Source organism: Chenopodium album, chromosome 11, assembly GCF_948465745.1.
Source record: "Chenopodium album chromosome 11, dcCheAlbu1.1, whole genome shotgun sequence".
Lineage (NCBI taxonomy): Eukaryota > Viridiplantae > Streptophyta > Magnoliopsida > Caryophyllales > Amaranthaceae > Chenopodium > Chenopodium album.
The window spans coordinates 5945189-6017277 of record NC_137844.1 but is presented as its reverse complement, the minus strand read 5'-3'; the positions used below and the strand labels follow the sequence as shown (position 1 = coordinate 6017277).

Genomic DNA, 72089 nt, shown 5'->3' with positions numbered 1-72089 from the left:
TAACACATTAGTTAATATTTCAAACTGTGTTCAGTTGCGTGATTTGTACGTAATTTCTGCTGGAAGCTGTAATGGGTTGATTCTGTTGAGAAATTGTCTGGAGGTTAGATTGTGGAACCCTAGTATCAGGAGGGCAGTACTTCTTCCCTCTTGTCCTTATGTCAAAGTCGAAAATATGAACGTGACTTCCTTTTTTTTCCTAGTATTTTGCCCTTCTACTAATGATTATAAGGTGCTTGCGTTTGATATACTCATAAGTTGTGACGTCCCAATTGCTGTATATTCACTCGCTGATCACCTTTGGAGAGTTGTTCCTAATTGGCCAACGAGTAAGTCCAATAATAGGCGTTTAAAGGGGTTTATAGGATTTTTTGAAGGAAAGTTGGTTTGTTGTCAAGGGGTTGTGTATTGGATTAATAGTGATACAACTGATTTCAAAAGAAAACTCGAAATTAGTGGGGAACTCTACTTGTATGACTTTGATGTCGAAAAATCTAGTGTTATGCAACTGCCTGATGCTGTGAAAGAAAGCATTGTTATGTTCATTTTTGTACATGGTGAGTCCTTAGCAGTTTTTAGTATGTCCTCTGAGAGAACCCTCATATGGGTTTTGGAAAAGGATGGTCCATGGAGGCTATGGTTTTCGGGAGATCCGAATGTAGACGTTTCCAACTTGTTTGAACGGGAAATAATTTTGAAGATTGTCTATGTTCAACAGAGTAAAAAAAATTTGTTTATGACCTCTCAAATTGTGATGGTTTATAAAATTGCAAGCAACCAAATAATAACAGAAAGAAGGGGTCAAAATTCTTTAGCGATTTTTAATTCTTACGCGACTTATGTAGAAAGCTTGGCGTTGCACAAAGGTTTTGGAGATAACACTTTCACATCTTTCCTATGAATCCAGATCCACAAAGGTAATTAATATCAATTACGTGCTCTTATTAGTGACTTTAATTATACATCATGCTATATTAGTGACTTTAATTATACCTGTGATATGAATTTGAGTTTGCTATTTGTTTCTTGAGAATTTTAGGCACAAATAGGCTATATGCTTCAATTTTTGGTTTCATTTGTTTAAAATTTTCGATATAGTTATGATTTGCTCTGATTTATCTTTGTGACAGCTGATCGTTAGTGAGATGCATACTTGGCTACTGGTAGCGCTGTTGCAATCTGGGGTAGCTAAATGCTCCGTTTTAGTTTTGTTTTGCTACTGCCACTCAATTATGGTGTGATAGTGGTGCATGTCTTAGCTCACTTGTGAGAGTTTGAGATCAACTAGATTCGTATGCAACATTGCTAAGTAGTACGTACAATTTATATGTCGACAATGCATTTGTGTTAATATTTACTCCCTATGTTTTTATTTAAGTGCCCCATTTTCTTTGTACAAACTATTGGGTCAGTCAAGTCTGACCAAATAGTTTGTGCGGCGGAGGAGAGACGATGACGATAAAGACAACGATGACGATGATGACAACCATGGTGGACCTCCTTCTCCCCCTGTAGGTGACGATGACGACACCAATGGCGAAGGTCATCTATTTGCTATATGATATCATTTATGATTGTGTCTATGATATCCTTTATTGGCTAGATGATATCATAGAGGGTATCATTTAGCTAGTAGAAATATCATTTAGCCAATAAATGATATCATATAGTCAATATAGGATATCATCCAACCAATAAAGAATATCATTATAACAATTAACAAATTCGAGTATCCCAAATCCGAATTATCCCAAAGGGTGAATCGGGTGGACACCAGAAAAAAAAAAAAATAACAAATTTGAGTCAACAATGGCAAAATCAAACTCAAGCATGAGTGACAAGACAACTTCCAACGCCATATTGCCTGATTTACCGACGGAATTGTGGAGGGAGATCTTAGCCAGGCTGTCGGCGAAAACCCTAATGAGATTCAGGTGTGTTTGTAAAACATGGTGTTCTTTCATTGATTCCTCTAATTTCATTCGTTTGCATCTTCAAATTTCCAACAACAATCGCAATAAATCGTACTTGTTAGCTGCAGAACGGTTCTAACTTTAGCATTCATAGTTTTGACACGTTCAGAAAAATCGATGTTCTTTTCGAATTCCCCAAAAAAATGCGAGGTATTAGGGTGTTGCTACGGGTTGATTTTGATCAAGTTTCATGACGACATTGGTTTGTATAATCTTTTATTCGTAAGTCCTTGTTGATTCCTCCTTGTCCTTTGATTTCTATGGGATACTATTCCATAACATATTGGGCAGGTATCACTCCGTCTAGTAATGATTATAAAGTGCTTGCTTTCGGGTTTGATAAATACCCCGACTATATGATTGCAGTTTATTCCCTTAATGATAATCGTTGGCGGGTTAAAGACTGGTTCGATGTCCACCCTCCAGAGTTTTTAAGTTTATACGATGCAACAGGGTGTGTTTATTATTTTTAGGGTGTTATATACTGGTTAGGATGTGCTGAGTATACATCTCTTACCGTGTGGGAAAGTCGACAATTGACTCATCTTGTATCGTTTGATTTTGATTCTGAGGAATTGGACTTTGTTGATTTGCCTGATGCTGCTAAAGCAAAACCAAGTCACGTTTAAATTTAATTTCGTTCTTGGTGAGTCAATGGCAGAATTCAGTATGTCTGAGCGTACTCGGATATGGGTTTTAGTCAATAAAGGTGGAGAGAAATCATGGCGGTTGGCGGATGTGGTATACTGGAGATATTAGTTTTACAGCTATTGATTTTCTTGAAAAAAACTCTTACAAAGGTTTTCAATGCTGAGAAGAATGCATTTTTGATACAGGATTCTTCTGGACTGTATTCTTATAACTTTAGAAATCATAAAATATTACAATGTTTGGAAAATTATAAGCAAGGACATATATTTTTTGAGACTTATGTGGAGAGCTTATTATTGCACAAAGAAAACGAGGGACGAATCTTTTCCCTGAAAATGATGAATATGAAACTGATGAGTATGCTCTTAATTTCGGCCATTTTTGCTACAATTTGTTTAGAAGGTGTATGGGCTAATAAATCTATTAACTTTACTCTTTGAAAAACATGTGAATTGCTATTTGAGTGGTTATTCATGATTATTAACCTTATTTTGTATTTGTTTGATTTATTTCTTAATAAATCATGAATGAATGAACTGAAGTGGTACCTATTAATGTTAATGGGAGGTGTGTTTCAATAGTAGTAGCTTAGACGACTCTGCATCATTTTACTATGTATTTTTAATTTTCAGTTATAAGTCTTTAGAATAGGCTGTATTATAGTGTCCAAGTTGTGTGTTTTTATGCAAACTAGAGGTGATAATTTGGTTAGTCCATTCATTCTACATACAAATTCCTTCCTCCAAATTAAAGATTATTACAGAGTTAAATTTTAGCCTTTTTTTATTACAGAGTAGCATAAGATCAATGTGAAAAATCAATCAAAATAATATTGTATGTAAAATCAATCAGAGTTACATGAATGAAGAATGTAATGTACTATGTATAATGTATGTAGTCCTATAGACCTATAGTCTGAAGGTTACATGAGCAGGCAAAGTGCTAATAGCAATTAGCTAGATAAGTGTTAAGTAAAGCATCAACATCAGATTGGAGTGTTAAGTATTATTAAACAAGTTCAGTATTCTATAAAAATTTTAAAATCGAGTTGATATAGCTTATATAAGCACCATTAGACATTTAGAAGTTCTTAGATCATCAAGCAGACGATTTTTCAGATCATAGGACATTGTTTTTCTCTCTCTCAACATGAAAAACTTGTCAATTTTCTCAACATAGCACATATGACTAATTTTGCAGCCATGATGTTGGAAAATTTCGTACAAACCATGAGATGAATATGTTGAAAACCATTTACTCAACGACGACTTGTGGGCATCTTCCTCGTTATCCATCATCCATATGCTGTTTTTGCCAAGGCGTAATATCAAAGAGAGTTACTGATCCTGATCTAACCGCCTTTTTCTTCTCTCCATATTCATCCTTTGGCACATTGAAACCCTTAGCCTCCCTACTGAGTTAGTGACTCAAATGAGTCAACTTCATATACTCTATCGGAAGCTACTAGTAAGTATAATAACACATACACTCCAAAGTAATGAGCCAAAATTGTTACACCACTCAGCCACGTCCTCTAGTTACTACGGAAACTTGACTACTAGTAGGTATTACCCACATTTCATTTAATACTCGGACATTTTTCTCTTATGGGTTAGCCTACCTATAAAGTCAAAGTTTAGTCAAATCAAGTCAACAATGTGATTTAACTACCTATAAGTAACTTTTACAATGATTAGTCAACGTTGTGACCAACCGTATATAAGACTTTGTGCAGGACCGCTAGAATCAAAAAAATATATATATATATTTTTGTTTTGAGGGGACAAAAAATAAAATAAAATAAAATATATTGATCAATATATATATTGATCTTATTTTATAGTAAAAAATTCAATGATATAGCAGCAAATAAAATTGTAATTTTATCATACAAATATATATATAAATGTTTAATTTTTAAAAACATACTAATAAAAAAAAATTTGTGCACCAATTATATAACTCCACTTAAATATAACTTTTTATACTCTGTACTTAATTATTTTATTAACTTTCCATTTTTTGAAAAAAAAAAAAAACGCTTGTCAAATTATCTTGGGTAATTTTTGATATCTAAAATTTAACCCAACAAAACGTTTCTATATAATCATCCGTATTTTTGTGTCAAAACTAACATTCAATCAAATCAAAGAAACCCGAAATTAATTTATCTCCTTCCTTCCAATTCCCTCAATTAACCGCCTTCTTCAATTGAATCGATCAATCAAACAAATCCATCAATGGCAAATACTCGATCGAAAAGCAGGATGAAGAAGATCAAAAAGACGATAAATAATCCGTTGGATAAATTACCAATTGAATTATTCACGAATATTTTCATCAAACTCCCTGTAAAACACTTGTTAAAAGCAAGGTCAGTTTGCAAAGAATGGAACTCCATTATTACCCATCAAGATTTCACCTCACTTCATCTCCAACTTCAACCGAGAAACCACTTCTTAAGCCGTCAAAGAGAGCATGGAGCGTTAGCCATTCGTCGAACCGATTCCTTCACTCAAATTGATCAACTCATCACACCAGAAATCTTCCAAGATACTGTTGTTAACCGTGTTGCGAGCTATGTTAATGGGGTGTTACTAATGCACAATAATGTCGCCAAAAACGACCACTCGGATATCATACTGTGGAATCCGTCTATTCGAAAGTCTTTACAAATCCCATGTTTTCTACCGGGAGGGTGGAATTATATGATCAAGTTCAGGTTCGGGTTCGATTCCGTGAGTAGTACTTACAAGGTAGTATCCGTATGTTCGGCAAGATTCCGAGCAGCAACCAAGGTTTATAGCTTACGGAATCGTTTGTGGTTAAACCCGAAACAGAGTATTCCTGCAGAACCTGCAGTATACTTTAATGTATTCACAATGCCTATGAATTTTGACAACGAGATTTATTAGCTTGGAAGTGTTAAAAGTAACAATACAACTAAATTGACGCATTTTCTGTGTTTCGATCTTGATAAAGAGTCATTTACTAGCATTAAAGGTCCTGATATCGAGGTCGAGGCGGAGGAACGGTATCTCAAGAGATGCTCGACAGTATTGGATAATTCTTTGGCAGTTTTGGACTGCTATGATGGACCTAATAAAGTACATGGTAGTGTATAGAAGGGAGTTAAGTTTGGTTCCGGTTCGGGTTTTAGTTGGACTAAACAACATAAATTGGATGTTACAAATAATGTTCCCCGGCCCAGCAGTTTTTCGCGTCATAAGGTTGAGATGTGGTTTTGTAACTTACCTAAGGGATCGATTTCGGATGACGATGTCGAAAATCATGAGCATGAATTGAGGGCGCTCTTTGGTGCTAATTGGCTGAGGATAAAGTTTCTTGATAGGTATGTGGAAAGCTTAGTACTCTTGCTTGAAGGAAATAATATTGAGTGATCAAGCAATTAAGTAAGTGGTTACAACTTACAAATTGGTCTTTGAATGGTTCGAGTCTAAGCTACATTTCATGTTTCGTTCATAATGCTGTTTTCTTCTTTATTGGGAGCTTATTAGTGCTAATATTCTTTGCTTTCAATTGATTTTTAGACAATTTTTTTCCCCTCTTTTAGTAGTAGAGTAGTAGTAATCGTTACCGTTATTTATTAGCAATTTATGTTTTGTAAAGATAGCACAAAATAAACAAGTTCTAAGTAGATGGGTCACTTAGCTTCCAATCATCAATGTATGGTTGAGTTAGTTGTTTGTAATTTTTTTCATGAATATTGATTACATACTCTGTCTTTTTAATTTTTTATCTACTGAATTTGATTTAATATTTCTAGAAAAATATGCGTGTATGTCATGTACTTGGAATTTTAAGTGTAGTTCGACCTTAAATGTTAAGGTAAAATGAAAGTTAGATGTGAACATATTAGGCAATGTGAAGCAAGGCATCCGAAGTTCAGAACAGTTATGAAGTATCTGAACATTTCCTTTGCTGTTAAATGCTTAGGCCAAATGACGGGTTAAATTGGTTGTAAAAATTCGGGCCAATTTCATTGGGTATCGGGCTGAGTTCAGAACAAGTCAAATTTGGATTCAAGTTGAGTTCAAGTTGGTTATAGACCCGGTACAAATAAAGTCGAGTTAACTTCAAGTTGTTTATAAGCTAAGTTGGATTAAATGGGTGTTGGTAAAATAACTGTTGAAATTAATAACAAACAAAAAGATTAGAACTTTCCTGCATTGAAGATCCCAAACTCACAGTCGCGCCGTGGAACAATAATCCACTGCCTTAGAAGCGAAATACGCCACCACCGGTACAAGTTTCCTAGTGACGCACGCCCCCCAAGTTTAACGCAACTCTCTCCGTAATCCGTGCACCCGAACCCGAAGAGTGGAATTGCTCAAGAACTGTTCAGATCTCAAAGGGTAGGTTTGTGTTTTTGGTTTTTGAAAGTGAATGAATGAAGATAGAGAGGCAATGCTCATATTTATATGAGTCCCGAAAATCGGAGACAAATAAAATAAACCGACCTAGGAAAAAAGGTGGGCCCGATTGAGCAAGCAGCCGCCCGATCAGGCGCGAGATGAAGTTCTCCAGACTTGGTGTCGCGCCCGGTCGGGCGAACCACCGCCCGGTCGGGCGATCTAGAAAACTCACCTCGGGCGAGCAATCGGGCGAGAGCCGCCCGATCGGGCTCGTCAAAACTCGACTCCGTCGCCCGGTCGGGCGAGAGCCGCCCGATCGGGCGCGAGAGCCCTTCTTTTTCCTTAGCCAACTCCGCCCGATCGGGCGCGAGAATCCGTTTGCATTACCATTTCCAACAATCCCCCACTAATGCGAGCGGATCATCGTCATGAAATCTGAACAGTAAATGAAAGTCTTAGTACTTAAATGCTAGTATCCAAAGGTTTGAACTAACACATTAGTGCACAAGGTTTTCAACACTTTCCTAGTGAGTATCCTAAGATTTGAACTACTAGGAGCGAGGAAGGGACCTTGTATATACATACCTTGACTTTAGAGCTTAAGCAACTCCGCCAATCTTGGCCAACACTTGGGCTCTCATGAGTACTTCAGGAAAACTATACTCCAGTCTTCCCTTGAAGGAGGCCACCCCTCGTACTCACGTAGGTGTTCAACCTATGTGTTATACACACACATTCCCAGCAAATTCAAAGGTCTTTCCCTGCAGGCTTAAACACGTTTAAGCACCTTACAAACCAGAGAATTACATGCAATGGAATTAGAACATTAAGAACAAAAGTTCAACCCTCAACTTTCGGTGTCATTTTCAATCCTGTTTCAAGAGCCACTGGGATAAAGGTCTTAACTCACTTAAGAACCTCCATCAATCCCTGCTCAGAAAACAACTAGATTAATGACATTAAGAGACAAGCTCATCCTAGCAAAATCTAACTGGTAAAACTTACCACTCTTAAAGAGTAATAGATTCAAACACATGATACTTAACTAACAAATCCACATGATTCACGACAATGAAACAAATAAACCAAAACAGGTATCAGATTTATTAAAACCAAAGTATCATGTCACATAGCTTGTATAGCTACAACTTCAAGTCATTACAACATAGGTCCTAGACCCATACCAGTTGATGACTCCACCACCAGTCTACGACTTAATCCCTTAGTAAAGGGATCTGCCAGGTTCTTCTCTGTTCGTACATAGTCCAACGAAATAACCCCATTCACAATAAACTGCCTCACAGACTCGTGTCTGACTCTTATGTGCCTTTTCTTACCATTGTAAACGTTGTTCTTAGCAACACATATAGCAGCTTGTGAATCACAACGCAGTGACACAAGTGGTGTCGGCTTCCCCCACAAGGGAATATCAATAAGCAAATTCCTTAACCAATCTGCCTCTTGAGTAGCAAGATCCAATGCGGTGAACTCAGCTTCCATTGTCGATCGAGCTATACACGTCTGCTTTCCAGACTTCCATGAAACTGCACCTCCACTAAGGGTAAAAACATAGCCACTTGTAGAACTTGTTTCATCGTTGTCCGTTACCCAATTTGCATCACAATACCCTTCAAGAACCAAGGGATGACCAGCAAAATTTAATCCCCAAGTCATGGTTCCACATAGATATCTAAGCACGCGCCTCAAAGCAACCCAATGTTGCTCACTAAGACAATGAGTATAGAGACTAAGTCTACTAACTGCGAAAGCAATATCAGGGCGAGTGCAGTTCATTAAAAACATCAGACTACCAAGCACCTTAGCATATTCAGTTTGAGACATACTGTCTCCCACATTTTTCACCAAAGTTTCAAAAGGATCAAAGGGCGTTCTCAATGGAGGCAAATCAAAACAATTAAAGTTCTTCATAACACATAATGAGACTGAGACAGAAAATACCCTTTCTTGGTTTTAGTAACTTTAACACCGAGGATCACATCTACCTCTCCCAAATCCTTCATCTCGAACTTTGAATTCAAATATTTCTTAGTTTCATTTATGACATACATATTTGTGCCAAACAGGAGCATGTCGTCAACATATAGGCATAATATCACACATTGGGCACCAAACATCTTAGAGTACACACATGCATCACTACCATTGACGACAAAACCAAAACTAAGAACAGTTTTATGAAATTTTTCATACCATTGCTTCGGAGCTTGTTGCAGGAGATTATAGGTACTAATTGCGGAATAAACATGAATCATATTCATATAGCACCTAATCCCAAGATCTAATGCATAACACATAAAGAACATATAATTGTACCTTTGAAGCGTGATTCCATGTGCGATCGAGCAAGAACAATGGGAGATAAAGAACCCCAAGCGTAATTCCTCTACTTGGTCCACGGGCACAGATTAAGACCTCCACTAATGCTAGTTAGTTGTAATTGAACCCTTCAATTCACCTTCTATGGAGAAGAGAGAGCAACGAACCAACCATGAACCACCACGAACCACCACACGCGCCACCAAGGTGGCCGGCCGTACGGACGAGGGGAGGAGAGAGAAAGTCGTGAGTTAGAGAGAGGAATTAGGGTTTTGGGATTGGTTTCCTTGGTGTCAAAATACACTGTGTGTGAATTGTGACTTCTTTATGCAACCCTAGGCATGGATCTTATTTATAGATCCCATATCTAAATAAGAGCCCATGTCAAAGGCCTAAAACCTAATTCTCATCTAACGATGCTAGCCCAATCCATTTCATGATTAGTTAAATGCTCATGAGGCCCATTAATGGGCCTCTAACTTGCTTAACCCAATACCCTTGTGTGTGACCTCATAGGATCCATTCTAGCGGGCTTTGGACTATTTGACTAGTCCAAAGATCATCTCTCATAGTCTAGCAACAGATGATGACGCCCCAAGAGAACGAACTTATTATCTCCATAATAGTGATCCTTGATATATCTAGTAATTGCACTTATCGAAGACACAACTCCTTCACTTGTTTCAACCCATACAAGGATTTCTTTAGTCTGCACACCTTATTCTCCATGCCAGGAACTACAAAACCCGGAGGTTGCTCCATGTAGATCTCCTCCTCCAAATCGCCATTCAGAAAAGCTGTCTTAACATCCATCTGATGCACAATTAATTTGTAAGATGAAGCTAAGGCAAACAAAACACGAATAGTTGCAATTTTATTCACAGAAGAATAAGTATAAAAATAATCAAGGCCAAATTTTTGAGTGAATCCTCTGATCACCAATCTAGCTTTGAATCTTTCCACGGTGCCGTCGGTTCTCATTTTTCTCTTGAAAATCCACTTGCACCCAATAGCTCTACTCCCTTTTGGCAAGTCCACAAGCTCCCAGGTCCCATTAGACATGATTGAATCAAGCTCACTGTTCATAGCTTCCTTCCAGAAGGTTGCATCTACTGAACTCATAGCTTCTTCGAACGATTTCGGATCTTCATCCACAACCTGTAGACACAGCATGATCTCATCTAGATCATCCTCGAATTCACCCAGATTTCCACACTCTGCTATAAAGGCTGTTAGGAAATCCGGCCCAAAGCTTGTCTCCACTCTCTACCTTTTACTTCTCCTAGGTTGAATTTCACTTTCAATCCTAGGGGAAGCATCTTCTGGCTCTGCGGATGAAGAAACTGAAGAAACATCGTTAGTAACTAAGTTTTTCTTCAACGGAAATACCTGTTCAAAGAACTCTGCATCTCGGGATTCAGATATAGAGCGATCTTCCAGGCTCATAAACTTGTATGCGGCACTATTCTCAGCATAACCAATGAACACTGTATCATATGTCCTAGAACCTATAGTAGAGCGCTTGAACGATGGATACCCCACCTTAGCTAGACACCCCCACACTTTCATGTGATTTAAGTTTGGAGCATAACCCTTCCATATTTCATATGGAGTCTTTTCTAACTTCTTGTGAGTTACTCTGTTCTATACATAATTTGCTGATAGAACCGCTTCACCCCACAAATTGTTTGGCAACCCGGAACACAGGAGCATTGCATTCATCATTTCCTTCAAGGTCCTATTTTTCCTTTTATGCCACACTATTTTTGCTGTGGAGTATACGGGGCAGATACTTCATGAATGATTCCCTCACTTTCACATAAATCTTTGAGGAAATCGGAGCCATACTCTCCACCCCTATCTGAGCGAACTCTCTTTATTTTCCGCTCCAACTGATTTTCTACTTCTGCCTTATACATAAGAAACTTGGACTCAGCTTCATCCTTTGTTCTCAAAAGATACACCTTGCTATATCTCGAACAATCATCAACGAAAGTGATGTAGTAGCGTTTCCCGCCTCTACTTTCCAAATTCTTAAAGTCTGCTAAATCTGAATGAATTAGCTCAAGTAGTGTGGTCTCTCCTTTTGTGACAAATTTATAGGGTTTCTTCACAAATTTAGACTCCGCACACACTTCACATTTTTCAAGTCCATCTAATGACATGTTTGGGAGCAAATTTAAACTCTTCATTTGTTTCAATTTTGTTGCACCAACATGACCCAATCTACTATGCCATAATTCAAAGGACTAGACAATATAAGCAGAAGTAGAAATCTTATTCATTGAAGAAACAGTTACAATCTCAAGAACAAATAGGCCCCCATTAAGGTAACCTTTTCCAACATACTCCCCATTACGGGTTAACACAAGTTTATTAGCATCAAAAACTAACTTAACTCCTACTTTGTTCAACAAAGCACCAGAAATTAAATTTCTACGAAGAGAAGGAACATACAACACATTGTGTAGAGCCAAGGTCTTCCCTGAAGTCAGCTTCAGAACCACTTTGCCCTTCCCAAGTACCGAGCTGCTTGAATTTCCCATGTAGACTTGTTCACCTTCCTTTGCCTCTTCCATACTGACAAACAGGTCCTTGTTAGCACAAAAGTGTTTAGATGCACCAGTGTCCACAATCCATTCAGTGTTGTTCTCAACCAAGTTGACTTCAGAGACAACTGTAGCGATGACATCTTCATCCTCATTCTCAGCCAGATTAGCCTAACCCTTGTTTCCTCCACTCAACTTCAGATTTTTCTTCTTCTTGTTTTTGCACAGTGAAGCAAAGTGTCCCACTTCACCGCATGACCAACACTTGACAGTGTTCTTCTTCCCAATCTTGCCCTTAGGTTGGAGATTTCCCTTCTTCTCAGATTTCCCTTTCTTGGCACGATTGTCACCTGATTTCTTGTCAGAGTCAGCACTAGATTCAACAAGGTTAGCTTTGATTTCTAACACATTCTTTGGCTTAGAGGAAACATCCTTAAGCCTATTGGCTTCCTCAATCTTCATGTGGCTCACAAGTTCTTCTAGGGTTAAATCCCTCTTTTTATGCTTGAGGTGATTTCGATAATCAGACCAGGAATCTGGTAATTTCTCAATTAAAACATTGGCCTGAAGGATTTCACACATCTTCATACCTTGAGCAAGAATCTCAACAACAAAATTTTAATACACATGGACCTGGTCCATGATAGGCTTTGTGTTAACCAATTTGAAGTTCAACCAATTTCCAGTCACATACTTCTTTTTCCCAGCATCATCAGCACCATATTTCTTTTCTAAATACTTCCACATCTCCTTAGCAGATTTCATATTAACATACAAATCAAATATGTTGTTTTTCATGCTGTTCAAAAGATGACCTCTAACAAACTTATTATCATGATTAAATTTCCTGATTTCAGATTCATTAACAATGACAGTAGTGGTCCTTTGACTAGTACCACATTCTTTATTCCCAGGAACAGGAGTACTAGGAATTTCAATCATAGCATTGGTTTGTTCAATAGGTTTTGGGGCATCCCTAAACAAAACATAATCAACCTCTACTTGTTCAAAAGCAATCAACATCCTTTGTGACCATCTCTTATAATTAATTCCATCAAGAGACTCAACCTTAGATAGATCTAGGTATAAACGAGTTTGAGAATTGCTAGTCATGATATCAACAGAACAAATAAAAAAAAAATATTTCGCTTCTAAATTGTTGGTAAAATAACTGTTGAAATCAATAACAAACAAAAAGATTAGAACTTTCCTGGATTGAAGATCCCAAACTCACAGTCACGCCGTGGAACAATAATCCACTGCCTTAGAAGCGAAATACGCCACCACCGGTACAAGTTTCCTAGTGACGCACGCCCCCCAAGTTTAACGCAACTCTCTCCGTAATCCGTGCACCCGAACCCAAAGAGTGGAATTGCTCAAGAACTGTTCAGATCTCAAAGGGTAGGTTTGTGTTTTTGGTTTTTAAAAGTGAATGAATGAAGATAGAGAGTCAATGCTCATATTTATATGAGTCCCGAAAATCGGAGACAAATAAAATAAACCGACCTAGGAAAAAGGCGGGCCCAATCAGGCAAGCAGCCGCCCGATCGGGCGCGAGATGAAGTTTTCCAGACTTGTTGTCGCGCCCGGTCGGGCGATCTAGAAAACCCACCTCGGGCGAGCAATCGGGCGAGAGCCGCCCGATCGGGCTCGTTAGAACTCGACTCCGTCACCCGGTCGGGCAAAAGCCGCCCGATCGGGCGCGAGAGCCCTTCTTTTTCCTTAGCCAACTCCGCCCGGTCGGGCGAACCACCGCCCGATCGAGCGCGAGAATCTGTTTGCATTACCATTTCCAACAATGGGTGTCGAGTTGTGTTCAAATTAGGTGAATTTGAAGCTATCGATTGAACCCAAAAATTAGTAATAGTACAAATAGAAGTGTTGGTTTAGGTTGATTATAAACAATATTAATTATTCGAATGTGGGAACAGAAAGAGTACTTAACAATTTAACAACGGTTTTTTTTTACGTTTTTGGTCGATCAAATAAATTTAGCTAAGTTTTATAGTCGTATTTAATTGTTTTATAAACTTTTAAAAAAAATAATATAAATAAATAAAGAGCATAGAGATGTTGGGCCTAAATCACCGACCTTGACGGGTTGTACGCACACTCCACTTAACATGAGTATGATATTGTCCGCTTTAGGCCTTCCCAAAAAAGCCTCATACTAATAGAGCGTGCTGTCACGGGTCATCTCCCACACCAAGGATGGGCGTCAAGAGGGTCACTAGGCAGCAAGGCAACAATCGGGGCTAGGGGGCCTACCTTGGTGCTCAGCTAAGCACTTCCCCCTAAAGAGCTTTATTTTGATATGGCCTTGTAATAATTCTAGTGAACACCCACTTGACATTAACACAATAATGGGCCATTTGGACGGGCTAATGGGCTTCAAATGGGCTCAAATTTTGGGGTCCACCATATTTTGGGCCAAGGAAGACCATGGTGGTGTCGGTTTTCCAGACGGATGTCCCGAAGTATGACTTTGAATAGCGGGCAGTCCGGAAAACGTGAGATGCTTCTAGAAGGTTCCGAACTTCTCTAAAGGTTTCTTTTAAGAGAGTATTCTAGAGGGGATGTCTCTAGAATATTCAAGGGTCATCTTGTACATAGTAGAAGTGTCTAGGGTCTTCTATGTATGTACATAAGAGTAGGGTGTTCTGGAATGTTCTAGGGTAGTCTTGGACATTCTAGGTACGAAGTGTGTAGAATCTCCTTGTATGTATGTATGTTCCTTTGGAGGTGGGAACATTCTAGAGAATAGTTGAGTCTAATATTCTAGAACCCTCCATTTGAGGAGGTTAGGAATTCTCTAGAAACTTAGGGTAGAGCTTGGATGCCTATAAATAGATCATCCCATTCATTTGTACATTTCAGCCAACACTTAGCAACAATTGTAAAGTTCTCTCAAGTAATCAAAGTTTTCCTTTGAAATCTCTTGTGAGCATCTTACTTCTCTTACTTAGCCAAATTCGTAGCACACTTAGCCTAGCAAAACAAGGGGAGTCCTGACTAGGAGACTAACGGATGCTGCCGACTAGTGGACCGCGTGCAAGGGGACTTAGGCAAATAAGTCAGCACGTGACAGTGCACTCACTTAATCCTTCCATGTAGGACTTGAGATGAATAACCCCAATAAGAGTCGCATTATTATAAGCATGCTTGTTTTAAAAATTAAAAAAAATAATAAAAAATAACTTTTTTTTGAGAAAAAAAAATAGGAAATTTTGACTTTTACCACCAAAAAATTTGGACAAATTGTTTTTTACCACCTACTATTTTAAAATTTTTATTTTACCACCAAATAAAAAAATTAAAGTTGTTTTTTTACCACCAAATTACAACTCTGGTGACTGAAAAATGCAGTGGGTCCCACTTTGTTAAAATACAATTTGTCCAAATTTTTTGGTGGTAAAAGCCAAACTTTGTTAAATTATGTTGGGTAATTTTGGATATCTATGATCAAATCACATCGTCAGCCGTTAATCTTGTTAAAATTTTCTTCCAAAAAAAAATGTTAAAATTTAACCCTTCTTAAAATTACTATGGTAATCCCTAACCAAACAAAACCTATGTATATAACATCCGTATATTTGTGTCACCATAACTAAACATTCAATCAAATTAAAGAAACCAGAAATTAATCTTTCTCCTTCCTTCCAATAATTCCCTCAATCACCCATCTTTTTCAATTGAATCAATCAAACAAATCCATCAATGACGAATACTTAATCGGAAAGCAGGATGAAGGAGACGACGATTAATTCGTTCCATAACTTACCAAGTGAATTAATCACAAATATTTTTACAAAACTCTCTGTAAAAAGCTTGTTAAAAGCAAGGTCCATTTGCAAAGAATGGAACTCCGTTATAACCCATCAAGATTTCACATCACATCATCTCCAACTTTAACCTCGAAACCACTTATTAAGCCGTCATGTAGAGCAAGGAGCGTTACTCATTCGTCGAACTGATTCTTTCACTCAAGATGATCAGCTCATTACACCACAAATCCTCACTACTAGAAATAGGGCTATTTCCGACGGATTGGTTCTGACGGACACGTAAATCCGTCGGAAAACCTTGAAACTCCGACAGATTTTTATTCCGTTGGGGATTTTCGACGGATTTTAACAATCCGTCGGTAATTTACGACGGAATATATGGGCTTATTCCGTCGGAAAATTAATTTTCCAACAGAATTAAAATCCGTCGAAAATTTCCGTCGAAATATATTTAAAAAAAAAATTTAACCGAAACCCTAAACCCCCCTTTTATCTCAGCTAGCCGTTACTCCTACCCTTTTTCATTCTCTCTCCTCTTATCTTCTTCAGTTCTTTTCCCTCTCTACTCCTTCTCTTTTTCTCTCATCTCCTCCTCCTTCCTCTGTCTTTCTCGAATTCCTTTCCCTCCTCTTTCTCTTGTCTTCTCCGTCCTCCTCCCTCTCTTCGTCAAGAATCATCAAAATCAAAACGAAATTCGAAGGTTCATGGTCAAATTCTTGGTATATACTGTCAAATTCTTGGTTTTACGGTCAAATTCGACCTTGAAATCCCTAGATCTAGAGGTTTCATGGTCGAATTTGGTCGTATTAAACCAAATTCGAGATGAAAGTCGAAGGTTCGGCCGTATTAAGGTATGTCTTGTGTTTAATTTTCTTTTTTTTTTGTTAATTTTTGGGTTTGAGGTTGGTTGTTTTCGACGGCGATGGTGGTTTGAGGTTGGTGGTGGGGTGGTTTGTTTAGGATGGGTAGTTCGGCTGGATTTGTTAGGGGTTTTCGATTTTGTTGTTAATTTTAAGATTTTTGGGCTAATTTTCGTTTTTGGGTGTTAATTTTCGATTTTGGGGGATTTTCGTTTTGTTGGGGTTGATTTTCGTGTTTATGGGTTTAATTTACTGGGTTTGTGGTGGTGGTGTGTGGTGTTTAATTTACTGGGTTTGTGGTGGTGGTGTGTGTCTTTGGTTGTGTGTGGTGGTGGTGTGTGTCGGTGGTGGTGTGTGGTGGTGGGATAAGGGTGGGTTTGTGGTGGGGGTCGGCGTGCAGTGGTTCTCGGGTGGGGGCTGGTGATTCTGGATGGGGGCTGGTGGGTCGGTTAGGGTGGGCTTGACAACGGTATTTTGGGTGGTTAGAGGTGGTGAAACTCCGTGCCGGCGGTGGCGCAATGTTTTTTTTTAATTGGATAAATGAACTTTCCGACGGAAATTCTAACGAAAATTTTCGATCGAATTTACTATTCCGTCGGAAATTTCCGACGGACTGGAGCCTGAAAATATCCAACGACAGAAAATTCTGTCGGAAAAGTGTTTCGTTCCGACGGAATTTCCGACGAAAAAGGTGGTTTTTCCTACGATGCTGTTTCCAACAATCATATCCGACGGAATTCCATCGGAAACACCTTTTCCAACGGATTTCAGGGTGATTTCGACGGAATTTTTCCGTCGGATATGGGCCTATTTCTAGTAGTGCTTCCAAGATACTGTTGTTACCCGTGTTGCGAGCTATGTTCATGGGGTGTTACTAATGCACAATAATGTTGTAGTAGGCGCCGAAAACGACTACTCGGATATTATATTGTGGATTCCGTCAATTCGAAAGTCCTTACGAATCCCATATTTTGTAGCGGGTGGGTGGCATTATAAGATCAAGTTCAGGTTCGATGCTGTGAGTAGTACTTACAAGGTAGTATCCGTATGTTTGGTAAGATTCCAAGCAACAACCAAGGTTTACAGCTTACGGAATCATAGGTGGTTATCCCCGAAACAAAGGGAACCTCCAAATCCGGCAGTGTATTTTAATGTATTCATAATGCCTTTTAATTTCGACAACAAGAGTTATTGGCTTGGAAGTGTTAAAAGTAGCAATACATCAATATTGATGCATTTTCTGTGTTTCGATCTTGATAAAGAGGCTTTTACCAGCATGAAATGTCCTGATGTCGAGGTCGTTGCCGAGGGACGGTATCTCAAGAGATGCTCGGCAGTATTGAATAATTCTTTGACAGCGTTGGACTGCTATGATGGACCTAATAAAGTATATGGTAGTGTATGGAAGGGAGTAAAGTCCATTTCGGGTTTTAGTTGGACTAAGCAACATAAATTAGATGTTACAAATAATGTTGTCTGGGGTTTGTTGCGTCTTAAGGTTGAGATGTGGTTTCGTAACTTACCTAAGGGATCGATTTCGGACGACGACGTCAAAAATCATGAGGTTGAATTGAGGGCGCTCTCTGGTGTTAATAGGCTGAGGATAAAGTTTCTTGATCGGTATGTGGAAAGCTTAGTACTCTTGCTTGAAGGAACAAATATTGAGTGATCAAGCAAGTAAGTGGTTACAAATTGGTGTTTGAAAGGTTACAAATTAAGTTTCTTCTTTATTAGGAGTTCATTTAGGAGCTTATTAGTGCTTATATTCTTCGTTTTCAATTGATTTTTAGACATTTTTTCCAGGTAATTCCCAGTTTCTCTTCTTGATAAACAAGGAGCGTTTCTCATGGGGGTAATTTGGTCCGTTTTTGCTAGAATATGAGGGTATAACTTACATTTTCAATTTTCATTGACAAAAGCCGTTAAGTCTCAATTTTGAGGGAATGTTAAGTGTTTTAACTTTACCCCCTTGTTACCTACTCCATTTCAGAGGTCCATCTTTGTTCGCCAAACTTGGACAACCCAAAGCGGTGCCGTTTGCGGCGGTGATGCAGACTTCGTATGTAGGAGCTTCAATGGAGGAAGGAAAGCTCAGAAGCATCTAACACCTATCCATAAAGGGTTAAACATACCTTTAATTTCAATATTTTCTTTAGGGTTTTTCGTTACATTTCGGCGGCGAAGCAGTCATTCAATGGAGGAATTCGAGCTTTGGCGGCAAAGCTTCAATAGAGGAATTCGAGCTTTAGCGGCGAAGCTTCAATGGAGGACGGTCACCCTTACCCTTTGGGTTGACCATGCCATAAATTTTACCCTTTCTTATAGGGTTTTTAATTTGATTTTGGCAGCGACGACGCCCATGTTCGCCGCCGATGATGGTGGTTGTCGTTGGTGGAGACGATTTTAGACGAAAGAGGAAGAAGATGGTGTTGGTGTTTGTTGTCGGTGGAGGTGAAATACGAAAGAGAAAGGTGATCAATGGTGTTGTCGGTGGAGGTGAAAGAGTGGTTTTCTCCGGTGACATTGAGAAATAACCATGAAATTTCTACTGTGGAGTTTGAATAACTTTGATGAACAAACGCTGTTAATTTTACCGTCTAATGTTGTCTACAATGGTCCACCTCACCAGATCAGTGGAACCCACAGAAAACAAATATTCAGATTATAATACTATTTGTTTACAATTCACGAAGCATTTTTATTATACAATTGCCATTAGAGAAACTCTTCTTGTTTCTCAAGAAGAGAAACTGGGGTGCCCCCATTTTTTCCCCTCTTTTTAGTAGTATAGTAGTAGTAATTGTTGCTGTTATTTAGTACCAATTATATTTTGTAAAGATAGCACAAAATAAACAAGTTCTAAGTAGATGGGCCGCTTTCAATCAATGTATGCTTGAGTTGTTTGTAAGTTTTTTTTTTCATGAATATTGATTACATACTCTGTCTTTTCAACTTTTTATCTACTGAATCTGATATAATCTTTCTAGAATAATATGTGTGTATGTCATATTTGGAATTATAAGTGGAGGATGTAATTGGCGAATTGGTCGGGCATCAAATGTTTAGGCGTAATGAAAGTTAGATGTGGACATTTTAGTCTTTTAGACAATGTGAAGCAAGGCGTCTGAACAGTTTTGAAAATAAGATGTGGACATTTGAGGCAATACGACGGGTCAAATTCAAATCGGCTTTTGGTAGAATTGGGGTTCGATTAATTGGGTGTTGGCCTATCGGGTTGAGTTCAAGTTCATCATAGATCGGGTACAAATTTGAGTTGAAGCATTGCTCAAACCTTGTACAAATGAAACAAAAGTGTTGGTTTAGGTTGGTTACAAACAAAATCAATAGTTGGAATTTGATTGGTATCGCAGAGAGTATTTAACATCCAAAAATTTTTACATTTTTGGTTGATTAAATAAATTTAGCTGACCCTAGTGCACCAGGGCAATAAACCAAAATTTGGGTCAAATAGACTAAGGTCTCAAGTGATGCTTATAAGTTTTAATAAAAAATAAATAAAATTCGCCCTTATATACTAGAAAATCCAAATTATAGTATAACACTACTGGTATGTTTTTTTTTTTTTTTTTTTTTTTTTTTTTTTTTTTTTTGTTTTTTGAACGGACACTATTGGTAATTTGGTATGTTTATCAAACATTACCCATAAACGATTTCCGTCCAATTTAATCACTAACGGTTTTCCACTCCAATAAAATAAAGTGCCAAACTTGGTCAAATAACTATTGACTCCATTAAGTAACAAAGAAAGAGGAAAGTTAAAAAATCAAATTTTCTCTCTCTAGCGAACCCCCACCTTTTTCCCACCGCCTCCACCGCTTTCTCCATTTCAACCCCCTGCTCGCCGGCGACTGGCGCTCTACTCCTAGCCGTCGCCGGCGAGTGTAATCCTTTCCTCTTTGTTTAGTTTTTTTCTTTTATAGGGGTCTCTTGGTGAAGAAAACAGGGGATTTGCAGAGCTGTTTGTTCGTTGTCCTCTTCGGTGGTTCTTCAATTGTGGTGTCTCGTCTAGTGTTCTGCTCAGCGAAACAAGGACCAAAGGCTATTCTTAACGCCGCCGTCGAAAGGAATTTGTTAATCCCGGCGGTAAAGGTAAAGTTAAGGTTAGGGTTTCCTTGCTTTTTCCAATCGGTATAGTGAGGTGGTTCTTGCGTTGGCCGTGACAGTTGGGCTTGGTGTAAGGTTAGTTTCTGCCGGTGAGGTTCAATTTGGTTCTCGTTGCTTTCCCCTTGGTCCACGAATTTCCTGATGTTCGTGTGCTTGTTTTCTTCGCTTTGGTTAGTTGTGATTAGTTTGTTGTTCTTAGTTTGTCTTAGTTCAATTATGTTGTCATTGTGTATTTTGATGCTTTGGTTGTTGTTTTGTAATAATTCTCTTTCTCTGCGTGGTCATGAGTTAGAGTTTCATAGGGTTGTTCTGCGTATGGAGGTTATTGAACTGTGGTCGTGTTTCTTGGAGCCTTGTTGGTCGGTTTTAGGGGTTGTAAGGTTAGGCAATCCCTTGTTAGTTGGAGTGGTGGATCGTGTGGTTGCCTTTTCGGGGTGGGTCTTTGTTCCCCTGGTAGTTACAGTTTCTCGAGAGAAGGGGAGTTCTCAATTAGATGTTGGGGTTTCCTTCTCTAGGTGTTTGAGTGGTTTTCCTAGTTTGATTTTCCCGGGGGTCAAGTTTCATATGCAGTTGGATAAGTTCCCCTGCATTTGGAGATTGCAGGGGAAGAGTGGTGTTGAGAGAAGCGGTTTGTTAGCAGTCCTGGTTGCTTGGTTGTGGGATGATATAGGCATGCATACAATTGCAATCATCCCCTTGTTGTTTGTTTTGGTGATGACAAAGTCAGTCATTGCTGTAAATCAAAATCTTGAAGGAGGCTCCCCATCTTTAGTGTTTGGGGTAAGCAAAGTCCTCCGTTATCTTGGACTCTCTATTGGTAGGGTTGCAAGAAGAGAACCTGCATTGGAATGCATGGTTTCTCATGATAGAGTCGTTCAAATATATGACTCTACTGGGTTTGTTCCAAGACTCCTAGGATGCGGCTTTGCTTTTCGATCCCTAAGAGTGGAATGGTGTCAAGGGTCTTTTTCAAAGCAACAGGGTGCACTCGTTTTCCGATGCCAGTGCTATTTCCGGGTTTCTGCATTAAGGTTATTTGGTGTTTTCTGTCCATCTCGAATGTTATGGTTAATTCGGCATCTCTCGGTCCGCATTGAGGATGTGGTACGATTCTTTTGGTTGGCTAGGCTCTGTAGTATTTGGGGTGCTGTGAATATTTTCTGGTACTCTGATTCTCTTCGTATTTCCTCCTTTAGTCTTGGGCAGGCGCTCTATGATGATAGGTTTAGGTGTGTTGTCTTAGTATCTTTCCACAGGGTAGTTTTTGCAGTTGTTAGTGTTAGGTTGGTTTTTGCAGTTGTTAGTGTTAGGTTGTAATTATGCTTTTATTTATTTAATGAGTTGATCTTTGTCAAAAAAGAAGAAAAAAAAAAAAAAAAAACTATTGACTCCATTACTTTTTTTTGACACAATACTCCATTACTTAAATAGTCAAATGAATGAAATACCTAGTACTCCAAAAAAGAAAAAGAAAGAAAGAAAAAAAAAAAAAAACAAAACAAAACAAAAAAAAACTAGTTCTCCAAGAGTACCAACTCTACAACGCATCATCTCTCTGGCTTAATTATGAGTTGAATGGCCGAATTGAGTAGAATGGAGGGGGAATTCTCACGGGACAACAATTTGCCGGCGGAATTATTGTTGGAGATCTTGACATGGCTACCTTCAAAAACCCTTTTAAAATTCAGGTCTGTTTGTAAAACCTGGTGTTCTTTCATTAATTCCTCCAATTTCATTTCTTTGCATCTAAATTGTTACAACAAAAATCCCCAAAAATTAGGTCATCATTTGATAGCAATTGAAAGATCTGTAGGCGATGGATGTAAATTCACAATTCGTAGTAGTGACACATTGACTACGGTTTCAGATCTTGTTGAATTTCCTGAACCACATTCAATTTCTGGAAACTGTAATGGGTTGATTTTGTTGAGATACAATAGGAATGCCGTTCGATTGTGGAACCCTTGTATAAGAAAATCATTGTTTATTCCCCATTGTCCTTTTGCGACTCCTTGGAGTAGAATTCATCGTTGTTCTGTAGCTTATGCTTTAGGATTTTCCCCTTCTAGTAATGATTATAAGGTGCTTGCGATTAAGACTTTTATTCATAGGTTTAATGATGATGCCTGGATTGCTGTATACTCACTCACTGATCACCTTTGGAGAGAAAAACTGAATCCGGTGAGTAAGTCGGGTTGGGCTATATCGGGGTTTAGGAGTGAAGGAGGGTTAGTTTGTTGTGGAGGGGTGGTATATTGGATTGATAGAAATCGTGAAGCTAATGCAAAACTCTACTTGTATGACTTTGATGTTGAAGAATTTAGTGTTATGCAACTGCCTGATGCTGTGAAAGAAGGCACTAATAGGTTTATTTTTGCTCATGGTGAGTCCTTGGGAGTTTTAATGATGTCATATGAAAGTAGCTGCATATGGGTTTTGGAAAAGGATGGCGGAGATAATCCATGGAGGCTATGGTTTAAGGGAGATCCGAATATAGATGCTCCTAGAGTGTTTGATTGTTCAAGTATTGTCTATAGTCAAAAGAGCAATACGTTTTTGTTGTTCAACACTCACGATCACATTACAATGTCTTATAACATTGCAAGCAACCAAATAAGAGCTATGATGAGTAGCTGGATATTTTTCCAGACTTATGTAGAAAGCTTGGTTTTGCACAAAGGTTTTGATGAGACTCTCACATCTTTCCTATGAAATTGATGAAGGGTTGATAATGGCTGATTCTGGAAGGTCACAGCAGGAGCAGGTAATACTTGCTCTTAATCATGTGATTTATTTTTTGCACTTACATCTTCTGAAATTTGTAAAGTACACATTGTATTAATTGTGTTTTGTTATGCTTTAAAATGAATTGTTTAGGAAGACTAGCTTTTGTTGTTCTATATAGAATTTTTTTGAACTTGTTCTTATAAAGGATCTTATAACCTTTAATCACATATACCTGATGATGGTGTAGTTAATGTGTAAACAAAATAAAGAAAAAAGGTTAGTAAAGTGGATATTTCCTCTGGAATACTATCTATCAACCATCAATGAAGGTAGTTTTTTTTTTTTTTTTGGCAAAATCTCCACTTTATAAGGTAGTTTTTTTACTATATATCCATTGGAATATCGTTGAAATACATAGTTCTTTAATAAAATTATTAGGTGCCTAAAACATATTTTTTGCATTAGTGGTAATTAAATCTACCTAAGCTTCAAATGGAACTGATGAAGACTGACTATTAAACAGATTACTTTTATAGTTTAAAGAGATTATTTTCATGTGATTAGTATGGCAAGTCATAAGGAGTTAAGGGTATAATATTTGTTGAAATATGAAACAACGTAGTGATCTATCTTGTTTATATGACAATCATATAATGATTGTTGTTATTATACACTAAGTATACAAGGGTTGTTGGCATTTAGCTTTGAATCTCATGTACATGATACTATGCTAGTATCTGTTGCAGTCATGTGGATGTGGCATTAATATTAAGTGGTAACTTTTAGGGCTCTATACTTTTTTTGAGGATGCCCCAATTTCTCATGGTGAGAAACAAATTTTGTTTCTCACATGATATTTTCGTAAATAAACCAACAACTTTATTCAATTGTGGAGCCCACAATAATGAAAAAGTTGTTGATTTATTCACGAAAATGCCATTATGAGAAACAAATTTGTTTCGCACCATGAGAAACAGGGAATTTCCCACTTTTTTTTTTTTGTTTATTTCTAGTGTTGGCAGGGGTAATGATATGACATAGGGTAATATGGTAATTAGTTTTGTCATCATTTGTGTCTATCCATGTCTTGAAAATTAGGTTGGTGCCTTGGTGTTAGCATACTCAACGCAAATTTGATCCTAATCAGTAGAATTGAACGTGGGAGGTTTGTGCTGAAAAATTAATACCAAAGTCTGAGTCTATGCTAGGGAGATGTTAAGTATGATACAAGTAAGAAGTTTGTTATAGCACATCCTTGAGGCAGTATTGGATCTTCACCCATCAGTCTTCACTGCGGAGTCTTGATCACCCACCTAGCACATAGTGCTTTGGAGCATTATGAGTGAATGAAAACCCATGGTGTATCTTAGATAACAGGTTCTATCTAAGATAATTATTTGCGGATTTATGTCTTAAGCTTTGATTCTGTTGAAGACTTTCAAGTTTTAAACATGATTATCTCCATACCAAAATGAGAAACATGAAAATAGCAACACTTACCACAATAAGCAGATCCCAAATATTTCCAAAATAGTCTAGTAGTCAAACAAGAAACTGGAAGAGGAAGCATCTGATGAATACTTTTAGGTAGTCATGTAAATCCATGAAGTTTTGGAGGGATATCTGTCAGGGTTGCCAGTGAAAGATTCAGGTGTGTGTGTGTAAAACATGAAGTTTTCTAGATTGTAATTGATTCCTTAGATTACATTTCTGTGCATTGTAAACTTAAAGTAAACAATTGCAACACACATCTGCTTGCCATCGAATGTTTAAGCTGTGCATAGGAAAGCTGCTCATATGCCGAACAATCTATAATTCATATTTTCGTACTTTTATTGTTGGCACTATTTTGGACTGATGCCTATATAGAAGCTCACCCGAGACTCTGAGAGGATGAGACAAGAGTGTAGAAAAGAAAAATAGTTACAGAGAGGTACATGCCATATTGAATTAAAAAATTGGATCATTAACTAGTTCAACTATTTATTCAAAGATAATGTTTGAAACGGTTTATAATAGGTTTCTCTAAGCAGGTACTTGAAATATATAGCTGAACTAGTTAATGTGTCACGGATCCACATGGTCAAGGTGTCCAACCAAGTCAACCTCCCATAAGGGTCTATACAAGAAGAAGGCAAGTCAACCAAGAGGGAAGAAAAGCAACAACAGCAGCAAACACTAAAGGGGATTATGGAAGCTCCAATTGAGAAGAGGACAAAAGTAATTAAAAGGAAGAGAAGGAAAGAAAGTCAATTAGTTTCCTTGTGTTAATTTATGTCTTTCTAATTTAGCTAAGTATCACATGTAACTTCAAGGTCTTCTATGACCACCTTGTGTTAGGGGGAGACATCCAGAAAATTGAGTGAAAACACATTGTGAGAGTGGTGGCCTCAAGCTACTAGTGAGAGTGATAGCCTCAAGTTATCAAGTGTATCCCTCCTATATCATTAATCAATCAAGCTTTAATCCTTCCTTCCCATAGACAACAAATAATGATCATATATGGGTTCAAACGACATTATATGACCACGAGATGTATTTCTTAGAATTTCAAGACTTTTAGACACGGGGCCCTTAAGACTCCAAATTTTCTCAAAAAGCGTGGATATAGTCTTCAATTTTTGAATTTTTTGACTTTTTTCGCCTGGAAATAGAAATTGCCGAAATGTTTATCATGGTCCCTAATATCCTCCGGGAATCCAATTGGGTAGGTGGAACTAACCAATTTGCCTTTAAACGGCCAATTTACTGATTTACAACTTGCACCGATTTCATTAATTCAAGCCTACCATGAACATTTATGACAACATATAATGATTATATATGGTTCCAAACTGCATTATATGACCCTGAGATGTATCCCCTTAAATCTCGAGTCTTTTCGTCAACAGGCCACGAAACCTCCAAAATTTCTCAAAAAGCATGAATATTAGACTTCAATTTTGGAATTTTTTGATTTTTTTTCACCCGGAAATAAAATTTGACGAAATGTTTACCATGGTCTCTAATACCCTCCGAAATTCCAATTGGGTGGGTGGAACCATCTAATTTGCCTTTAAACGACCAATTTATCGGTTCACAACTTGCACCGATTTCAATAACTCAAGCCTACCACGAACATTTATGATAACAAATAATGATCATATATGGTACCAAACGGCATTATATGACCCCGTGATACATCCCCTAGAATTTTAAGACTTTTCGAAACCGGGCCCCGAAACCTCCAAAATTTCTCAAAAAGTGTGGATAGCCTTCAATTTTGGAATTTTTTGACTTTTTTCGCCCGGAAATAATAATTTCCGAATTGTTTACCATGGTCCCTAATACCCTCTGGGAGTCCAATTGGGGGGATGGAACCATCCAATTTGCCTTTAAACGGCCAATTTACCGGTATATAACTTGTACCGATTTCATTAATTCAAGCCTAACACGAACATTTATGACAACATATAATGATTATATATGATTCCAAATGGCATTATATGACCCCGAGATATATCCCTTAAATTTTTGAGGCTTATCGACACCGGGCTTCAAAATCTCCAAATTTTCCCAAAAAGCGTAGAAAATCTAGAGATTTTGAAGCCCGGTGTCTATAAGCCTATGGTTCCAAACGTCATTATATAACCCCGAGATTTATTCCCTATAATCTCAAGGCTTTTCGACACCGTGACCCGAAACCTCAAAAATTTCTCAAAAACGTGGATATAAACCTTCAATTTTTGAAAATTTTGACTTTTTTCGCCTGTAAATAAAACTTGCCGAAATTTTTACCATGGTTCCTAATACCCCTTGGGAGTCCAATTGGGTGGGTTGAACTATCCAATTTTCCTTTAAACGACCAATTTACCGGTTTACAACTTGCACCGATTTATTATTAAATCAAGCCTACCACGAACATTTATGACAACATATAATGTTCATAAATGGTTTCAAACGGCATTATTTGACCTCGAGTTTTTTAAACCCCCTAAAATTTAAAGGCTTTTCGACATCGGGCCTCGAAACCTGCAAGATTTCTCAAAAACGTGGATCTTAGCCTTCAATTTTGGAATTTTTTTTAACTATTTTCGCCCGAAAATAAAAATAGCCGAAATGTTTACCATGGTCCCTAATACCTTCCGGGAGTCCAGTTGGGTGGGTGGAACCATCTAATTTACCTATAAACAGCCAATTTACCGGTTTACAACTTGTACCGATTTCATTATCTCAAGCCTACCACGAACATCTATGACAACATATAATGATCATATATGGTTCCAAACGGCATTTATGCCCCCATATGTATTCCCCAAAATCTCAAGACTTTTCGATACCGGGGCCCTGAAACCTCCAAAATTTCTCAAAAAGCGTGGACATTAGCTTTCAATTTATGAATTTTTTGACTATTTTTCGCCTGAAAATAAAAATTGCCGAATGTTTACCATGGTCCTTAATACCCTACGGTAATCCGATTGGGTGGGTGGAACCATCCAATTTGCCTTTAAACGACCAATTTACCAGTTTACAACTTGCACCGATTTCATTAACTCCAGCTTACCACGAACATTTATGACAACAAATAATGATCATATATGATTTCAAACGACATTATATGACCCTGAAATGTATTCCCTAGAATCTCAAGACTTTTCGATACCGGGCCCCATAACCTCCAAAATTTATCAAAAACCGTGATTAGCCTTTATTTTTGGAATTTTTAGACTTTCTTTGCCCAGAAATAATAATTGCCAAAATGTTTACCATGGTCCCTAATATCCTTCGGGAGTCCAATTGGATGGGCAGAACCATCCAATTTGCCTTTAAACGACCAATTTACCAGTTTACAACTTGCACCGATTTCATTAACTCAAACCTACCACGAACATTTATGACAACAAATAATGATCATATATGGTTGAAAACGGCATTATATTACCCTGAGATTTATCCCCTAGAATTTCAAGACTTTTTGACAACGGGCCCCGAAATCTCCAAAATTTTCTTAAAAAGTGTGGATAATTAGCCTTCAATTTTGGAATTTTTTGACTTTTTTTCGCCCGAAAATACTGCCGAAATGTTTACCATGGTCCCTTATATCCTCTGGGAGTCCAATTGGGTCGGTGGAACCATCCGCTTTGCCTTTAAACGGTCAATTTACCGAATTACAACTTGCACCGATTTCATTAATTCAAGCCTACCACGAACATTTAAGACAACATCTAATGATCATATATGGTTCCGAACGGCATTATATGACCCCGAGATGTATCCCCTAAAATCTCAAGCCTTTTCAACACCGGGCCCCGAAATTTCAAAAATTTGTCAATAAGCGTGGATATTAGCCTTCAATTTTGGAATTTTTTGAGTTTTATTCGCCCGAAAATAAAAATTGTCGAAATTTTTACCATGGCCCCTAATACCCTCCGGGAGACCAATTAGGTGGGTGGAATCATCCAATTTGCCTTTAAACAGCCAATTTACCGGTTTACAACTTGCATCGATTTCATTCACACAAGTCTACCACGAACATTTATGACAACATATATTGATAATATATGGTTCCAAACGGAATTATATGACACCGATATATATCTCTTAAATCTTATTTATTTTCGACATCGGGACCCGAAACGTTCGAAATTTCTAAAAAAAGCATGGATATTAGCCTTCAATTTTGGAATTTTTTGACTTTTTTCGCACGAAAATAAAAATTGCCGAAATTTTTATGATGGTCCCTAATACCCTTCGGAATTCCAATTGGGTGGGGGGAACCATCCAATTTTCCTTTAAACGACCAATTTACCGGCTTACAACCTGCATTGATTTCATTATCACAAGCCTACCACGAACATTGATGACAACAAATAATGATCATATATTGTTCCAAACGAAATTATATGACCACGAGATGTATTCCCTTGAATCACAAAACTTTTAGACACAGGGCTCGAGACTCCAAAATTTCTTAAAAAGCGTGGATTAGCCTTCAATTTTTGAATTTTTTGACTTTCGCCTGGAAATAAAAATTGCCGAAATGTTTACTATGGTCCCTAATATCCTCCGAGAGTCCAATTGGGTAGGTGGAACTAACCAATTTGCCTTTAAAAGGCCAATTTACCGATTTAGAACTTGCACCGATGTCATTAATTCAAGCCTATTACGAACATTTATGACAATATATAATGATTATATAAGGTTCCAAACGGCATTATATGACCCCGAGATGTATCCCCTAAAATCTCGAGTCTTTTCGTCAACGAGCCCCGAAACCTCCAAAATTTCTCAAAAAGCGTGACTTCAATTTTGAAATTTTTTGATTTTTTTTCACCCGGAAATAAAAATTGACGAAATGTTTACCGTGGTCCCTCATACCCTCCGAGATTCCAATTGGGTGGGTGGAACTATCCAATTTGCCTTTAAACGACCAATTTATCAGTTTGAAACTTGCACCGATTTCAATAATTCAAGCCTACCACGAACATTTATGACAACAAATAATGATCATATATGGTACTAAACGGAATTATATGACACCGTTATATATCCCCTACAATTACAAGACTTTTCGAAACCGGGCCCCGAAACCTATAAAATTTCTCAAAAAGTGTGGATATTAGCCTTCAATTTTGGAATTTTTTTGACTTTTTTCGCCCGGAAATAAAAATTGCAGAATTGTTTACCATGGTCCCTAATATCCTCCGGGAGTCCAATTAGGGGGATGGAACCATCCAATTTGCCTTTAAACGTCCAATTTACCGGTATACAACTTGTACCGATTTCATTAACTCAAGCCTACCATGAACATTTTTTTGACTTTTTTTCGCCCGGAAATAAAAATTGCAGAATTGTTTACCATGGTCCCTAATATCCTCCGGGAGTCCAATTAGGGGGATGGAACCATCCAATTTGCCTTTAAAAGTCCAATTTACCGGTATACAACTTGTACCGATTTCATTAACTCAAGCCTACCATGAACATTTATGACAACATATAATGATTATATATGATTCCAAACTGCATTATATGACCCCGAGATGTATCCCTTAAATTTTCGAGGCTTATCGACACTGGGCTTCAAAATCTCCAAATTTTCTCAAAAAGCGTAGATATTAGGTTTCAATATTGGAATTTTTCGACTTTTTCTCGCCTAAAAATAAAAATTACTGAAATGTTTACCATGGTCACTAATACCCTCCGGGAGTCCAATTCGGTGGGTGAAACCATCCAAATTGCCTTTAAACGGCCAATTTACCGATTTACAACTTGCACCGATTTCAATAACTCAAGCCTACCACGAACATTTATGACAACATATAATGATCATCTATGTTTCCAAACGTCATCATATAATCCCGAGATGTATTCTCTAAAATGTCATGGCTTTTCGACACCGTAACCCGAAATCTCAAAAATTTCTAAAAAACGTGGATATAAGCCTTCAATTTTTGAAAATTTTGACTATTTTTCTCCTGAAAATAAAAATTGTCGAATGTTTACCATGGTCCTTAATACCCTCCGATAATCCAATTGGGTGGGTAGAACCATCCAATTTGCCTTTAAACGGCCAATTTACCAGTTTATAACTTGCACTGATTTAATTAACTCAAACTTACCACGAACATTTATGACAACAAATAATGATTATATATGGTTCCAAACGACATTATATGACCCTGAGATGTATTCCCTAGAATCTCAAGACTTTTCGATACCGGGCCCCAAAACCTCCAAAATTTCTAAAAAAACGTAGATTTTAGCCTTTATTTTTGGAATATTCCGAATTTTTTTCGCCCGGAAATAATAATTGCCAAAAGGTTTACCATGATCCCTAATACCCTTTGGGAGTCTAATTGGGTTGGTGGAACCATCCAATTTGCGTTGAAACGACCTGTTTATCGGTTTATAACTTGCACCGATTTCATTTAATCAAGCCTACCTTGAACATTTATGACAACATAAAATGATTAGATATGGTTCTAAACGTCATTATATGACCCCGAGATGTATTTCCTAAAATCTCAAGGCTTTTCGACACCGTGTCCCAAAACCTCCAAAATTTCTCAAAAAGCGTGGAAATGAGCCTTCAATTTTGCAAATTTTTGACTATTTCAGTTAGAAATAAATATTGTCGAAATTTTTACTATGGTCCCTATTACCCTCCGAAATTCCAATTGGGTTGGTTGAACTATCCAATTTGCCTTTAAACGGCCAATTTACCGGTTTACAACCTGCACCGATTTCATTAAATAGCCTACCACGAACATTTATGACATAATATAGTGATCATAAGTGGCTACAAACGACATTATATGACTCCGAGATGTATCCCATAGAATTTCAAAACTTTTCGACACCGGGCTCCGAATCCTCCAAAATTTCTCAAAAGGCGTGGATATTAGCCTTCAATTTTGTAATTTTTGACTTTTTTTCGCCCGAAAATAAAAATTGCCAAAATGTTTACCATGATCCCTAATACTGTCCGGGAGTCCCATAAGGTGGTGGAACCATCAAATTTGCCTTTAAACGACCAATTTACCGATTTACAATTTACACCGATTTCATTAACTCAAGCCTACCACGAACGTTTATGACAACAAATAATGATCATATATGGTTCCAAACGTCATTATATAAGCCTGAGATGTATCCCCTAAAATTTCTAGACTTTTTGACACCGGGCCCTAAAACCTCGAAAATTTCTCAAAAAACGTGGATATTTGTCTTCAATTTCGGAATTTTTTGACTTTTTTTTTGCCCGAAAGTAAAAATTGTCAAAATGTTTACCATGGTCCCTAATACCCTTGGGGAGTCCAATTGGCTAGGTTGATCCATCCAATTTGCCTTTAATCGACCAATTTACCATTTACAACTTGCATCGATTTCACTAACTCAAGCCTACGACGAACATTTATGACAACATATAATGATCATATATGGTTCCAAACGGCATTATATGATCCCGAGATGTATCCTCTAAAATCTCAATGCGTTTCTACACCGGGCCCTGAAACATTCGAAATTTTCAAATTTGGTATTTTTTTGACTTTTTTTTTTCTCTCGGATATAAAATTGCTGAATTGTTTACCTTTGTCCCTAATACCCTCCGGGTGTCCAATTGGGTGGGTGGAACCATCCAATTTGCCTTTAAACGACCAATTTACCGGTTTACAACTTGCACCGGCGATTTCATTAATTCAAGTCTACCAAGAACATTTATGACAACGAATAGTGATCATATATGGTTCCAAACAACATTATATGACCCTGAGATGTATTACCAAGAATTTCAAACTTTTCGACACTGGGCCCGAAACCTCCAAAATTCCTCAAAACGCGTGGATATTAGCCTTCAATTATGGAATTTTTTGACTTTTTTTTGCCCAGAAATAAAAATTACCGAAATGTTTACCATGGTCCTTAATACCCTACGGGAGTCCAATTGGGTGTGTGGAACCATCCAATTTGCTATTAAACGACCAATTTACCAGTTTACAACTTGCACCGATTTACCGGTTTACAACGGCCAATTTAATTAACTTGCACCGAACCCAACTTGAACCGAAATTGACCCTAACCCGTTTTAACCCGTGAAACCCGAATTTTACTCGACTTGTTACTAACCTGACCTGAATTCAGCCCGACCCGTTCCTAACCCGACCGGAATTTAACCCAACCTGTTACAAACCCGACCCGAAATCAACCCGACTTGTTATTAATCTGACCTAAATTCAACCCGACTTGTTATTGACCCGACCCGAATTTTACCATACCTTACTAACCCGACCCAAAAATTCAACTCGGTTTGTTACTAACCCGACTTAAAATTAACACGACTTGTTTTTGACCCGACCTAAATTTAACCCAAATTGTTCCTGACCAGATTTCAAATCACCTTAAATGCAATTTAGACCACCTTATTATTGTTGATCAAAGAATTTTGTCTAGGGAGACCAAGTCGGTACATGCCAGCAAAAGAAAGGAGCATCATTCTCAAATTTAAGAGTTAAATATAGTATATATTTGTTGTTTGGTCAAAGGAGATAATTATCTTCCTAAATTATAGACTATAGTTCCCTAGTATATTGTCATATATATTTTGGTCAAAGGAAATAATTAGCTTGATAAAAATGATAATAATCTATTTATAGTTAGTTGAACCCAAATATGACCTGACTTGGAGATGAACCGACCTGATTGTAACCTGCAAATTATTGTCTTGAACATAACCTGACTTGAATCCGAGAATGACCCGACTTGGAAATGACCTAACCTGATTATAACCCGCAAATTATTGACTTGAACCGAACCCGACTTGAACCCGAGAATGACCCGACTTGAAAATGACCCGACCTGATTATAATCCGCAAATTATTGACTTGAACCGAACCCGACTCAAACCCGAGAATGACCCGACCTGATTCTAGCCCGTAAATTATTGACTTGAGCTGAACCCGACTTGAACCCGAGAATTACCCTAACCTGTTTTAACCCGTGAAAACCCGAATTAAACCCGACCTATTGTTCACTCGACCCGAATGTAACCCGACCTAAACCCAACCTAAACGCGATAAGAAGTATGACCCGACGTGACCCCACTCAAGTAGGGGTGAGCATGGGACGGGTACCCATACCATTAGTACTAACGGTTCGGGTACCTGATAACCAAAATCCCTAAAAGTGATATCCATAACCCGAACCGATAAGTTCGGGTACCCGGACTTCGGGTACCCGGATTTTCGGATCGGTTATCGGGTACCCAATAAGATATCATTTAAAGTTCGTATTTTGCAAATTGCAGCCATTTAAATTTTTTTTTTGCAAATTGCAGACCAAAAGTTCGTATAAATGTAAATTGCAGCCCAATTCAACTTTTTCATCGGTATACATTTCGAAAAATCTTCGTTTAAGGTTTTAGGGCCATTTTAGGCCTTAGGGGTCCAAATTGAGCTCGGAATTAGAAAAAAATAACGTAAGGGTCTCATTTTTACAGTTTCCCACAAATCGACATATTTTTGTTACGCAAAACGAGGCACTTATGTTATTTTTTTTTTGCTAATTTCGAGCTCAATTCGGACCCCTAAGGCCTAAAATGGCCCCTAAAACCTTAAACGAAGATTTTTGCCATCGGTTAACCGGTGGCATTTCTTGTTTTTGCCACCGGTTTGAACCGGTGGCTTTTTAAATACGTATTGCCACCCCCCCACAAAGCCAGCTGTTCAGAACCGGTGCAGGTGGCTTATGGGGGTTTGAACCGGTGCCTAATTCATTTATTCTACTAGTGAATAAAACAAAATATAATGGGAAGTACCAAACATTAAATGATGTCTTTGAGTAAAACAAAGATAGATTAATATTAAATGATGTCATGTCATCAATCCTTTGTAAAAAAAAATGACCAATAACATGCTCCTATTGGAAAATTAAGAACCAATCATATTCATCTAAATTTAGGCACAAGGATGCTGGATTTTTTTAGGGGAAAAATAAGAGTGAGAATAGGAAAGTAAGAGTGCGCATTAATTACAAAACACAAAAAGAGGGATAATTTGGGATATTTGGAAAAAAAAATACTTACTAAAAAAGGAAAGGAGGAATGTAATTTTGGAATACCTAAAAAGGAAAGCAGGAATGTAAAAAAGGGACGGAGGGACTATTATTTATAAAACATAAAATATTCCTTTGTTGTACATAATAATTAACGGAAGTAGTATATATACTCCCTCGGTTCTTTTTTACTTGACCTGTTTCTTTTATCACGCTTGCCAATGCAAAACTTTAACGATCAATAACTTAAATTCTCCAAAAGTAAAAGTTATAAAAGTTATATACTACCTCCGGTCCACTTTACTTGCAACTATTTCCTTTTTGGGCTGATCCACATTACTTGCAACTTTCCCATTTATTTCCTTTTTTAGTAAAGTTTTTTAGGCAAATTTACCATTTTACCCTTATTTTTTTAATAATTCAACTTTATTAATTTACTAACCTTATCAGATTACAAAACAAAACTAATTAATTAAATTAGTCATTCCCACCAAAATTATACCCCAACCCTTCAAATTCAACAACTCCCCAACTACCTCAATTGAATGCTCATCATTCAATTCATCTGATGAATTGGTTGGAGTTCATTTATTCTGGAGAATTCTCCAAAATAAATCCCTCCCACATAAACCCTAGTTCTTATTTTCTCTATCCTCACTCGCCGATTCCCATCCTCTTTCTCTCTCTGTCTCTCTTCTTTGGTTTGTTTTCTCTGAGTTCCTCTCTTCATCCTTTCTCTGTTTCAACTTGTGAACTCCGTCAATGTCTTCTCCTACTGACAAAAACCTAGATCTAACTTGCCATGAAACCCTAGAATCCAGTGCTTCTAGCCGTCGATTTGGTAGCGTCTACCAGGCCCCAACATGGAACGAGTAACATGAAACCCGTTCGCCGTGCTTCTGTGATTGTGAGGAGGTAGATCCGGGGGGCAAAACTCGCTGAGTATGTCAGCGATGAGGAGGAGACGCCGAAGGTGGTGGTCTCTGAGGCTGTGGCCCATGATGAACCACCATCTGAGGTGGTTCCTGCGGCTGAGGGTTCCGTGGTTGGTGTCGGTGTTTCTGCTGGGGTTTCTGGTTCTCCAGTGATTGAGGTAGAGGTTTCTGCTACCGGGGAGTCTACCCCAGTAGATCTGGAGGTTTCTGAGGTGGTTAAGCCACCAGAGTCCCAAGACTGTGAAAAGGGGTCTTCCTCCGGCGCTAAACGCATCAAATCTAGACCTCCGGACGGCATGACGAAGGAGGAAGTGATTGAGGCTTACCTGCAGATCTACTACCCTCAGTTCAACCCTCCTCGTAATTGAATGCGCAGCGTATACTCTATAAACCCTAATTTTTTTTATGCTACTCTGTTTATGCATGTACTGTGAAATTATTTGTTGAAAACTTGTTTGGTTGGTTGTTGCTGCAGTTGTTTAGCTTACCTAATAATGTATTGCATGACTGTTGGATTATCTGTGACTAGTTAATTTTGTGTGGCTCTCTGTTTTGGGATGCTGGTATTTGATAAAAGTTGATGTTTGTTTGTGTTAAAACTGGTTTGTTTGGACATGTAGGTTGTTTGCTGGTAATATACTGGTTTGGTTTGCATTTGTTGGTTATGTGGTGTTGGAGAAGTTATGTGATTGAGCTGGAGAACTTAGAAATTTGCGTATATGTTTGTTGCATTGGTTGATTGTACAGTTGATTGTTCTACCATGGCTGTAGAATCTGAGTCCCTTGCTGTTTTTGTCAACCTTGACCTAGTTGGCATGGAAGCCATGGAGGTGTTGAATTTTGTCCCCTGTATTCTGCCATTCATGCATTGAGTCCCTTTTTTGTTAATGCGTATCCCTTTTGGTTTTCCATATGATGATGGGACTCATCTGATAGCTACTTGGGTGGTCTGGATGCTCCATAAACCTTGTCACAGCGGTTTTTGTTGAGGTACCAACACTCACTAAAGCTTTGACTGAAAATACACCCATTCTGATGGAAATAATAGGTTTTAAAAAATAAACAAAGATACACTTTTACTTTTAAATGTTTGTTTAATCAAAAGATATGAACTTGACTGATTACATGACTGCAAAATAAATGATCCATTTGTATCTACCAAAAGTACACATAACCTACACATAATCTAACTCAAAAAGTTGTTTGAAAAGGAAAAGGTTATGTGTGGCAGTCAAATTTAAGTCCCCTAATACTATCCTTCCAAAAGTGATGCACATGTATCAGTCTGCATCTACTTTCATGTGCCCTTGATCATCTTCTGTAATTGTGATTGTGTCCAAAAAATGGACTACCTGAGCAATGAGATCCCTGTCAACTTGAAGTAGTTGTGGTAGTAGACCTTGGCTGTCCAAACTTCTCTTCTTCATGTGTGGGGGAGAGAAGTTATTACCACCTTGCTTTTCTAGTATCTTAATCATGCATGATTGAAGTGTGATCCATGTGTACTTGTTCAATGTAGGATCAAATTCTTGAAAAGCTCTAGCAACTTCCTTGATTAAGTCATCTAGATTCCTTGGAAATGATTGATATTGTAATGATTGAATCACACTAAACAAGCATAAATCTAAAACATTTGTTTCTGGTGATTGAGCTGGTTGGAAAATGAATTGAATGTTAAACCCATGTACATGACAAGCTGCTTGAAATTCTTCATCCTTTGGCACCTGATGAGGCCTAGCATTATCCCATTGTATGATGATGTCCTTTGGTAGCTGTTGTGGCCATTTCTCATAGATTGTGGGGATGACATGTGTTAGCAGCATCTTCCTTATGCACTCTTTTGTGACACTTTGGATTGCCTTTGTCTCTAGAGTCCCTGCATCTCTGTTCTTGCTTTTCTTTTTGGCCATTTCATACTTTACAAAAGGAAAAAGACCATATTTCCCATCATGTATCATGTTGTTTTCATCATCAAACAATGGCTTCCCTATCATTCCCATAAACATTGCTTTGATCTTGAACCTCCTTGATTGTTGTGCCCTGTATTGATCATCTTCTGTTGGCAGTAGGTAGAAGGTTATTGTTTCTGGATTAATGTAGAACCATTTCTCATCTAAATGTATCCATTGTTGCAAATCAGTGAATGTTGGGTCCCCTACAGCTGGTACAGGATGTATCAAACTTAAAACCCATTTTAGTCTTGACACTTTGTGCTTCTCTGTCAATGCTGGGTGATTTGTGCTTGTGTGTGTTCTCAGCCTACCTTGCTGCCTAAGCCTATACAATGCTATTTTGGGTATTTTCAGTGCAGCAGCATATCCCCTTTCAGTTGTTCTTTTGCACAATGGTACAGAAGTCAGGAACTCATCTGTGTATTCTTTTGCTTTACGTCCTGTCCTGCCTAATTTTTTTGTATTGACATCAACAACAATACCTTGTGCTAGAGAATGTTTTATTACCTGAAACCATCTTGTTGTTGTATATTTGTGCACTGAATGTTTTCTTGCCAAATTGGCTAAAAAGCCTCTTGGCAGTGAGTCCCCCTCCATGTGCAACATAATCTCATCAACAATTGCTCTGTTCTGTTCTACTGTCATCTCTCTGTTTGCTCTGACATAGTGTTGTAGCTCTTCTTGGTTTGCATCATCATCTGCATCATATCCATCTGCATCATTATCTTCATGTTGTTGGTCTTGTTCCTGATCTGAACCTGACGACCATTGATACTCTTCTTGGATGAATTGTTCTTCGTTCAATTCATCTTCCATGAGCTGCTGTTGTTGAATAAACTCATCCATAAGTTCGTCTATGAACTCTGCCATGAGTCCCTTCCCTTTTTTTATTTTTCAGGATTGCTTTTTGGTGATGAAGTGGCGGCTGGTGGTTTTTGGACGGTCTTCAACGGAGCCTATTCCTGTAATTAATGAAGCTGCATCTACTAACACAACTTCAGGAATTAGGATTTAACTAATCTAGATTTAGATGGTTGTAATTTGATAGGGCTGACTGCATTTTGGATTTACTAAACTAATTTGTGATGTAATCGTACTTGAATTTATCCTCCCCCCTCCCCAATTCCCCTAAAACTGATCTTTTGAAAATGGGGAATTGGAAGGGAAGCCCTGCTTTTACATAGGGCATTTTGTTTGAATTGAATTGGTAAATTTGAATTTTGGGGGAACTTGGTAAAAAATTTGAAATTTGGAGAAAATTTGGGAGGGAAAGAAGGTGGGAAAAAAATTTTCCCACTACTTTCTTTCACTGCCAGGAAATAAGGGTGGGAATTTCCCACTACTTTCACAAAAGTACAATGGGTTACAAAAGTCAAAAAGGGGACCACAACAATTCCCTCCAATTTAATCTCCTAATTACATACCCTTACTTTTTCTAATTCACCCCTTAAAAGTTTTGCCTCGGCCTCTGTAATCAGCCTCAAAGTTGCTAGTAAAGTGGACCGGAGGTAGTATTATGATAGTACTTATTGAGACGAATCCAAAAAGATCATACATGAATATATTTTTCCTTACATATTATTCATAAAAGATGGTCAAAGAAGGGGCGGTGAATAGTGTAAAAGTCAAAGCGGTTCAAGTAATAAAGAACGGAGGAAGTATTAGATTAGCTTGGATTACCCCAATCGGTCTTCTTCAATTCATCAATCACAGTCTCAGTTTAGCCTAATTCGATTACAATGGCTAAATCAAAGACAACATCCGACGACGAATTACCGGATTTACCGAAGGAATTGTGTAGGGAGATCTTATCCAGGCTGCCGGCGAAAACCCTAATGAGATTCAGGTGTGTTTGCAAAACCTGGTGTTCTCTAATTGATTCCTCTGATTTCATTCCTTTTCATCTTCAAATTTACAACAACAATCGCAGTCAAACTTATTTGTTAGCCGCAGATTGGGGTAAGAGATATAGCATTCATAGCAGTGACACACTTAGGAAAATTGACGTGCTTGTCAAAATTCCTGACTATTGCTTTGTCTTAGGTAGTTGTTATGGGTTGATTTTGATTAGATACTTTGGTGTTAATGTTATCCATGACATTGGTTTGTATAATCCCTTTATTGGAAAGTTCTGGTTGATTCCATCTTGGCCTTTTATTTCTATAAAACATAATTTCTTACATTATTGGCTGGGTTTTGTTCCGTCTATGAATGATTATAAGGTGCTTGCTTTAGGGTTTATTAAGTCTACCGAGTATTCAGTTGCGGTTTATTCCCTCAATGACCACCTTTGGAGGATTAATGATAGATTGGATGTCCACATTCCAGGGATTTTAATTTTGTATCTTGGGAATGTTATTTATTTAAAAGGTTCTATGTACTGTTTAGGATTTGATTGGTACAGCTCTGATCCTGCTTCAGGCTTACAGACTCATCTTGCATCATTTGATTTTGATTCCGAGGAATTTGGCTTTGTAGAGTTGCCTGATGCTGCAAAACAAAATAAGGTTAAAATTAATTTTGTACTTGGTGAGTCAATAGCAGTTTTCAGTATGTCATCTGAACATACCTGCATATGGGTTTTGATAGAGGTTGGTGGAGAGAAATCATGGCGGTTGTGGTATAATGGAGATTCAAATTTGTCAGCTCTTCAGTTTTTTAAAAGTAGTACTTTTACAAAGATTTTCCATGTTGAGGAGAATACATTTTTCGTACAGAGAAGTCCTAACTTGTATTCTTATAATTTTAGAAGTCATCTTATACAACATTTGGATATTGATGGGTGTAAATCTCTTGAGACTTTTGTGGAGAGCTTAGTATTGCACAAGGGAAACGAAGGGAAAAATCTTTCCCATGAAACTGATTTTAGTTGACTTAGGGCCTGCTCTCATTGACTGAACTCAGCTGAACTGAACTGAGCTGAGTTGAACTAAACTGAACTGAAATGAATATTTTATAAGAAAAGGAAATTAAGAGCGGAGCTGAACTGAACTGAACTGAGCTGAGCTGAAAAGAACTGAACTGAAAATAAACGTATGAGAACAGACCCTTAATGGCGATTGGAGATGATCTTAATCTGGGGCTAAGTTTAGTATGCTCATATTTTTTTATAGGAAAATTTGCAAATTACAGCCATTTAAAATTTTTTTTGCAAATTGCAGCTCAAAAGTTCGTATAAATTGTAAATTGTAGCCCAATTCAACTTTTACATCGATTTACATGTCGAAAAATCTTCAATTAAGGTTTTAGGGGCCATTTTAATTCTTAAGGGTCCGAATTGAGCTCGAAATTAGCAAAAAAATAACATAAGTGTCTCGTTTTGCGTAACAAAAATATATCGATTTGTGGAAAACTCTAAAAATGAGACACATTATTTTTTTGCTAATTCTGAGCTCAATTCAGTTCCCTAAGGACTAAAATGGCCCTTAAAACCTTAATTGAAGATTTTTCGACATGTAAATCGATAAAAAAAAAAAAAGTTGAATTGGGCTGCAATTTACAATTTATACGAACTTTTGGGCTGCAATTTGCAAAAAAAAAAAATTAAATGGCTGCAATTTGCAAAATATAAACTTGAAATGGCTGCAATTTGCAAATTTTCCTAATTTAAATTTTCATTTTCGGAAAAACGTTTGAATTGTTATTTGGCTACTTATATCTTACAACGCATTGGTTTATTAAATACCTTATTTCGTTGCTTTTGAATTTCACAGATTATCATTTTTTGCCCTGTACTTAGTGTACTAGGCTAGTTGATTATTCACATTTGCTGGATGATGATGCTATTAGAGTATGATACAACCATAGTTGAGAGGGTTGGGTTATGGTTTGATCTCTTTATAAAGAAAATTGATATAATTGCAATCCGCTTAATCATACAAATGTGAAGTTGCATTGACCATCATTTTTGGAATATGAAATTTGCTTATATGATCGGTTATAAAAGCGGTTACTTAAAAGTCCAAACAAAACAGAAACTCTTTCAGACTTTGGATTACATTATTATGGTGTCCAAGAGTCATTTGCTACCCCTATGTTTATATTGTGCATTTTATACTTTTTTTGTCCACAGCAAAACTGTCCTTGAGTTTAACTTAGTACCAAATGAAGCTATAAAGTCTATCTAATTGCCATTGGTGTCAATGAAATAGACATTTTTTTTTTAAACTTGTGGTAGATACTCTGTTTCAGTTTTCCACTTATTCGGCCTCCTGTGTTAATAGGTTTATTTTGTTCTAGAATACTACGAGTACTTTGCACCAGGTAGAGACTAAAAGTTACTAGTTCTCGATTTCTTGTTGCTATTTACTATTTACAGATATTGCATTAGAAGTCAGCATTCCATGGTTAAAATGTTTAGCTTATATTAGGTACTATCTTTTTACTAGTAGAACATGTAGAGATATTATTGTTTCATGTATAGATTTTTATGGCTCATATTAAAATGATGAAACAGTAGATATGTTACTCTATAAAAGTATTACGAGTATTTATTTTTCTTTTGGGGTGAAGTGGGAGAATTATATTACGTTGAAGGTAAAACCGTCAAAGTGTTTTGCTCTATCAGGAGTTATCAGTATCTTGATCCAGTCAATTGGTACATAATATTGGTTTTTCATTTAATAATTTAACTTTATGGCCTACATGATATTGCAAATTTCCTCTTCTTGCTTCCTTTGTAAAGTGTCAGCTTTGATTTGCTATTGTAAAAAAAATGCTAAAGTGTCAGCAAGCTGACCTAATTACTCTGCCTTCCCATGAATATCTGAATCACTTTGTGCTTTAACATTGGTTCTTTGTATTCATACACATTGTCGGACGCCATAGAATCTGTCTTTTGTACTTAAACTACTGCTTATTTGAAGTCTACTGCCATCATCAATCATTCCCAGTTTCTTTATTCGATGCTCTGTCGTTTGTTGTGGTTAGGTTGCTAACATTCATGTTGTGAATCACATACATTTAAAAGCTCTGACAGTGCTTAAATGCTTAATGCTTAGTGAGTCAGTGATGCAATTGTTAGCCATGACTTATTACAGTACATTATTGAAGGGTGTCTTTCTTATTTTGAATTTTGGCTTCTGACTTAGCGCAAATAGAGTTATCAATATTGTCCATGAATTCATGATCTTCTCTTTATAATCAAGTGTTCTACGTAGTACATGTTAATTTGTGAGAACTTTTTTGGTTCATTATTATCCAAGAAGCATTTTTAGTTAATTATAGGAGCAGCCTTGCACCATGGTCGTACGATTTGAGCACTTGTTCAAGATAGGGAATTGGTTATTAGAGAGTGAATCAATCAATAAATCAATCAAAGTCTTAATTCCATAAGTAGGGTTGGCTAACATGAACCAAATTTGATTATTCCGTGTAGTCATCGACATAAATCTTCCTCCTCCATCTCTTACGGTCCAATGCTTCATCCTCATGCAAATCCATATACCTCATATCCTTCCTAACTCCTTCCAACCAAGTCATTTTTGGTCGCCCTCTCCCTCGTTTAAGCCCTCATGGTCCCACTCTTCCACTCTTTTGACCGGTGCACCCTTGGGTCTCCGTCTTACATGCCGAAACCAACGCAGCCGGTTTTCTCTTAGTTTATCTGCAATATCTGCCACACCTACTTTCTTGCGAATAACCTTAATTGATTAATATCTCTAGTTGTATATTTAGGAAAAAATTATGCGGAGTAACAATTAGGATTGGCAAAGTCATACGGTATATATATACAAGTATATAGTGTATATCGTTTTTTATTGTTTTTTTTTTTTTGACAAATTATATCGTATTTAAGATTATACTATATATATATATATACATATTTATCTATTGGAAAATTTTCTAGTTGTAGCCATTTAAAAAAAATTGCAAATTGTTGCCCAAATGTACTAATAAATTGTAAATTATAACCCAATTTAATTTTTTCATCGATTTGCATACTGAAAAATATTCCGTTAAGGTTTTAGGGGTCATTTTAGCCCTTAAGAACCCAAATTAAGCTCGGAATGGCAAAAAAACAAAAAAAAAACAAAAAAAAAAAAAAAAACACAAGTGCCTCGTTTTGCATATAAAAAATGTCTCGATTTGTGTGCAATTATTTTTTGCCGTGAAAATGAGGCCCTTATATTAATTTTATTTTCCAATTTCACTCAACTACTCAAGAGCTAAAATGGCTCCTAAAACCTTAACGGAATATCACGTAAATCGATGAAATGATCGAATTGGATTTCAATTTATTAGTACTTTTGTAGAATTTGTTATATACATCCGGGTGTATCGTACACCCAACTAACTCAAGCTTAGCGTTTGCTCTTCATTTGATGATTAAATAAAAAACAATCATCAAAATGAGAACAAAATACACATGGGTGTACGGTACACCCGGGTGTATATAACAAGATGTCGTACTTTTGGGCTATATAGTTTGCGAATTTTTTAAATGACTGCAATTTGCAAAGTACAAACTTTAAAGGACTGCTATTCACAAATTTTTCTTATCTATTTAAAATAAGATATATGCATGTGTTAAGTATTTATATAGTAACATATACTCCGATTTGGGATATAAGATGCTTTTATTAAGATTCCAAACGGAAAGTAATTTTAGAAACATAGGGAGTACAATCTAGTTTTCTATCTTCTATTTCCTATAAAATCAATCTTATTATCAGAAACAAAAAATAAAAATCTTCTTTTAAAATCACAGCACTATTTAACCATTGAATTGTAATTCTTTATAAAAAAAATAATTTACTCTGTATTTAATTTACTAAGAAAATTTATTTTTCCTTTATTTAATTTATATGAAAAAAAAAAATCTTAACAACCTTTTTTTTTTTTTTTTTTTTTGACAAGAGCTTAACAACCTTTTCTTAAAGATACAAAGAAAAATCCAAAGTGAAAGAGTATTTTTGGTATTTTACAAATTGCACACTAATATTTAATTTTGCTCTTCATCTCCCAACTCGATGTAACATGTTTCCTAAATTTTTTTGGTGTAAGGTCATGTTCACTTCACCTTAAAAAAATAATAAATAGTTTCAGTCCAGTAAAAATAAGTCCAATTTAGCAAAAATAATTTCAATTCAGTAAAAATAATTTCAGTTCAGTAAAATTCAGTAAATGTAAAAGAGAAATATAATAGAGATTCAGTAAAAATGATTTCAATGCAGCAAAAATATTTTCAATTCAGTAAAAATAATTTAAGTTTAGTAAAAAAATTAAGTTCAGCAAAAATAATTTCAGTTCATTAAAAATAATTTCAGTTCAGAAAAAAAAGTGAAGTGAACGGGCCTAAATTGTTTTATTTATTTATTTTATTAAAAATATATCCAGTTATTTTTGGTAGGGAAGAAAAGTTTTAGGTAACCCTAAGGGCCTGTTCATATTTACTGAACTGAGCTGAACTGAACTGAACTGAACTGATTGGAGCTGAACTGAACTGAACTGAACTGATTGGAACTGAACTGAACTGAACTGAACTGAATTGAGCTGAAATGAATATTTTATGTGAGAGGGAAATTAAGAGCTGAACTGAACTGAACTGAACTGATTGGAACTGAACTGAACTGAACTGAACTGAACTGATTGGAGCTGAACTGAACTGAAATTAAGTAAATATGAACAGGCCCTAAATTGTGTGGAAGCTTAATGAAAAGTCAATTTTAGGTTATAGATCTTTACTGCTACATACATTTTGCCAAATTTTCATTGTGAGTAAGGGTGATTGATGGATTTATCAGAGCCTAAGTACTTGCCATGGGATTTAATAATGGCGATATTGGCGATGCTGCCGGCGAAAACCCTTCTTAGATTCAGATGTGTTTGTAAAGCTTGGAGATCTATGATCGATTCGTCAGATTTCATCAATATGCATCTTAAAGTTTACAATACTAATAAAAATCTTATATTAATGCATGAGGCCTATGCAAAGAGATCAAGAGAAACTTATTATGAGGGTACAATACATTGTATTAGTGGTATTACTGGTATAGGTTCATTAATTAAAACTGCTCAATTATATGAAAGATTTATTAATTACTCTCTGCATAATTGTTGTAATGGGTTAATATTGATGAAGCCAGAGTACCCGTCCTACCCTTTCCGCCCTCAAAGTCCCTTGAGACTGTGGAACCCGTCTATTAGGAAATCTTTGATTCTTCCCCCTTGCCCTTTGGAGTTGCACAACGCAAGATATGTTCTTGGATATGCTCCTTCTTGTAATGGCTATAAAGTGGTTGCTTTTGAACTAGGATTTAAATCAATAAAGGATGTAGTAGAAGTACCCATTGCTGTATATTCGCTCAACGATCATAGTTGGAAGATGAAAACTAAATCTGGGTTTTTTTGTTGAAATATCATGTTTTTATACGATGGAAGAACGAAGTGTTTTCTGTCAAGGGGCTGTATATTGGGTTGGATTTTATTATACATCTGAAGCTCTCTATCGATTTGACTTCGATACTGAGAAACTTAAGATTTTGGAAATTCCGGATTCCCTTTGGAATAATAGGAGTTATGTTTTCCTCCTCGGTGACTCGATAGCAGTTTGCAGATTGTCTTTGCAAAGTAGTCGCATATGGATACTGGAAAAGGATGGTGCAAACGAGTCGTGGCGACTTTGGTTTTCCGGAGATGGATATGACGAGGATTATTGGCATTGCTCTCAGATTCATTATGTTAACAACAAAACTGTACTTATGGTGGGTCGCCATCAGAGCATCAGCTCTTATAATTTCGCGAATAATCAAAGACAATACTTAAGTAATTCTCTTCCGGGTTATTGTCAATATTTGGATACGTATGTGGAGAGCTTGGTGATGAGCAGAGTATCTAAAAGGCAGACTTTCACACCCCTTCCACAAAGAGAAACTGATGAACCAAGAGTTGATGATAAATATTTAATCGGTCCGAAGAGGAGGAGAAATGAAGGCTTCAGGAAATGATTTTAATTTAACATACAACTATACAAGTCCAAACGTAGATTCACATTGTTTGCATTGTATGACAATATGTCTTTATTGAGTTTTTAAACTATTTTTGCTCCTTATTTATATGATAATAATCTTGATTGTAATTGCAAATCATCTATCTTTGCAGTACGGTTTGGTATGGGTTACTGTAGATCTATTATTTTATTCTATGTTGTAGCGCGCGGTTGCTATTTATCAACGTCCTTCAGTTTGTCTATATGCTAATTCATGATAAATAATGTGTATAAATCACAAATTAATGTTAGATTAATGTTGTATCGGTGCTTTTTTCTTATTACTAGGTGTTTTTCTTTTAAGGTCATCTGTGTTGTTTGATTGAGAAATTAGAAGTTAAAATATTTGTTTGAATGTGTTCTCAAAATCATTCTAAATATTACTCCGTAATTACTAATATAGTCACAATGGTCGTACTTGGACCGTCTAGTTGTTGGAATCCTGATTTTGGGTCACACCCGTAGCAAGTCATCATATACTCTCATAAGTTGAATTTAAAATGAGAAGACATTTTTACTTTAAGTTCAATATTTTGTACATGGATAACTGATAGTAAGAATAAATGGGCTACTCGATCACTCCAAGATAAACTAACCAGAAAGAACTAATAATTAGATGATATGAGTTGATTGAAAATAGCTGCAGGCTGCAGCATGAGAGCTGAGAAACATATGTACTTGTTCAGTACAAATTGAACTAAAATCAATCAGGTTTCCCTAGTCCAGTCTATATTAGGGTGCAAACACGCAATTACACCAGATAAAATCTGGTTGCAAAAACATATAAATCAATGGAAAGAAAACAGTGCCTAATACTACATGAATTAAATAGCAAAGTAAGTTGGATACTTGATTTATGCAAAATGAAAATGTCTATGCCAGCTGAAAATAACCAAGACAGCAGATGACCATTACAACTAGCTGAGCAATAATGACTACTAAAGGTTAGATCATATATTATTGTATTAAACGAAATTTTCTGTAAACAAGTCTGCTGTGATTGCTAAAATAATGGCATGTGGTTGATTCAAAAACAGAATGAAGGGATTGGAGCACACCTACTCACTTGAAATTTTTTTTTTGGGACTGGACAGCAATCGATCACAAGTTTCTCAAGGGAAGATTTCACGTCTTAAACTAGTTGAAATTGGTTTAAAAGCTACAAAATTATAGAAATTAGGAACACATTTATTTGTACGTTTTTTTTTTAATTGCAAAAATTGAAAGCTCGATGTAAAGCCAATAATGTGTAATTAAATCTATCTCGATCTTGCAATTTTTCTTGAATAACTTATTTGCATGATCTTGAATTTTACTGTGTTTTATATGATTTCATTTTTTACTCCTTTTTTTTTTTTTTAATTCCTTGCTTTTAATAGAGTTGTAAAAATATTAAACAATATTTAACACTAAGAAAAAATAAAATAAAAAGTGAGTAATAAATATAAAAATAATATGATACATGCTTACTTCGATATGAATAAAGGTTAATTATTGTTGTTTACTACTCCCTCCGTTTCATAGTGTTAGTCGCTTCGAGCGTTTCAAAAAGATCTACCCATATTGAATATATTTCATTTATAACTTGATTTTTTTGGAATTAATTGGTTGTGGATTGATGACATGACTCTAACTAAGGAAATCTTTACCTTAAATTATGCAATTATGACTTGCGCTTTCCTAATAAAAAATCAAAAAGTTAAATAAGTTAAACTAATTATGAATTATGTTGTACTTTAATGTTAGATTCCAAATATATTTCTTTTCTTATTTTAGATGATTGATTCCATATGGGACTAATATTATGAAACGAAGGGAGTAATTTTTATACTTCATACTAATCTGCCAATTAATATTTATACCAATTTGTCACATTTTGCTAATTTTAATATCAATATGTCGTTGTATTGTACTCCATCTATCCCTTTACTTTTACCCCATTTGACTTTGTACGGTCTTTAAAACACGTGTTAAAATGTTTATATCTCCATTTTCAACGCATAAAAATTATAAAAAGTTGACATTAATTAAATTTACAATGAAATGAATCAAACAAGATTGCACCTGACTATATTTCCTTTTGTTGAACATGAAAATTTATGGTCAAAGTTGGTAAAGTTTAACCCATATTTTGACAATGAGGCGAAAAAATAGAGACGAAAGGATTAGCTAATTGGCCGTTTGCTTTGGGAAGTAAACCAAACTTTGGGTCAATTAGTAACTTATAGACTCAAATAGTCAAATGAATAGATGAAACTGCCCCCAAAAGATAACGGATAGAAAAAATTTCCCCCTTTTATACCAAAGAGTACCAACTCTGCAATTCACTCTCAGATCATCATCTCTTTTGCTTAATTATGAGTTCAATTGCCGAAATGAGTCGTATGGAGAGGGAACTCTCACGGGTCGACAGATTGCCGGAGGACATCCATTTGCCGCCGGAATTATTGTTGGAGATCTTGGCATGGCTACCTTCAAAAACCCTTTTGAAATTCAGGTCTGTTTGTAGAACTTGGTGTTCTTTCATTGATTCCTCAAAATTCATTCCTTTGCATCTTAATTGTTACAATTACAATTATTCCCAAAAAAATACTGATCATCTGATAGCGATTCAAAGAATTGTAGACGTTGGATGTTTTTTCACAATTCGTAGTAGTGACACATTGAATAAGGTTGCAGATCTTGCTGAATTGCCTGAACCATATTCAATTTCTGGAAATTGTAATGGGTTGATTTTGTTGAAATACGGTGCGAATGCGGTTCGATTGTGGAACCCTTCTATAAGAAAATCATTGTTTCTTCCCGATTGTCCTATTAAGCTTCGTTGGAGTAGAATTCGTCGTTGTTGTGTAACTTATACTTTAGGATTTTCCCCTTCTAGTAATGATTATAAGGTGCTTGCTGTTAAGACTAATATTCCTAGGTTTAGTGATGATAAGGCCTATATTGCTGTGTACTCACTCGCTGATCACCTTTGGAGGGTTAAACCGAATCCGGTGAGTGAGTCGAAGTGGGCTATATCATGGTTAAGCCCTGAAGGAGGGTTAGTTTGTTGTGGAGGAGTTGTATATTGGGTTGATAATGATTTGCACAGAAAACCCGGAGCTTATATGAAGCTCTACTTGTATGACTTTGATGTCGAAGAATTTAGTGTTATGCAACTGCCTGATGCTGTGAAAGAAAGCACTCATAGGCTTATTTTTGCCCATGGTGAGTCCTTAGCAGTTTTTATGATGTCCTCTGAGAGTATCTGCATATGGGTTTTGAAAAAGGATGGTGGAGAGAATCCATGGAGGCTATGGTTTAAGGGAGAGCTGCATTTAAATGCTTCCAAGTTGTTTGAATGTTCAAATGTTGTCTATGGTAAAAATAGCAATACGTTTTTGTTGAACAACAATCTTGCTACGATGTCCTATGACATTGCAAGCAACCAAATACGAACTCTGAAAATAAAAGATATGATGAATTTCCGGAATTCTTTCCAGACTTATGTAGAAAGCTTGGTTTTGCACAAAGGTTTTGGTGAGACTATCACATCATTCCTATGAAATTGATGGAGGGTTGATAATGGCTGATTCTGGAAGGTCACAGGTAATGCTTGCTCTTAATCGTGTGATTTTTCCCACTTACATCTTCTAAAATATGTCAAATACACATTATGATATATTAATTGTTTCTTGTCATACTTTAAAATGCATTGTTCAGGAAGACTTGCTTTTGTTGTTTTATATAGATATTTCTTGAACTTGTCTTTATATAGGATCATATAACTAATCTTTTATCACATTTACCTGATGATGGTGTAGTTAAATGTGTAAACTAAATAAAGAAAAAAGGTTAATAAGTGGAAATTTCTTCAAGCATACTATTAATCATCATTGAATGAAGTTGTATTCCCTTTACCTTTAAACACAAAACAATTTCTAATCCATCACCAAAGTTGAACAAATGAATAATTACTCCCTCTATAATGTGGTCTATCCTATATGCCCTTCCAAAATCTACTCATCCTCTCCAAGTAAGTAGTTAAGTTAATTTTGTCAATGAAAAAAATAAATCGAAATCAATTAAATAAAGAAATTATTTGGAATAGGATTATCTTTGTAAGAAACTGCTTTATAAAGTTGATATTTTGTGAAAATTACCTAATAAAAACATGTTGTAGTTAACTGCCATTTTAAACCCAAAATATTGTAAGTTGCTACCCGGCCCTTTGCCGGATATCCCTTGTTGACCTTCTTTTTTGGCGTTAAGCTACCCACGTGACTTAAAATTACTTTTTTTTTTTTTTTTTTTTGTTTATTTATAGTGTTGGCAGGGCTAATGATGTGACATAGGGTAAAATGGTAATTAGTTTTGTCATCATTTGTCTATCCCTGTCTTGAAAATAAGGTTGGTGACTTGGTGTTAGCATTCTCAATGTAAATATGATCCAAATTACTAGAAATTGAACGTGGGAGGTTTGTGCTGTAAAATCAATACCAAAGTCTGAGTCAATAAGAATAATGCTAGTGAGATGTTAAGTATGATACAAGTAAGAAGTTTGCTTTAGCACATTCCTGAGGCAGTGTTGGATGCTCACCTATAAGTGAAGCATCAGTCTTGACCGTGGAGTCTTGATCACCCATCTAGCAAATAGTGCTTTGGAGTATTATGAGTGAATGAAAACCCCTGGTGTATCTTAGATACACAGGTTCTATATAAGATCTTAATTATTTGCGGATTTAGTCTTAAGCTTTGACTCTCTGTTGAAGGCTTTCAAGTTCTAAATATGATTATCTCCATACCAAAATGAGAAACGTGAAAATAGCAACACTTCACCACCATAAGCAGATCCCAAATATTTTCATAATAGTCTAGTAGTCACAACAAGTAACTGGAAGAGGAAGCTTGATGAATACTTTTTGGGAGACATGTAAATCCATGAAGTTTTGGAGGGAGGTATGTCAGGGTTGCCACTGAAAGATTCTAGTGTTTGTGTGTAAAACACGAATTTCTCTAGACTGTAATTGATTTCTTAGTTACATTTCTGTGCATTAAAACTTAACGAAAACACATCTGCTGGCCATTGAATGTTTAAGCTGTGCATATGAAAGCTGCTCATATTCTGAATAGTCTATAATTCATATTTTCATACTTTTTTTGTTGGCACTCTTTTGTACTGATGCCTATAAAGAAGCCCACCCGAGACTCTGAGAGGATGAGACAAGTGTAGAACCCCTGCATGGTAAAGTCCTTGCTGCTTCCTCATTGTCTTTTTCATTCACTGTTCTTCTTCCTTGTGATTCATTAATAGTTTTCATTGTGTCTTCTTAAGGAGGATGGAGAGGATCAATGGGGCTATGTCTATGTCGAGATTCTAGGTGATTGCTAGTTTCTACCATACACTTTTTTTCCCCCTGAAGCTTACAATAGAGTGGAGTCATTTGGGGAAACAGAAATCTTTAGTAGATCTCATTTCTTACTTGTGTGGATAGATTGGTGTTGTATAAAGTATCTGAAGGGTAGACTTTGACATACTTCCCAGAAAACTAAATGAATATTAGACCTAAAACTTATAAGAAATGCAGATGCACTTAACTAGGTACCTCTTGCACTTCTCATTTTATAGCTTACCCTGCTGTAATTACACTTGCTTTAATGTTTAGCTATTCATGACATGCATCACTCAAGGAAACTTAATGTTGTTTTTCCTTCGGATTACATTACATTTCTGTCTCATACAATAAATTCTGACTCAAGTTATGTTCCATGTATTGTTTTGCACATCCTCTAAATCGGGATTCAACACTTTTTCATTTTCTAATCTGTTGGGTTTTACACTTCTACGATTTAAATTATGCACTGAATGAAAATTTCTTTGGAATTTGTGATTTCTTCCCTATTTATTTATGAGATACAGTTAAGGGGAATGTGATTTGTAAGGCACAAATACACTATATATATGTATACATTCTTCTTTGTTCGACTTGATTTGTTGGTTTTCTCTAGTAAAATTTTTAGGTATAATGAATGCTACTCTTATACTAGATATGGTTGCAAATCTGTATTTTCCTGGTGAGAAGGGTTTCCGAATGTTTTCTTTTTCTTACCTATATAAAAAAATATTGCAAATCTGCATGATTATTAGCCTTGTATAGTTGTTTGTTCAAGTGCTAATGTTATTGGTATAAGGATGAAGCTTTGTAATAATTATGGAGCTTATGGCTTGCTATCAGATTTTCTTTGTTACTTTTGTCATTTAATATTTGCATTTAAACCAATTTAATTGTCAGACTTTTTTATTTTTTTTTGAACAAATTGTCATAACCTTATAGTGGGGAGGGACACTATAAAATTTGATACTGACTGGATTATTTGCTCTTTACAGAGATGCATACTAGTAGCGCCCGCTGGCTGAAGTTGCTAAATGCTCAGTTTAATTTTTTCTGTTGCTACTGCAGACCATGGTGTAATTTACTGGTGCGTGTTTAAGCTCACATGTAAGATCTTGAATGTATGCATAAAACTCATATGTAAGACTGTCATACTTGGCTGATAAATGTATGGCCTGTACCAGTTCAGTCCAAGTACATGCAACTATGCTAGACTGTTTATTAGTAAGTGCAAAACATTTGTCGTTAATGTACTTGTGTTAATGTAATTTATAAGTACACTTCAAATTATATTGGTTCAATATGTTTTGAGATCATTAACCCCAAAGAAAGGGAACTGATGTGGGAGCATTAGACTTGGTTGATGTGGAAAAAATGTCATAAAGAGTCAGTTTCATGGATGATTCTGAAGCTTTTGTAAAAGGATTCTTGGTTGGTCAACTCTTGAGTTTGACTATCCTATGTCTTGAGTAATTTCCCCAGTAATGCTTGGAGAGTTAGAGGTCTTTGGTCAAGTTTTGGTGATTTAGGGACAAAGTTGTCAAATGTGCGACCACTTGGAGAAGAAAGTTGTGTTTAAGAGTTTTCCATGCATAACCTATAACTTAATAACCTATAATAAGCTAGAATTGTAGATTACTAAATTTACCTTAGCACAGTCGTGTCGTAGCAAAAAATTACTGTCGGCCGTGCACATCTAGTTGTGCAAGAGGGTTTGTGTCTCTTTGTATTCTAGATTTATTTAGGGGTTTTAAAAGCAGTAGTCAGTAGTCACCCTATTAAGGTGATTATTCTTTCCTATTTACTTGACCTATAGCCTTTTGACACTCAATTTAAGGAAGAGATTAAAGAAGATAAATATAAGCTAAATAAAAAAAAAATTAATGTCATGAAACCCCAATTTATCCCTTTTATTGGTGGTTTTATTTTATTGTATTAAAAATATCGTTTGTTTTCTTTAATTAACTCCTTAAATTGTGTGTCATGGGACTATAGGTCAAATAAATTGAGATGGAGGAAGTATATGAAATATAAAGGTTCCTAAATTTTTGGCGAGCCTTGTAAATTATTTTGTTTATTCATATACTCCGTATCTATTTAATTAAAGATATATCCATTTATTTTTTTGGTAAGGAAGAAGAGTTTTAGGTAACCATATATTATGGGAAGCCTAATAAAAAGTCGATTATATTTTTTTGGCAAGCCTGTAATTTGTGTGGAAGTTTAGTATATAATAATAATAATAATAATAATAATAAATAAATAAATAAATAAAAAGTCAATGTTAAAAGATTGAGTACAATTGCTTATAGTTATTTGCAAATATTGAGTATTTATATCTTTTTTAAACGAGCGAGGCTATAAGATTGCCAAGGTTATAGAGCTTTATTGCTACAAAAAATTTGCTAAATTTTCATTGTGAGTGAGGGTGATTGATGGATTTATCAGAGCACAATTACTTGCCATGGGATCTAATAAGAGCGATATTGGCGATGCTGCCGGCGAAAACCCTTCTTAGATTCAGATGTGTTTGTAAAGCTTGGAGATCTATGATCGATTCGTCAGATTTCATCAATATGCATCTTAAAGTTTACAATACTAATAAAAATCATATATTAGTGCAAGAGACTTGTATTGGCAAACGATCAAGAACTTATACAATATATTGTACTAGTGGTATAGGCCCCTTAAATGAAAGTGCTCAATTATATGAAACTTGTATATTTTACTCTCTCTATGGTTGTTGTAATGGGTTGATGTTGGTGAGACCGCTGTACCTGTCCTACCCGTGCCCTCGAACTCCCTTGAGACTGTGGAATCCGTCTATTAGGAAGTCTTTGATTCTTCCTCTTTGCCCTTGGGTCTCCGCAAGATTTGCTCTTGGATATGCTCCTTCTTGTAATGATTATAAAGTGGTCGCTTTTATAATAAAAAGTTATTCAAAGGCACTATTAGAAGTACCCATTGCTGTATATTCGCTCAACGACCATAGTTGGAAGACAAAAACTGATTCCGGGATCGTTGTCGCAAGCTCATGTTTTGATAATATGCAAAGAAGGGGTGTTTTCTATCAAGGGGCTTTATACTGGGTTGGAGTTAATTATTCATCTGAAGTTCTTTTTCGATTTGACTTTGATACTGTGGAACTTACCTTCTTGGAAATTCCGGATTCTCGGATTAAACTCATTAACGGTAGGAGCTATGCTTTCCTCCTCGGTGACTCAATAGCAGTTTGCAGTTTATCTTCGCAAAGTACTCCCACTCGTATATGGATACTGGAAAAGGATGGTGCAAAGGAGGCATTGAGGCTTTGGCTTTCCGTGGATGGAAGCAAGAGTTGTTCTGAGATTTCTCCTACAAGGATTCTTTATGTTTACAACAAAAACGTACTTTTGATGGATCACTCAGTGAGCATGATATCTTATAATTTCACGAATCATCAAATACATAACTTAAGGAATTCTTCACAAGGTTATTGCGTATATTTTGATACGTATGTGGAGAGCTTGGTGATGAGGAAAGGATCGAAGGGCAGACTTTGACATCCTTTCCACAAAAAGAATCGGATGAATCAAGAAATGATTTTAATTTAACCGATCCACAAAGAAGGAGAATAGTGTGAATCGGTAATTTTTTTGGGTGTTAGTGGGCCGACTCAACCAAAAGCTTAAGATGATGGATGAGGCCCGAGAATATGTTTTTATACTCTATCATTGGGTTTAACAAGTCCAAACATATATTCACATGGTCTATATAGCTAGCTAATTTATCATTTTTTATTAGTGTAGTTTAACGAAGCTACATTCATTTGAGTTTAAATTTTTTTTCACTGTGTGACAGTATGTACTCCGTATGTCTTTATTGAGTTATATTTAAACTATTGTTGCTCCTATTTTGTGTGCAATATGCCTATATAGGAACTGTGAAGTTGCTCGACCTTGGTTCTTATTGCAAATTATCTATCTTTGCAGTATTGTACGTTGTAGGAGTTGCTATTTATTCTTCAGCTTGGCTACGAACATGCTACGCTAATTGATGGTAAGTTATTGCTTAGATCACTACTTAATGGCACTGCCTTTTCAATTAAGATCGATATAGATATGCATTTTATAGAGTACCATTTTTAAGTGAAATGTGAAGAGGTTTTAAAAAAGTTAGAATTGTTGCTTTCTCATTAGGTGAGAATATATACAAAATACAAGAGCATAAATAGTAAATAGCCTAGATATAAGGAAACTATCTAGATAAAAATATGCACAAGATAATCTAGCTACTTAACAATCTTTTTTTTTTTTTTTTTATTGAGAAATAAGAAATCAAACCATTTCTTTAAATGTGTTCTCAAAACCATTCTAGTAAAAACTTTCACTACTTTTTAAACAAATTACCAACATAAACTGGGACCGTCTAGTAATTGAAATCCTGATATATATTGGGTCACACCTGTAGTTATGATTCAATTCGATTGAAATTAATAAGGACTTGTTTGGCATTGTTTTTTGTTTTCAGTTTCCAGTTTTTTTGAAAACAAAAAACCAAAAACAGGAAACAAGAAAAAGGTGTTTCCACTTTTTTGTTGTCAGTTTTCATAATTATCATGGTTTTAATAAGTTTGACTAATTTTTTATTCGTTATGTCACATATATCATATGATTTTAAAAAACAAAAAACCAAAAAACAGAAAACCACAGTGATGCCAAACGAACCCTAAGTTTTTGGTTTTTCAACAATAGCAGTAAATAATTGTTTTTTATTTGGGGGTGTTATGGTGCGTTTTATTCACCGATTTTTACTAATCTAAACTTATCTTAAATAATCTGATCTTATCTGAACTTATTAGCCTTTATTAAAACTTATTTTAGTAATAAAATAAACTTAGGTAGCCCTGATTAACCAAAGGTGAACTGGACAGGACCTATATGTGTGACTGTGTTATTTGATTGAGAAATAAGAAATTAACTATTTGTTTAAATGTGTTCTCAAAACCATTCTAATTACCAACATAGCTCGCAATGGTCCTACTTGGACCGTCTAGTAATTGAAATCCTGATAAATATTGGGTCACACCTGTAGTTATGATTCAATTCGATTGAAATTAATAAGTTTTTGGTTTTTCAATAATAGCAGTAAATAATTTTGATTGCATATTACTACAATTTTATAAAGTTTGTACAACTTAAATTTTGATCTATAAACACAAGCTTTAGCCGAAATTACATTCAAATTCAGTAGGTGTCTAACCATGGAATTTAGAGCTTTCTCCTACTACTTAGAAACCAATTAAGAATAAATGCAGACATAAGATAACTTCAGACTCAAGCTAATTAATCTTATATATACCATAAGAGGTTCAATCACACTAGCTGTATAACACCCTGCCTAACAAGATCGTCGTAGGTCTTCTTGTTGTAAACGTTACCCTCGGCATCTTCATATTCCTCAACATCAGGCTGCCATAAGAAAGACTCTTGCCTTTGTTGAATTTGCTGCCACAGCTCCTTGGCATCATCGATTCGAGTGATCTCATGAAAGCTCTTGGTGTTAGGGATACCCAAGCAATGCATACCATGCTGGTGACGCGCTTCATTGAAGTGCTTTTCAAAGGCCCTTCGGCCCTTGTAAGTGTAGTTCCCACATATTTCGCACTTGAATTCTTGGTGAAGACCGTAAAGCTTGTATAACCAGTACGGTATAGGCTTCCCATCCGAACCTATTGGCAATTTGAGCGGATTATTTTTGTTTCTTTTGTCGTCCTCTTCTCCATCGCTTTCTATGTCGAGTGCAACTATCTCATTATCAGCTTCACGATCACGAACGAGCTCATCATAACTCATCCCCTGCCTGTTCTTAACGCGTTCCTTAGTCCGCTCAAGAGTCTCTTTCAGAATTTCACACAAGTTCTTCACTTTTGCTTCAATGAGAGCAATTTCCTTACAACAATCAAGTTCATCATCGCCTTTTTCCTTCTTTAAGTGCTTTCGATCCATCCTTTCGAGGGGGGTATTCTTCGCAAGGAGAAGCCTCTCCGCCCTTTGGTGCATAGTACCCCCTGACTTAAGCCCCAAGGCGTTTAACGCCTCGTTAAGTTTCATCGATCCTAACTCAATTAGACTCTCGACAGTGCTATATTCATCGAGCCACTTGTTCACATCATCGATACTCGTTGTCCTAGGCCGTTTTTTCCCTCTATCAACCGTCCAACTCTCCTCAAATTCAGACTCAAGATTCTTGAAAATCCTGTCCAAGAACATCAAAGGCTTTGCTCGTTCCAAGAACGAAATCAAGTAATTAAGAACACCCTCGATGTACTCCTTGTAGTGTCGAGTAGCCTTGTATTTTGCAGTAATCAAATCAATCGCAGGAAATTTATCAATAAAATCAGCATAGGAAGTAAAACACAAACCAAATTTAGAATTGATACACATGTTATAAATTTCATTCAAATCTAAATACCTCCCGAATCCCTCTTCGCAACTGAAGGAAATATTTGGGATTTGTAACTCAGCTAGCATCTTCTCGTAATGCTCTCCATCACGAACAACCTTGGAAGGCAGCTCGGGGTTTCGTCAGCTAGCCTCTCGTATCGTGTTTAGCATCTCATTGAACACCTTAAACACCATGTTTTTGCTCTCCATGTAAAACGTACTCTCTACAAATTAAAGAAGGAATTAAGTGGTTAGCGTTTGTAAATTGCAATTAAATTATTGTATTTATAATACACATGACTATAACAAGCATAAAACAGGAAGGTTAAGATACTTTACATAGATACTCCGTTTATCTTAATGCTATTTTAATCCTTATTTTATTTTATTTCATTTTTATCTCATTTCCTGATAAAATTTTGGAAATTTTTTCCATGGATGACTTTATTAAACTTGAGGAGAAAACGTGTTCCAACTATTACATACAAGTGCAAAGACTTGGGAAATAAGTAAAATTAAAAAAATTCATTTTACTAACAATACAAGACTAGGAAACAAGATAACAAGTGATGAGAGCATAAAAACCACAAACGCCACCTTCCACGGTAAGTAGAAAAAGGTAGGAAAGCCTTAGAGTGTTTAATTAGTGATGAGTTTGATTGTATTTTTGATACGAGTATGTAATTTCTAATAGATACATAAATGTTACAAGTACAGATCAGGTAAGGTTGAGTTTGTATTGATTTCAATTAGTGTTTACAAGAGTAATCTCTCACTAATTTCAAGAACAAGGAGAATGTTTGTATTGATTTTAATTAGTGTTTACAAGAGTAATCTCTCACTAATTTCCACTCTAAAGCACAAGGATTTCAAGAACAAGAACCCTAGCTCTAATTGTGTTTCACTCAAGTTGGGGATAATGAACAATATAACCCTTAATAGATAATTATACCCTTGATAGATTTGGACAGGGCATCAAGTAGGCACGGATGTGCCAAATATGGCACGGACATGCTAGCTTAGATAAATCATTCCAATAGCTACCACTCGTCTAGAACTGCAATTGCACGGACGTGCATCCCCTGTTCGGGTCAGCACAGATAGCTCGTAGTAAAACAGCTATAACTTCCTCGTTTCTCATTGGAATTAAGTTTATGATCTATCGTTGGAAAGCTCTTGAAACAAGGTTTCACCTGCAACTTGAATCATCTCAAAACTCTAAGTAGTTTGAGAGATATGCCCATTTGAAGTTGACCCATCCAAAGCTGCTGGCTTAGCACAAGTAATTCATCCCCTTAGCTTATATGCCAAGCCTCGATTGATTCTCGAGTCATATTCCAACAATCAAGAATATGAATATTTGCATAAAAAAAATCAAGAATAGGAATATTTGCATAAAAAAAATCAAGAATAGGAATATTAGATCTTTTATCCTCCATTATTAACAACTCCCTATAATCATATTGTACAAATAAATCCAACGGAACTCCAAATTAGGAATCAAAGGAATGAATATGGAAGAAAGGGTTGGGATATAAACTTTTAAGGCTTTTTTTTTTTTTTAAGTAATCGATTAATTATTACCACTAATTTTATTTCAAATAAAATACATTTATTGTTTGTATTAATTATTTAGTCAACTTTCTTAAAAAAAATAGTCAACTTCATGAATGGTCAAGATTTTATAAAGTAACACATTTTAAAGATCCAAATTGAAAGATTACAATGGCTACAATATTGTTGTAGTCATTGCAAAATTGTTCATAAATTGTTAATAGAGACTTCCTCCCTGAATTATAACTTTAAATTATATAATAATCAAAAGTATATCGTATATGGAGTATATATTTTATACTTCATAGAAATTGCGTCACAAAAAATTTAATCTTACAGAAAGTATAATTTATAATAATACGAAATACGAAGTAAAATTCGAAAATTGATTTTGGCACACCCTGAATTGATTTTGGTACACCCCTATGGGAGAAGAGTATAAAAAACTGTGCTCTCACATAGGGATGTGTTAAAATCAATTAAGAGTGCAAAAATCATTTCCCAAAACTTTCTCGCTGACCTGATATGAAAGAAAAATGTATCACTAGAATTGTAGTTACCCCAAATAATAGGACCGGTCACTAGAAAAAATAATTATCACTCCTGAATATCCACAAAAATTGTAGTTACCCCCAGTTCTAACTTTTCCCTGAATAGTCAAATAAGCCTTGCTAAATGAGCTTAGTTTTTATTGTGCTAACTGTATTTGTAACAATTTCTTCTTTAAAACTATCTATGACAAAGGTAAAATGTATGATATAAAAATTTAGGGTGTTGATATTGCCAAGGCAAAAAAGTCACTTTCAAGGCTAAATTATCTACTACTGCCCGTAATCTATGAGAATCGATTTATAAATGTCAAACTCATTAATTTTGTAATCTTTTAATAATCTTATATTCCCAATAATGTTTTGTAATATTTTGTTACTATAATTTAGTAGCTAAATATTTCAATTCAAATCTTTCTCATTCTAAAGACGATAAACATTAATAGGCAAACCAGCTAGTCATCATTCTTCGAAGAAATATATCATATGTCCAAGGAGTTCTACATCATACGATCAATATCCATAGCCAAATACGTAGTTTTTTTTTTTTTTTTTTTTGAACAAATACGGAGTAGTAGTTTCTCAATGTTTTTGTTTTTTAAAGCTTAATTTGTATATCATTAAATAGCCACTTACATGATATCCGTAAGACACTAAAAACAATCAATCTAACCAACACGTGAGGTGCGTGTTTTTTTTTTTCTGACAGGATGATCAATTATAGGTAATACAAGATTATTAGCAATAAAAGACTATTAAAAGATTACAAAATATTTTATTGAATAAATAAGTTTGATATTTATAGATTCTTTTAGATTACAAGCAATAGTAGATAATTTAGCCTTGAAAGTGATTTTTTTGCCTTGCCAATATCAGCACCCAAAATTTATTTAGTTATATCTAAAAAAGGCATTATTTGTCACTCAATGATTGTCAGATTATATGTCTAATTAATCTGATTAAAATTGGCTTTTAAATACAAATTAAATTAAGTTACTTGACGGAATTGTCAGAAATTGATACGGAGTATGTCTAGAATTGCAACTTAGATGGCATATGGGCAACATATTTATATATATCAGTCACATTATCTAATAAACAAAATACTAAGGAACCAATAGCTAGGGAATCAAGTGAGAGTTAGCTAATTTGATCTTTATACTTTTCTAACCTACTAGCTAGACACAAAATTATCTAGAAAATTTTAATATTACAAAACATTTATATGAATATGTCATAAGATATAATATGATTGAAGTGGAAATAAAGTTGGCCAGGCTACAATCTTCTTGTCATGCAGAAGATCAATCAAGCTCATCCAAAAAAACTCTTCCCATTCCTCCGTCCTTGCGAATAAATACCTTATTTTCATGCAAATCCATATGTTGGGAAGGATCAAATTTCAAAATGTGACCGTCAGTTTCTTTGTGCAACACCAAGCTCTCTGCATAATCATCTAGAGTTACTACACTATCATAGGGTGTTCTCAAAACTTGTACTTGCTGGGTAGAAAATGTGTAAGAAAACACTTTCTTGTAAGTCTGAAAGATAAATGTATCACTGTCCCGTTCATTTTAGAAAATCCTTGAATGTATATCTGACAAACGCCGGCAAGTTGCATCTAATGCCTCATGAGTTGAATCTCTTGAAAACCATGGCCTCCACGGCGACTTCTTTTTGCTATCCTTATCCATAACCCATACACTGAAACTTTTAGAAGACACACTCAAAACGGCTAGTTTCTTACAAAAAAGAAAAATAAACCTAGTGACTACTCCTTGCTTGACATCCACCGGCAACTCCACAAAGATAAAATCCTCAGAATCAAAATCAAATGAGACGAGATGAGTTTCCGTAAGCCAGTACCAAGCCCCTTGATAGAATACACGTTCGTTTAGAGATGGTGGGACGTGGACATCATTCCTTATTATTATAGAACTCCACCTATGATCCCGAGATGAATAAATTGTCATTAAAACATAATAAGCTCCACCAAGAGGATGCCATTGAAAGGCAGCCACCATCGTCAGAAGAAGGATATCCCAGCAAAAATGTTTCAAATTGAAAATATGGATAAATTTTAAAAGGACACCGGGGAAGTAATAAGGACTTTTGAATAGAAGGGTTCCATATCCTCAAAATACTCTCGTCACGATGATACATTAACATTAACATTAACCCATTACAGGTTCCAAAAAAGCTACATTTCCCATTTATTGTACAAAGATGATTGATTATCTCAAATGTATCGATGCTTCGAAGAGTAACTCGTACTGTATATTGACCGGTCCAATCGTGGTCTACCGAATCAATGTAGAGTAGAAGAGGGCTTTTACGAATTTTTGAATTAAGTATAAATTCTTGGTAATCGATTATTGAGCACCAAAGCTTACAAACACACCGTATTTGTAGTAGGGTTTTCACCGGTAGCCTTGCGAAGATCTCAGCCCTTAGTAATTCTATTGGTATGTCATTAGTTTCTTTGGCAACTAACTGCTCGTCCAACATCGTCATCTTCTTGCTCTCCATGTTAAATTTCCTACAAAAATAAATTGCTAAGCCTTTGTAAATTGTAATTAATTGTATTTATAAATTATAATAATATACTTTACTATACATAATAAGAAAGACTCCTCCTAAATTGTCACACGCCTAACAAGCGTATACATAGACTAATATGGTTAGGAATTTAGGATACTTTACATAAATATTGTGCTTATCCTAATGCTAATTTAATCAGTGGAAAGCTAAACGTCGCCCTCAAATATCTAACTAACGTCCGCAGAATGATGTAAAATTACATACTTATCCTTATAATAACAATTATAAAAAATAATTAATTTTACCTCAACTTAACACTCTTACCGTACACAAAAAATTTAACCGTTCTCTCTAGTGGGTAACGACCACCAATGATCTCTTTTTGTTCGTGCCTGCTACCTTTACATACACACGGGCAAATTTTAGAGAATTGTTCTCTTCTTGTTTATTGTTCAATTCGTCGGTCAGAATTACAACGAAAATTACATTATAGAAATGGAATTATACCCAAGAATTAAGATTTATAATAACAATAATAATAGGCACATAGGTCTCCAAAGGTTCAAGCTTTTTCCAGATTGACATACACTATCAAGGGGTGATACAAATCAACATTCAATCCCAGCTTATATATATACAACACAATGAATTAATCTCAAACAACAATAGATTTAGTGCTTAATATAATTCAATATCAAACATAATCATAACTAACACCTAGTTATGATTAATTCGTATATGACGATACTACCAAGATTAACATCATAGATTAATCACATGATTTACATCATAGATTAATTCGTTAGTTTGTCCAGATATTTCTGAGTCTACCCTTAATTTACATAATAGATTAATTCATATATCATCATAGATCCCAGTAGACATTATATATATCAAACAACAGTAAAAACCATTTAATTAAAAATCAATTTCCAACAAACAAAAGGGGGAACCGCACATATTTTTCGAACCACCTAGGCTCAAACGCCCAGTTCGTTGAACAACCGTATGGTTGTTCGAAATTTCTAAGCGTTTCATCTCAACCGCCCAGAAATTTCGAACAACCATACGGTCATTCGAACGAACTGGGCGTTTGAGCCTAGATTGGTCGAAATTTTTGGGCATTTGAACCCGATTTCAGAAAATAAAAAAATTTAAAAAAATTCTTATCTCCGGCGACCGCCTTTCCTTTATTCTTCCTCGTTATTTCCGCGGCTAACTGTGTAGATTGAGAAATCGGAGGTAAAAGGAGGTGGTGGTGGTGGGTGGTTAAAAGAGGAGGTGGTGGTGATGGTAGTGGTGGGTGGTAAAAGGATGTGGTAGTGGTGGTGGTGGTGGTGGTGGTGTGGAGAGAAAAATGTTTTTAGGAGAGAGAAGAGGGAGTGAGGGTTTTGGGGGGGGGGGGGGGGTTAAATTGTGTTTGGAAATAAATTCATTTTTTTTATGTAAGGGTAAATTTGTAAAATATATTTTACTTTGAGGGCGTTAGTTATAAATTTGAGGGCGATATCTAACAACCCTCTTGTTTTATCTTTTTTCATCTGATATTTATATATAATAATATCCTTATCATCAAAATAATATTTTATAAGATTTACTCTTATTATCTTGTAAAATTTTGCAACCCCAACATCACGTTGGTAAGCAATCCAATTTTGGATAAATTTGTTAAGGAAATTTGAGATTTTTTTATTTATTTATTTTTTATTTATTTATTTATTATTATTTTTTTGAGGAAATTTGAGATATTTTGTAAAGAATAAAAATGCTACTCGTATTACGTACCAGTTTATACTTTCAATAAAATTTCAATATTTCATTATAACTTTAAATTATATATCTAATAGAAATTATAATAATCGAAAGTATATCCCATATATCATATAGAAATTGTGTAAAAAAATTATCTTATACGAGTAGAAATTATAATTTTAGTAATTTGAAATGAAACTTTACAGATATCTTATAGGCATCTCAATAGGAAAAAAAGTTTGTACTCCGTAACACTACTAAAATTCGGCTAAATTGCGACCGTTTTTTTACGACCGTCAGAAAAACGGTCGCAAAATTCATATTTTGCGACCGTTTTTTATGCGGTCGCAATATTACGACTGCTTTGAACACGGTCGCAAATTTGCGACCGTTTTACGACCGTTTTTAGCCTTTTAGACGGTCGCTAGGATGTTTGAACAATTAAAAATAATTCCAAATTAAAATAAACCGTTTGCGACCGTCAAAGACGGTCGTAAAATGTCATAATCTGCGACCGTCAAAGAGACGGTCGTAAATGTCAAAATCTGCGACCGTCTTTGACGGTCGTAACCGTCATAATCTGCGACCGTCAAAGAGACGGTCGTAAATGCCAAAATCTGCGACCGTCTCTGACGGTCGTAAACGTCATAATCTGCGACCGTCAAAGAGACGGTCGTAAATGTCAAAATCTGCGACCGTCTCTGACGGTCGTAAACGTCATAATCTGCGACCGTCATAGAGACGGTCGTAAATGTCAAAATCTGCGACCGTCTCTGAGACGGTCGTAAATGTCAAAGAGACGGTCGTAATTGTGTTTTTTTTTTTTTTTTTTATTTTTAAAAAAAGGGTATAAAAGAGATTAAAACTCACCCTAACCCTAATATTTTCACAGCCGCTACTCCTTCATTTTCGTATCTCCTCTCTTTCCTTCTCACGTTCTTCCTCTCTCTAATTCTCTTTCTCTTTCTCTTTCTCTAAATTTCCTCCCGTACTATTTCCTCTTCTCCTTCTCGTTCTCTTTCCTCACCTTCCTCCATCTTTGTTTCTTCTTCATTTTATCTTTTTCTTAGTATTTATGTCAACTAATGAATTGTAGTGTTGTATTTTCGTCAAAGTTTGGTATTAATGGTCAAATTCGACCATAAAAATTCCAGATCTTGAGTTTTTATGGTCGAATTTGACCATATAAACCTAAAGAGGAAGAAATTTTGTGAAAGGTATGTATTTCTTCTCTGAATTTTTATTATATTTTTGTTGTTTTATTTTGTTCTCTAATTTCCATGATTGTTCAAATTTTTTCCGATTTTTGTTTGTGTTTTTGTTTGAGTTTTGGTTCGATTTTTGTGTGTTTTTGTTTGAGTTTTGGTTTGAATTTTTGTTGATTTTGTTCAAATAGTGGTTCAATTTTTGTCGAAGTTGTGTGATTGTTCGAATTGTTGTGGGTTTTTTTGAGTTGAATTTTTGTTCGAATTTTGCTTAGTGTTTGTGGGTTTGATTTGTGTTCGTCTTTTTTGCTGATTTTTATTTAATTTTTGTGCATTTTATTTCGATTTTTTGTTTGATTTTTGTAAATTTGTTCGAAATTATATGGGTTGTTTTTGTTGGTTTAATTGGATGTTTTTGTTGGTTCAATTTCTGGGTTGATTTTTTTTGATAAATTTATGTTTTTTTTGGGTTAAGGGTGGGTGGGTGGTGGTGGGTATTCATGGTTGAAGGTGGGCGAAGGTGGTGGTGGGTAGAGGGCGGCGAATAGTAGTTGTTTAAGGTGGGCAGTGGTGGTGGCTTGGGTAGGTGGGATCTAGTTTCGGTGGGGTCAAGGGTGAGTGGGTGGTGGTTGAGGTGGTTACAGGTGATTTTTCTTTTTTTTTTGTTTTTTTTTTAAAAATTTTAGCGACGGCTTATGGCGGTCGCTAATTCCAAAATTGCGACCGCTGATATTACCTGTCGCAATTTTTATTTTTGCGACCCTTTTCTAAACAGTCGCTGAAAATAATAAAAACGGTCGCAAAAAATCTGCGACCGTCAAACGGTCGCAAAAATGATTTTTTGCGACCACGTGAATAACGACCACCACCTTACGACCGTTGACGGTCGCAATTGCTAATTACGACCGTTGACGGTCGCAATTGCTAATTGCGACCGTTTTTACTATAATCTGCGACCGTCAGAGACGGTCGCAATTTGGCCGAATTTTAGTAGTGTAATGTTTTATATGTTATAAATTTGATGCGTTTTGTATGATTGTTGATGTTATAAAGTACACTACATAGCAAAATTGACAAATAATAAATTGAGTTACAGTAAAGCATGAACATTACTCAAAAATTCTTTTTGTCCTAATACTCCCTCCGTCCCCGAAAGAACGACCCATTTGGATTGATTACGCGGGTATTAAGAAAGTTAAATAAAAAAGAAGTAAAAGTATTGAAAATATAAATTTAGGTTTGTAAAAAAATAGAGAGAGAAAGTAATAAAATTAGATGAAAAATCAAATTTTTATATGGGAAAGCTAATTTTACACAAATATGGTTGCAAATTGGTGGGTGTTTTAATGCAAATGGGTCATTCTCTTTGGGACTAAAATTAGGCCAAATGGATCGTTCTTTCGAGGACGGAGGTGTATTAATTAGGAAGGGAACGAAAAATTGTGTAGAAATTAAATATAACCACACTGATATTATTGAAGCAAATTAATTGAAATAGCATAAATAAAAATACCTGACAATGAGAAATTAAGCAAGCGTGCAGAAGGCTTTAATTTTTATTTTTTTTATTTTTTTTTTATTTTTTTTGACGGGCAGAAGGCTTTAATTAAATTATGGCTCGTCAAAGATTGTTGTAGAAATTGCTAAGATAATGTTTTTATAAAATTTTATCATATATTTATATAAGGAAAATTATCATTGGTACACCCCAGGTTTGGGCTTTTATCAATGATTTACCTGCTTAAGTTTTAATTATCAACGGTACACCATATACCTGTACTTTCATCTAATTAACTACCGTAAACATTCCGTTAATTAAACATTAGTAATAGATTAATGACTACAGTTTTGATTAATTTTAACTTCCTCCTTTTTTTTTTTTTTAATTTCCCTAATTTGCTTTGATTTATGCAGCTTCTTCTTCATTTAAATTTTTTTATTCACTGTAGTCTACTTTACCTTCATACATATCAATACAAGCGATCAATATATCTCTTCCACATCAAACTATGAAATAAAAATATTTTGGCCTCTTTATTTCACGTGCGTAAATGTGTGGGTGGATAATTGAGTTGAGGGGTTTCACCTTGATATCTACCCCACATATGAAAGACATAGTTCGATCTAGTGAGACTCATGTGCAGTGACATTAGACATAAAATATGACAAGTCGAGCATATAGCTACATTTAAAATCTCATTCTATCTTAGATATATGTTCCAAGAGTCTAGAATAAGATACTAAGATAGCAATATAAATATCAATATCAATTATTATTATATATTCCTGGAGTACTATGGATCATTCAAAAAAATCTTCCTACTCCCCGGTCCCATAGGATTAAATACTCCGTACCACATTTTCATGCAAATCCATATAGTGGGGAGGATATGATGTCAAAATCTGACCGTTGGTTCCTTTGTGTAATACCAAGCTCTCTGTATAAGCATCTAGAACTACTACACTATTATAGGGTGATCTCAAAATTTTTACTTATTGGGTAGAAAATGAGTAAGAAAACACTTTCTTGCTGGTCTGAAAGATAAATGTATCATTGTACCGTTCATTATAAAAAATCCTTGAATGTATATCTGACAAATGACAAATTTCATCTAATGCCTCATGAGTTGTATCTCTTGAAAGCCATGGCCTCCACAACGACTTCTTTTTGCTATCCTTATCCATTACCCATACACAAAAACCTTTAGAAGACGCACTTAAAATAGCTAATTTCTCACAAAGAAGGAAAATAAACCTAGTGACTAGTCCTCGCATGACATCCACCGGCAACTCAACAAAGATAAAATCCTCATAATCAAAATCAAATGAGACGAGATGAGTCTTCGTAAGCCAGTACCAAGCCCCTTGATAGAATACACGGTCGGTTAGAGATGGTGGGAAGAGGACATCATTCCTCTTAATTACAGAACTCCACCTATGACCTCGAGATGAATACACTGTAATTGAAACATGACTTGCACCATAAAAAGGATTCCACAAATGATATTCAAAGGCAGCCACCTTGAAATTATTGTCACTATAAGATGAAGGATATCCCAGCATATATGTTTCGAATAGAAACAGTGGATCCAAACTCAAAGGACACGAGGGAAGTAACAAGGACTTTCGAATAGAAGGGTTCCATATCCTAAAATACTCTCGTCAGGATGATACATTAACATTAACCCATTACTGGTTCCATAAAATTTATATCTCCCGTACATTTTATAAAGATGATTAATTATCTCAAATGTATCGATGCTTCGAAGAGTAATTATACATTGACCGTTGGTCCAACCGTGGTTTTCCATGTCAATGTAGAGTAGATGAGGGCTTTTACAAATTTTCAGATTTTGCCTTAAATCTTGGGAATCAAAAATTGATGTTGTGAAAGTATTTTATGAGACAAATTGAATCTAAGAAGATCCTTTAACGCATAAATCATATGATATGGTCAAACAAAAGTTATGAATAGCACAAAAGTCTAGTTGTTAGTTGTTAATATTGGAACAGTGGAAGTATATCTTATAAAAATTATAATAATTATAGAAATTTAGTAAAAATAATTTCAGTTCAGCAATAATAATTTCAATTTAGTAAAAATAATTTCAGTTCAGCAAAATTAAGGTGAAATGAACGGGGCCTTATATCGAAGTAAATCAATGAAAATAGTATAAATAAAAATACCTGACAATGAGGAATCAAGCAAGCGTCTGCATAAGGCTTTTAAACTAAACGGTTCGTCAAAGATTGTTTTAGAAACTGAGCAGAGATGAGGTTTGAGGATTTATATTAGCATCAAATTCTTGTAATTAGTTTCCTAATATACATAAAATTCTTATGTTAGTTGAATTATTTTACAAAAAAAATTACTGGTAGCTAGGATAATGTTTTTATAAATTTTACCACATATATATAAATAATACTCGTATATATTATCTTTGCTATTTTTTTATGAATCATACATATGATGAAAGATAATCAAGAGACAATTAGTGCAAAATACAAAAAATTAAATTTATGAACATATCCTTTCTATATCTACGTGTTATAGGATTTATTAATCACAAATTTTGGAGTTTGGCCTAGGAATGTTGCATGGTTTACTGAATTTTGTAATTCAATTTATTAGTTGTCCATTTTATAGTATACAAACTATACAGGTATATATTACTTTCTCCGTTTCTTATTAGTTGACACATATTTATTTTTGGGATTTTTTTTAGTCGACACGTTGCTATTTGGGAAAGTTTTGTATAACAAATTGTCAAATTACCCTCACTCATTCTCTCTCCTCCCTTCCTCTACACAAACCCACTTTGTTTTTTCTCTCTCCTCTCTCACTGATACAACTATGGAAACCCCAATTATTTTCTCTCTCCTCCCAAACAACTACCTATCCATCACCCATTCACCCCAATTTCAAGCACCTCCCTCTCGTTTACCTTCTCTCTCCTTCCTCACCGTCGGCCGTTTCCTGTTGGAGTGTTGGTCCTTCCCTATGCCTTCAACTTCCGTCATTGTCAATCCATGTTTCACTGGTATTGACTGGTCTTTACCTCGGATTCGATGCCTTCAACCTTCCTGTTGGTTATTCTCAGAATTTATAAATTATTTGGTGTATAATTTGGATTTTTTTCCCTCTAATTCGAAGACTGTTAAACAAGGAGTGGGGGTGAAAATTTTCCGGCAGCGAATTTAGGTGGTAATGGTGTCGTGGTTGTGGTGATTTTGTAGTTGTGGTGTAGGTGGTAGTCAGCGATGTTGGTGGTATTAATTCATGGTGGAGACTGATGTGTGTACAGTGAGTGGGTAATGGGCAGAGGGTGGGGTTTTTTTAGTCTTTTGTCTTTCTTTTCCATCCTTCCTTAAAAGTGTGCGTCAAAATCAAATGTGTCAATTAATAAGAAACGGAGAAAGTAGATTGCAGCTAGAGGTGTCAAAAGCATACCTGACCCGACCCTATTCGAAATCGATTCGAAAAATATCCAATTTAGATTTGGACTCGTGTGAACATGACAATTTAGTATGACATAATTTTTAAAATTGACCCAACCCGACCCGATCAGATCATCCGAATTGACACCCCTAATTACAGCACTATAGTTTTAATGTTTTCCATGTACAAATTTTATTAGTAATCCAGTTTATAATTTATTTTTTAATTATTTTTATCTGATAAAAATTTAATGTAGTGATAAAATATGAATTCTGAAAAATAAAATGTGTTGCAACTATTAGGCTAGGAAATACTTCCTCCGTTACATACTATGTGCAACATTTGCCATAAATGGATGTTTCACGTTATGTGCAACAAAATAAAACTTTCTTTTTTTAGTATATTTTTCAAAATGAATTTACCAATATGCCCTTACTTAAATTCAATTAACACATTAACTCAAATATTATAAACTTGTTACTAACTTAATTTAAGTTAATGATTGTCATGAAATTTACCCCAAACTAATCAAATCAATCCATTCAATTCAAATTTCTTCTTACCCTCCTTCTCCTCCAACCAGTCAACCACCATCTTCACCACTCACTAGAAACCACCACCACTATTCTCTACTCTAGAGTACCCTCTTTCTTCATCTACCCACAAATTTCTCCTCTCTTTCATCTCTCCTAAGATCACGGCCGCCACTGTCGACGACGACCACCACCACTTTCTTTGCTAGAAGGTGCCGTCGCCGCCGCCCATTCTCCTTGCTATCGACTCCCCTTCCTCTATCTTCCTTATCTTTTTTGTTTCATCATATCCATCAAAGCTCTTGAGGTTTTTATGGGCAAATTTGACCATGAAAATTCTAGATCTAGAGTTTTCATGGTCAAATTTGACCAAATAAAATCCTAATTGATGATGTGAAGCTATTAATTAATTTTTCATATTCATCTTTT

General features: G+C 35.8%; 7 protein-coding genes and 1 pseudogene across 7 annotated transcripts; 6 read left to right on the top strand and 2 right to left on the bottom strand.

The window, feature by feature from the left end:
• Positions 1-4864: 4864 nt before the first annotated feature.
• On the top strand, positions 4865-6025 carry LOC145566152 (F-box/kelch-repeat protein At3g23880-like). The gene is made up of 3 exons (XM_081625674.1): positions 4865-5485; positions 5540-5731; positions 5885-6025. The coding sequence occupies exons 1-3, from the start codon at positions 4865-4867 to the stop codon at positions 6023-6025; spliced, it is 954 nt and encodes a 317-aa protein (XP_081481800.1).
• Positions 6026-22133: 16108 nt separating this feature from the next.
• Positions 22134-25858, top strand: LOC145568373 (F-box/kelch-repeat protein At3g23880-like). The gene is made up of 2 exons (XM_081627801.1): positions 22134-23420; positions 25417-25858. The coding sequence occupies exon 1, from the start codon at positions 22232-22234 to the stop codon at positions 23366-23368; it is 1137 nt and encodes a 378-aa protein (XP_081483927.1). The 5' UTR covers positions 22134-22231; the 3' UTR covers positions 23369-23420; positions 25417-25858.
• Positions 25859-37127: 11269 nt separating this feature from the next.
• On the bottom strand, positions 37128-38669 carry LOC145566151 (uncharacterized). Its single transcript, XM_081625673.1, has one exon. It carries the CDS (start codon positions 38667-38669, stop codon positions 37128-37130), a length of 1542 nt encoding a protein of 513 aa, XP_081481799.1.
• An 869-nt stretch (positions 38670-39538) lies between these two features.
• On the top strand, positions 39539-40672 carry LOC145566150 (putative F-box protein At3g24700). Its single transcript, XM_081625672.1, has one exon. It carries the CDS (start codon positions 39539-39541, stop codon positions 40670-40672), a length of 1134 nt encoding a protein of 377 aa, XP_081481798.1.
• Positions 40673-45573: 4901 nt separating this feature from the next.
• Positions 45574-46155, top strand: LOC145566149 (F-box/kelch-repeat protein At3g23880-like). The gene has a single exon (XM_081625671.1). The coding sequence runs from the start codon at positions 45574-45576 to the stop codon at positions 46153-46155; it is 582 nt and encodes a 193-aa protein (XP_081481797.1).
• Positions 46156-49163: 3008 nt separating this feature from the next.
• Positions 49164-50336, top strand: LOC145566148 (F-box protein CPR1-like). The gene has a single exon (XM_081625670.1). It carries the CDS (start codon positions 49164-49166, stop codon positions 50334-50336), a length of 1173 nt encoding a protein of 390 aa, XP_081481796.1.
• Positions 50337-54598: 4262 nt separating this feature from the next.
• LOC145566146 (F-box/kelch-repeat protein At3g23880-like) lies at positions 54599-55705 on the top strand. Its single transcript, XM_081625669.1, has one exon. The coding sequence runs from the start codon at positions 54599-54601 to the stop codon at positions 55703-55705; it is 1107 nt and encodes a 368-aa protein (XP_081481795.1).
• Positions 55706-57517: 1812 nt separating this feature from the next.
• Positions 57518-58675, bottom strand: LOC145566145 (splicing factor SF3a60 homolog pseudogene; annotated as a pseudogene).
• Positions 58676-72089: the final 13414 nt, after the last annotated feature.

What these genes read in the sequence shown, in the direction of transcription:
- LOC145568373 (XM_081627801.1), top strand. Translation starts at nt 22,232, where the DNA reads ATGGCCGAATTGAGTAGAATGGAGGGGGAATTCTCACGGGACAACAAT.
- LOC145566149 (XM_081625671.1), top strand. Translation starts at nt 45,574, where the DNA reads ATGGCGATATTGGCGATGCTGCCGGCGAAAACCCTTCTTAGATTCAGA.
- LOC145566146 (XM_081625669.1), top strand. Translation starts at nt 54,599, where the DNA reads ATGGATTTATCAGAGCACAATTACTTGCCATGGGATCTAATAAGAGCG.
- LOC145566152 (XM_081625674.1), top strand. Translation starts at nt 4,865, where the DNA reads ATGGCAAATACTCGATCGAAAAGCAGGATGAAGAAGATCAAAAAGACG. An exon ending in GTATTCCTGCAGAACCTGCA is followed by an intron (nt 5,486 to 5,539) that starts GTATACTTTAAT and finishes GAGATTTATTAG; the next exon opens with CTTGGAAGTGTTAAAAGTAA. An exon ending in GCTATGATGGACCTAATAAA is followed by an intron (nt 5,732 to 5,884) that starts GTACATGGTAGT and finishes AACTTACCTAAG; the next exon opens with GGATCGATTTCGGATGACGA.
- LOC145566148 (XM_081625670.1), top strand. Translation starts at nt 49,164, where the DNA reads ATGAGTCGTATGGAGAGGGAACTCTCACGGGTCGACAGATTGCCGGAG.
- LOC145566150 (XM_081625672.1), top strand. Translation starts at nt 39,539, where the DNA reads ATGGCTAAATCAAAGACAACATCCGACGACGAATTACCGGATTTACCG.
- LOC145566151 (XM_081625673.1), bottom strand. Translation starts at nt 38,669, where the DNA reads ATGGCAGAGTTCATAGACGAACTTATGGATGAGTTTATTCAACAACAG.